This window comes from Staurois parvus, unplaced genomic scaffold (assembly GCF_062004578.1).
Source record: "Staurois parvus isolate SC_StPar_1 unplaced genomic scaffold, SC_StPar_1.0 ptg000537l, whole genome shotgun sequence".
NCBI lineage: Eukaryota > Metazoa > Chordata > Amphibia > Anura > Ranidae > Staurois > Staurois parvus.
Genome location: NW_028318333.1, coordinates 1 through 72,089, shown reverse-complemented (window position 1 = coordinate 72,089; position 72,089 = coordinate 1). Strand labels below are relative to the sequence as shown.

Sequence of the window (72,089 nt, the reverse complement as noted above, 5' to 3'; positions counted from 1 at the left end):
CCCTCACATCTTGTTTTGGTGATGTGACACGAAGTGAAGGGAAATCTTCCCAATGGGACACAGTTGTCCAAAAAAAAAAAAAAAATTGACAGGTATTATAACCCTCCCTTACTCTATTCAACAAGAAAAAAAGTTTTGTCTTTAGTTCTACTATATTGCATTAGCAAGATCAGCAAACTATGGGCCATTTTCTCTGTTATACAAAGCAGGCCTATTGTCATTTGAAAAAAGTATGGATTGCTGTAAAACTATCTGGAAAAGGTCTTTTTTCTCAAACTGAAATTATTCAGATTGGGGTGCTGTTGTATGCTAACCAAGCTAATTGTAAAAGAAAAATATCAATAGCCAAATATCAGCTGCCAGAGTATGCTGTCATTGAGGCTGCCTGTGAAAATCAGGTTGTTCTGTAATACCACGAGCAGCGGTAAGGGATGCCACAAGCCTGTAATTTAATAGATTGCCAATGAAGCCACATGAAAACACCCTCTTTCCACTGTATGGTATGTTTTTGGAAATTTTGCCATTGGTACATGTCCCCTATGGTAGTACCTGACTTGCCATGCTTTTGTTGACAATAACTTGCTTTTCAGGCCTACAAATTGTTTCATAATAAAGTGGTTCTAAAGGCAGAATTTTACCTTAACCCCTAGATGCCTAGCGCACACAAATATGCGGCCTCTCGGAGTCTGGGCCATGATGCTGAGCAGCCGCATATTTACGTGCCATCTGAAAATACACATGTGCTGAGAGCGCGTGCCCTGTACGCTCCCAGCACATATGTCCATGACTCACGGAAAGGTCCCGATCTCCCCTTGTGATCGGGATCTTTTCCGATCATGTGACCGCCGTGACAACGAATCACAGCAGTCACATGACCCTAAAACCCCGTCCCGCCTCCCGGCTTCTGAAACCTCTCAAAGGGCCGGGAGGTGCCGATGCAAAGGGGTTAAAGGATAAGTTCACCTTTTGTAACATGTTACACCCATATTCATGTTACGAATGGACCGGTCCTCGCAACCCCCCCCCCATCGTCTCCCACCTGTTAGCTGTCACAATTTTAAAAAAAGCAGATGTGCGTAGCTCCACCCACCCAGCTGCGTCACTCATTCACAGTGTTTGGTGAATGGTAACACTACAAATTCCGACAGCTGTTGCGGGTGTCGGCTTGTAGTTCTCCATGAACTACTACGGCGCTGTGGAACGCCGTGGTAGTTCATTGAGTCTTCCTGTCTGTAAGTATCTGCTTGCCTGTTGAGGTGTACAGGCACACAGATACACTGACAGGTCTACAGGAGACCTGCATGGCACCAGAAAACTGCTGATCGCTGGAGCAATGCTTTAGAGGCTTCAGAAACAAAAAATAATAAATGCACAATATTTTACCTGCAAAAAATGTGCATTTATTATTTTTTGTTAAAAGGCGAACTTATCTTTTAATGCATTTTCTGCATTAAGGTAAAAAAACCTTCTGCATGCAGCTTCCCCTGCCAGCCCCCCTTATACTTACCTGATCTCAATCTAGATCCAGTGATGTGCATAAAAGCAGAGGATCTCTTGGCTCCCTGCCTCATCATTGGCTCAGACACAGCCATTGGCTCCCACTGCTGTTAATCCCAATCAGTGAGGAGTGATCAAGCGGTGGGGCAAAGCCCTACTCAGATGGCCACACACATTTGCTAGTGTCATCAGTACTCATTACAACATCTATTTTGATTGCAATAATAAAATATTTGTAATATTTGCAAACAATGGCTGAAACAAAATGATTCAGCTCATGCTGCACAATTTAAAAAAAACAGATATTTACATTAGAGTATCTGTTGAAAGCAAATGCTTTGTTTTTTACAGAACAATAATTTTGCTATGTTTCATAGGGATGAGGTACAAGTTTGGTGCTGCCATGGCTTCGGATTTTTTGAGGTTCCTGGACCCATCAAAGTAATGCAAGGATTCACCATAGTAACCAAAATGCACTGTCTAACCTGAGAACCTATGCCAGCTGGCTTAGAAGAGCCGATAAGGGGTTTTGTGGAAGCCAGTTTTGTCACTATAAAAGGCTGGATTCCCAGCAGACATATAGACAAAAGTGTTTTATCTAAGATAGAGAAAGCTTAGAGAATGCTGCTGACAAAGTGCATATGGAGAAATTAGTATAGGGCTTGAAAGCACTGGCTTTTAAAATATATGTAAACCCTTGCTGTAGGTTACCAAATGCTATGTATCTCTGAAAATTTGGGGGTGGTGTTGAATGTTTTTATCTTTTTCATCCTTTGTTACACCTAACTGTTGCTGATGTTCTGCAGCTGTTTTACAGTCTATTCCTACCCGCATGCACTACAGTGATAACAGGCTACATGTATTTTTTTTTTTCCTTTACAAAACATATTTCCTAATTATAGCTGGCAGCAAACCTTAAAAAACACTTTACTGAAAACCTCCATTCTCCAGAGTCAAATCATCTGCAAAGATAAATTAAAATAAAGCTGTTGCTGAAAAAAAAGTGCATTTTCCCAGGGCGGTGCTGAGGCACATCACCCCACCTCTCGAAAGGGTAGGAACCAGGGCCAGGGTAAGTTTTTTTTATTTTCTTTACAGCGTTATTTTAAAATTGGTGGTAGTTTAGGTACCACTTTAGGTGGTAGTTGCTTCCCATACGGAAGACCTTCTATTTTTATTTTCATTTTAACACATAGTGTATAGTTTTGTTTGCGAGTGCATATGATGGTGATTGTGGGAGACAAGGGCAAAGTGCTGTCACCCAATAACAGAAATGGACCAACAAGGACTTTTATATCAAAATTAACAGCTGTTATTTTAATGAAAAAAAATAGGCTTTCCAAATGGTATTATGATGTTAATGTGTAACCTGCTTGTGTGCACATATCTGCACACCCAGATGTCCTATTAAAGGCTAAGTTCACAAGTTCACAATTTCTATAAAATAGCCAAAATGTGGCCAAGGTACCCTAGTAGGTATTTAAAAACTATGCAGCTTTGTAAAGTATTCATTCACTTTATTGTCATACCTGTAGTCCATTTGGGTCCTCCAGAAAACTCGCAGTGAGCAACCCCTATATCTTGCCTTTTTCTTACGATGTTCATTGGGAGTGAGTGTCCAACCATTTTCATGCAGGGAGTAAAATCAACATCAGGTGCCTTTTGTTTCAGGTTAAAGTGCTTCTGTAATTAAAGTGGTTGTAAAGGCTCAAAATGTTTTTTTCTTCATGCATTCTATGCATGAAGATAAAAAACCTTCTGTATGCAGCAGCCCCCCCCCCCCCACAGCTCCACCTAATACCTGGGCCCCATCTCGATCCAGTGATGTGCACAAGAGCAGAGGTCTCCCCCTTCTCATTGGCTGAGACAGTAACTATTGGCTCTTGCTACTGTCAATCACAGCCAGTGAGCCAATGAGGAGAGAGTGAGGGGGTAAATGTGATTTCATTATCACAGTAACAAAACCGAAAAACAAAGCCTCCATGTTATTTGCAAATAACTTTACAATGTTTTGTACCAGAAACATAATTTTTGTATAATTTTAAATTAGACAAATTATAAATATAAAATGTGCTTTTCTATCCAAAGCAACCTAAAGCATGAGTGCTAGGGCTGGCAGACAATGGAGGAGATTTACTAAAGCTGGTTCACTCAGAATCTAGTGCAGCTGGGCATGGTAGCCAATTAGCTTCTAACCTCAGCTTGTCCGGTTAAGCTTTACCAATCAAACCTGAAAGCTGATTGGTTTAAATGCAGAAGTGAATGACATTCTGAGTGAACCAGCTTTAGTAAATAAACCCCGGTGTCATTTTTCAATGTCACTAGAAAGACCATCACATAGTATGCACACAGACTTGAGCTGGCCCGCAAAAGGACCAAAGGCCCTTGTTCCCAAAAAATATAGCAGTGCTTCCATAGGCTGTAAATAACAGCTTACTAGGTTGCCAATTACGAAGCCTGGCCTGCCCTATTGCTACCATGGTCCAACACCTCTGTGATGTTTAAGAGTGGCCTGCCTGATATTACAGATGTGCAGGTAATGATCCTCCTTTCAGTATCAGAGTAGGCCTGCCTGCCGCTGTGGACATTGTTACATGAGGAAGTCCGTCTGCCCCTCCTCTTCCTTCTCCTAGCGGAATAATCAGCTGCAGCAGATGATGACATTTCCATTTTTGATGGTGTAGGAATTAGGGCTGATCTGAGGTATGAAGGTTCAGGAATTGGGGCTGATCTGCGGTTCATGGCATGCTATTGTTCAGGACACATAGATCACATAGGACACATAGGTTGTCAAATTTTCATAAATTGAAAAGGCTCTTGACCCCGATGTACAGTAACAACAACTGACTTAAAACTAACATTGGTCAAATTAGAATTTATTTTTTATTTTTAGTCAGGTAAATATGAGACCAAGCAAATTAATATTTTGCTTTCTTACTGTGGGCCAGCAGGTGAAGTTTAGGCTTTTGTATGTATATTTCCAAATCTCTCTTGTTATTTATTTGATGAAAGGACCATATTTTTACACAGCTCAAAAACTAATTAGCAGCAATTCTTCCCAGTAACTCATCCTTTAAGGGAAGGCTCTACCCAAACTTTAAGTCAGACGAGTTGTGTTACAAAGTAAGTCTCTTTGCTATTCAGTCAGTTTAGCTAAGCTACAGTGTCCTGGAAATCCTTTGTCATGTATTACTGTATATATAACCTGTAAAAACAAGGATTGAATGCATAGTACAAAAAAAATTTAAACAACAGTTTGAAAACATTTAAAAAAAACCCTTTAAATTAAACTGACCTAAAACCATTCAGATTCTGTCAAACCATGTGCATTGGGCTGTAACACAGGCCCAACACAATAAGCAAGAATATATTGTTTTCAAAGGGCCCAGTTCACATCAATGTGCTGCAGTGGTGTGTTCTGGGGGAAAGTAGGACATGCTACATTTAAATGTAGTGCAATAGTTACAACAGGCTGCAACAAACTGCAATGCGCATTATGAAAATAGTAATTTTGCTCCTTCTGTGAAAAAAAAGAAAAATTTACAGTTAAAAACATGCACAACATGCATGCATGGCTATGCTCTCTTTCGGAGAGACAGGGTAAATAGGAAAGGTGGTGGTGTCTGTCTCTATTTGAGAAGTGATCTCAGAGCGAGTGTGAAAGAGGACCTAGTTGATGGAGAGAGTGATGAGGCTGAAGTATTATGGGTGGAACTGCACATGGGGGTGTGTACTACAAAGGTAATCATTGCAGTTTGTTATAAGCCTCCCAGTATTAATGAGGAGGTGGAGACTCAGCTCCTTGCACAGATCGAAAGGGCTGCAAGGTCTGGGACAGTGATAATAATGGGGGATTTTAACTACCCGGAAATTGACTGGAGTAATGGTACTGCAGGGACAGTTAAAGGGCAAACATTTTTAAACCTACTACAGGGCAATTTTATGGTACAGTTCATAGAAGCCCCTACTAGGAATGATGCCCTGCTGGACCTGGTAATCTCAAACCACGCAGAGTTTATTACGAATGTCCATATAAAAGAACATCTGGGTAGCAGTGACCATAACATGATTTAATTTATTGTTAGCTGTAAACAGTGAGCACATACGGGAAAAATAAAAATGCTCAATTTTAAGAAAGCAAATTTTCTAAGGCTGAGAGCTGCTCTCCAAGACTTAGACTGGGAGGGAATATTGGCATCGATGAACACAACACAGAAATAGGAGTTCTTGAAAAAGACTGTATGTGAACACACTGCAAAATATTTTCCCATGGGCAACAAGGCTAAAAATCAAACCTATGTGGCTTACGGCCAAAGTTAAAAAAGCTATAGATAATAAGAAAAGAGTTTTTATTAAATAAAAAAATGAAGGAACGCTATCATTGTTTAAACATTACAAATAATATAACAGAATATGCAAACAGGAAATAAAGGCCGCAAAAATTTAAATGGAAGATTGCAAAAGATAGCAGGACCAACCCCAAAAAATTCTTCAAATACATTAATAGTAAAAAGGTCTGGTCTGTGCATGTAGGCCCTTTACAAAAAAAATCTATAGTGAGTGACTGGGGAAAAAGAGAAGGCAAATGTATTAAATCCTTTCTTCAGCTCTGTGTATACAAAGGAGCATGGGGGAGCTCTGGTCCATAATGGGCATGGTATTGACACAGCTCCAGATGATCCACATTGGCTCACAATTGATATGCTCAAAAAAATTTAGACAGTATAAAGGTGAAGAAAGCACTTGGACCAGATGGCATACACCCACGGATCCTTAAAGAATTGAGCTCTGTCATTTCAAAGCCATTGTTTCTCATTTTTAAGGACTCTTTAATGACTGGCATAGTACCACTGGATTGCAGTAAGGCCAATGTGGTGTCAATATTTAAATAGGGGTCAAAATCTTTACCAAGAAATTATAGACCTATTAGTTTAACTTCTCTAGTAGGAAAGATACTGGAGAGTTTAATAAAAGACCACATAGATGAGTTCTTGCTGGAAAAAAATATTTTAAGCAACAAACAGCATGGATTCATGAAAGACAGAAGTTGTCAAACAAATCTGATTTATTTTTATGAGGGGGTGAGCAAAACCTTGGACAGAGGGGTGGTGGTGGACATGGTATACTTGGACAGAAGGGTAGCGGTGAACTTGGTATACTTGGATTTTGCAAAAGTGTTTGACACAGTTCCCCACACACGGCTAATGTGTAAGGTAAAGTCTACGGGCTTGGAAAATCTGTATGTAAATGGATAGAAAACTGACTAAAAGATCATACTCAAAGAGTAGTGGTTAATGATTCATACTCTGAATGGTCTAGGGTTGCCATTGGTGTACCCCAAGGTTCAGTGTTGGAACCCTTACTTTTTAATATATTTATAAATGATATAGGGTCTGGGATTAAAAATCCAATTTTTAGTCTTTGCAGATGACACCAAGCTGTGCAGTGGAATAACGTCCTTACAGATATCTTCAACTTACAAGCCGACCTCAATGCACTGTTTAATTGGGCAACTATGTGGGAAATGAGGTTTAATGTTGATAAATGTAAGGTTATGCCCTTCGGGGCTAAGAATATGCATGCATCATACATACTTGGGGGGGTACAACTGGGGGAATCAATGGTGAAGAAGGATCTGGGAGTTCTGGTAGATCACAAGCTTAATAATGGCCTGAAATGCCAAGCTGTGGTTTCTAAAGCGAGCAAAATCCTCTCTTGTATTAAAAGAGGTATAGACTCCAGAGAGAGATACATAATTTTACCCCTGTACAAATCATTAGTAAGACCTCATCTGGAATATGCAGTTCAGTTTTGGGCACCAATTCACTGGAACTGGAGAAAGTACAGAGAAGGGCAACCAAACTGATACGAGGCATGGAAGAACTGAGCTATGAGGAAAAGTTAGAGGAACTGAACTTATTCTTTCTTGAGAAGAGGAGATTAAGGGGGGATATGATCAATATGTATAAATACATTAGTGGTTCATATAGTTAACTCAATGTACAGCTATTCACCCTGAGGTCATCACAGAGGACAAGGGAGCACTCTTTACGTCTGGAGGAAAAGAAATTTAATCTCCAAACACAGAAAGGTTTCTTCACAGTGAGAGCTGTGAAAATGTGGAATAGACTCCCTCAGGAGTTGGTTCTGGTCAGTTCAGTGGGTTGCTTTAAAAAAGGCCTGGATTCTTTTTTGATCCAGGGAATATCTGATGGCCTCTCGGGGGATCGGGAAGGAATTTTTTTCCCTGCAGGAGCAAATTGGATCATGCTTTGTTGGGTTTTTTTTCTTCCTCTGAATCAACTGTGGGTATAGGATTATAATTTTTTTTTTAAAGGTTGAACAGAATGGACTTTTGTCTTTTTTCAGCCAGACTATGTAATTATGTAACAACACATGCCAATACAAGTGTGTTTAACACATATCATCACATGCTAAACGTAATATACACAAGGGTTTGGGGTTTGTAAAACCAAGCTGTTAAGCAGAAGTTTTACTTCCCCGCAACTGCTCTCTCTTTAGCTGTAAAGGCAGTAGAGGGGTGTGTACATATGCCATGGTCTCAATGCTTTGCTAGGCAGATCGCTCTTTCAGAGAACAATGCTGGTGTAAATTAGCCCTTATAGTTTATCCTATATGGATACCAGTGCAATTTGCCAAATGCGATTGGGTACATTTCTAGAGCAGTAAATGTGACATTACCAAAAATTTCTTGCAGGTGTATATTCTTGGTGCATATGTTTTAACACCTTCCCGCCTGGCCTATAGCAGATTGATGGTCAGGCAGAACACTCCTCCTTCTGAGTGGCCATCATATGACGTCCTGTCAGAAGGTGCTGCACCATGCAGCGGCACGATCTGTCACTGGCTGTGTCCATGGGGCACAGCCACTGACAGAATACTACATCGGACCATTGCCAGTGTCATGTGACCACTCTTACTAATCACAGCAGATCACATGAAAATTGTATACAATGGATGGCTTTCTTTCATGCCATCCATTTTATACAATTGTGTTAGCTGTGGTTGGTCAAAGCAGTCACATGGTACAGACAGAGCCAATCACAGCCCATCTGTATCATGTGATGAGCTTTGCCCTAATCACAACAAAAAACAGTTTCATTCAGTAACAATGCTTGCAAAGATCAATTAAATACATTGGTATTAGCAATCATAATGTGTAAAAAAAAAATCCTGATCCCTTGCCCAGTATAGTTCAATTTTACATGTAAGTATTGTATGTAAACATTGCATTGCTCTGGTCACAGTGTGTTGAAAAAAAAATATAAAAAAAAAAAGTAAAAATGTAATAAAAAAGAAAAAATAATAGAAAAAATTGAAGAAAAAAAATTATTATTATTTCTAATGTTTACATACTGTTACCAGTCAGTGTTCCTGATCACTGCCACACCAGTTATATAGTAACTCTGTACTGGACTGGAGACAATATGTAAAAAAAAAAATTGTGAAATTATTTTTTCAATTTCTTAATTTTTCAAAAAATTGTAACAAAAAATTACAACTTCAAAAAACTCACCATGCCTCTTACTAAATACCTTGGACTGTCTATTTTCCAAAAATGGGTAATTTCAGGGGTATTTGTACTATCCTAGTGTTTTTGTGACTCAAGAAATGAGATTGCCCGTCAGGATTGATCAATTGTCAGATATATATACCATGGTTTGTAGACTCTATAATTTTCCTACAGACTAAACAATATACACTAATTTGGGGTATTTTCACCAAAGAAATGTAGCAGAATAGATTTTGACCTAAATTTATGAAGAAAGGTTATTTATTTGCAAACTTTTATAGCAGAAATGGAGAAAAACTTTTTTTTTAAACGTTTCTGGGGTTTTTGTGTTTGTTTAGCAAAAAATATTAATAAACCACCAAAAGAAAGCTCTATATGTGTGAAAAAAATTATACAGTTTTTTATGGGTACAGTGTTGCATGACAGCACAATTGTCATTCAAAGTGCGACAACACTGAATGCTAAAAATTGGCCTGGGCAGGAAGGGGGTAAAAGTGCCCGGTGTTGAAGTGGCTAAATTTCAGTGATTTACTGACAATCAGTGAATGTTTGTTGAATGTCAAATAAAACATGTTTAACTGCTTCCCACCCTGGCCATTGTAAAATGATGGCCAGGGGGGAGCCCTATTGTTCTGGGTGGATGTCATATGACGTCCTCCTCAAAATGTGCCCTGTGTGGACCCAGCGGGCCATGATTCAGAGAGATCTGTCACCCACTGTGTCCCAATGGATGACTGATCAGTGTACTGGCTTGCTGCCAGTACCATGTGATTGCTGTGACCAATCACAGCAGATCACATCACATTTGTAAACATTGATTGGCTTCGATTCATACCATTCATTGTAAATAATTGTGTTGCTAGCTGTGATTGGTTGCAGCAATCACGTGGTACAGACAGAGCCAATCACAAGCCATCTGTACTATGTGATTAGCTGTGGCCAATCACAGCTAATCACAATAAACACACTGAATTAATCTATTTCATTCAGTAAAAATGCTTGCTTTTAACAGTGAAATTCACTGCTATAGGCAATCATAGTGTGTAACAAAAATCCTGATTACCTCCCTAGAGTAGTACAGTGTTACTATGGTAACACTGTATTGCTCTGGTCACAGTATGTAAAAAAATTAAAAAAAAAAAGAAGAAAAAAGAGAAAATATTTTATAAAATTGAAAAAAAAAATTATTATTACTATTTTTTTTTTATATACTGAAACCAGTCAGTGCCCCTGATCACCGCCATACCAGTTATGGTATATGATGACACTGTACTGCACTAGTGACAGTATGTAAAATAAAATGGTGAAAACATTTTTTTCTTCATTTCTTTATTTTCCAAAAAATTGTGACAAACAAATTACAAGTTCAAAAAACTCACCATGCCTCTTACTAAATACCCCATAATGTCCAATTTCCAAAAATGGGTCATTTGGGGTTTTTTTTTTTATTGTCCTGGCATTTTAGGGCCTCAAGAAATGAGAAAGTCCATCAGTACACCAGGATTGATCCATTTTCAGATATACATACCATAGTTTGTGGACTCTATAGCTTTCACACAGACTAAATAATATATATTGATTTGGATTCTTTTTACCAAAGAAATGTAGCAGAATATATTTTGGCCTAAATTTATGAAGAAAGATTATTTATTTATTACATTTTATACCAGAAACAAAGAAAACGTGTTTTTGTTTAAAATTTTTTGGCCTTTTTTGTTTATTTAGCAGAAAATAAAAACCCCAGTGGTGATTAAATATTGCCAAAAGAAAGCTCTAAATGTGTGAAAAAAAAGATAAAAATTTCATTTGGGTACAGTGTTACATGACTCTGCAATTGTCATTCAAAGTATGACAGCACTGAAAGCTGAAAATTGGCCTGGGCAGGAAGGGGGTGAAAGTGTCCGGTATGGAAGTGGTAAAAAAAAAACATATTTTAAAACTTTTAAACAAAAGCAGCTTTATTCATATTATGTGGCTGTATTCTAATGTTTTTTGTTTTAGGTAGATGTTGTCAACCAGTTAAGCCAGTTATTGAATGTTATTTTCAAAGATTCAATGTATGTCATTTATGAAAGATAACTGATGCAATGGAAATTGCTTAATAAAACCTCAATGCAAAAAAATATCTTACAATGAATATGTGAACAAATTCAATGACATTTATAAATGAAAACAGAACAATACACTGCTTGATATTTATGCTTTGTACTTGATACTATGGGAGCCCTGGAGAGAATGTAAAATTCTCAACACATAACCGATCACTGTAAATGACTATTTATAGGAAAGCTACTTCATAAATATAAAGAACTTTTCCCTGACATGACACCATTCCTTTGCCATAGCGAGCATTTCTCCCCCTTCTACCTACCATTTCTTAGCAAGAAAAATTGTTTGTTATATATATTTATACCTCTCACCTTTCTGAGATGGGAAAGAGGGATACTGTTCAGCACAAAGTGTGTAGACAAAGGACGCACCCTCTGCCTTGCCCCACTTACAAAGCCCATGAAGAATTCAATATCGGTTAAACCCCAAAATTGTTTCATTATGTTTACTTAATAGTGGATTTTTAAAAAATAATGTGATCATAAAAAGGTTTAGTGCAGTATAACACTTTTAGTAGTTAAAGTGTACATGAAATATGAACAAAGCATACAGTATCTCCTAGAAGTGAGTACACCCCTCACATTTTTGTAAATATTTTATTCTATTTTTTCATGTGACAACACTGAAGAAATGACACTTTGCTACAATGTAAAGTAGTGAGTGTACAGCTTGTATAACAGTGTAAATTTGCTGTCCCCTCAAAATAACTCAACACACAGCCATTAATGTCTAAACCGGTGGCAACAAAAGTGAGTACACCCCTAAGTGAAAATGTCCACATTGGGCCCAATTAGCCATTTTCCCTCCCCGGTGTCATTATTATTATACAGGATTTATATAGCGCCAAGAGTTTGTGCAGCGCTTTATAAAATGAAGGTAGACATTACAGTTACAATACAGTTTTGTACAAGAGGAAACAGAGGGCCCTGCTCATTAGAGCTTACACTTTAGGAGACATGTGACTCGTTAGGGGTGTACTCACGTCTGTGAGATACTGTATATCTCTATAGTATGTACTTGTCTCAATCCAGAGCACTAAGTGCCATTTATGTCTTTTGCCTTGTTCCACTATCTGCATGAATCACTTCTGAAAAGTTTTCCTGACACCAAGAGCAAAAAGGGGACAAGGGAGGGAGCCTCTGATTGACAGCCGCTGCTCTGTTTTTGTGTATTGAATGGGGGTGTGTCTCTTCTCTACAATCAGTGTTGGCTGAGCTCTGCAGAGTGTACCATCATTTCCCCATCCCCTGCTTTCTGACAGCTCAGACAAGCTGTATAAATTCTGCACTTTGAACAGATGTAGAGAAGAGATTGCTGCATATAAACAGGTACAACTTATGTAGGATGATTTGTTTCATTTCTGTGTATCACCTGAGGCCAGTCACTTCATTGGGTATTTGTAAGGGTTTACAACCACTTTAAGTATTGCATTTATTAGAGAGGCCTACAGTTGCAAGAAAAAGTATGGACACATGAACATCAAGGCTTTTGGAGATACTTTTGTAACCCTTTCCAGCTTCATGCAAGTTAACAATTCTTGATCGTGGGTCTTCTGAGAGCTCTTTTCTGCGAGGCATGGTTCACATCAGACAGTGCTTCTTGAAACCAGTAAACCCAAAACAGGTGTGTGTTTTTTAAGGGCAGGACAGCTGTCAGCAACACATCCAATATCATCACACTGATTGGAGTCAAGGTTGGCTCACTCCTGGCTCCAATTAGCTCTGGGAGAAGCCATTAAGCTAGGGCCTCACATACTTTTTCCTCCCTGCACTGTGAATGTTTACATGTTATGTGCAATTAAACCATGGCAACATCTAATGTTTGTGTAGTATTATGTTCAGCAGACTGTGTTCTTCTATTGTTGTGACTTAGATGACATTCAGAGCACATTTTATGCCCAATTCATGCAAAACGCCACGTAATCCCAAGGGGTTCACATACTTTTTCTTGCAACTGTATGCATCTGTCCATAATGAGGGACAACTCAGGCTGCAAGATGGACAGAGGCATTTGGTTCCAAATGAGGGACAGTTGGGAGGTATGTATAGCCATACACAGCAAGTGAGAATAGGCTATTGTTACCCTCAAAATCACTCAAATCTATTGCATTGGATGCAATACAGTATAAATTGTTATTTTACTTCTCAATAAAGAAAAGCAAAAAAAAGTATTGGTAATGCCTCAGTATGTGCATAATCTTCCATCAGTATGTGTTTGTACAAATCCCACCCAACTATATATTAGATTAAATCCATGACAGCCACTGCTGCGTAAGCATGCAACCCCTGGCCTTGTGTAATTATGTCTATACAAAGATGCCCTGTCACTATTTAACAGCCAGCAGGGAAACAGAGCTTCATTACCATGCAATGCAGTGTATAAATAGCCAGACTGTCATACAAAGCTTCTCTCACAAGGAGTCAGGCAACGTACACTGCCTGTGTACACAAATAGTCCTTTACCTTACAGAACAAGAGCACACAGCCCTCCCCTTCCTTAATGCATAAGTGTGCACTTTGTGTCAATCAATGCAGCCCACTCTGTCACAAAAGATACTTAGAAATATGTTGCGCCTGTAAGGCATCAAATGCTAAGGTGTTTGAGTCAGTTTCTTTATATATCGAAATTTATTCAAACCGTAAACAATACAAACACGATAAAAAGCTGCGAATTCTGGTTGTTTTGCAATCTGTATGCTTTGGTTATACATCGTGTAATCAGCATGTTAAAAGAGGGCACATCTCCTTCCCCATCATTCTCCTGAAAATGTGGTGTTTTCATCTCATGGCACAGCTGTTTAAGCCTGGTAATAATTCAGTAAACAATCCTATCGGTTTCTGAAGCTATAGGGCTTCTAATATGCAAATCAGCAGATATCTTAAATCAAGCATCCAGAATAATTTATCTTTACTGGTCCTGATTTAAGAACATTGGGAGCCAGCTAAAGATGTGCTATGTCTGCACCCAACCCCACCAATGCATCATGAGGAATGAAAAACAAGGTGCAGGAAGGACAGCTCATGCATACTGGGCATATTAATAACGCTGGTAACATTAGCGGTGTAAAGTCATGTAAAAAACGTTTTTCAGCGTTTTTGTATTAGCGTTTTGCAGCGTTTTTTTAGAGTTTTATTTTTTTTAACATTCTTTATTTAAACAGTTTTTTAGAGTACAAACGTATACAAAAATAAGACGCATGAGTGGATGCCAGCAGATAAGACAATGAATCAGGTGCGGTCCAATTACCGTATTTTTCGCTCCATAAGACGCACCTGACCATAAGACGCACCTAGGTTTTAGAGGCGAAAAACAAGAAAAAAAAATATTCTGAACCAATGGACTGCAGACACAGTACAGGGGATGACCAGAGACTGTGTACACAGTGCAGGAGATGACCAGAGACTGCGGACACAGTGCAGGAGATGACCAGAGACTGCGGACACAGTGCAGGAGATGACCAGAGACTGCGGACACAGTGCAGGAGATGACCATAGATTGCGGACTCAGTGCAGGAGATGACCAGAGACTGCGGACACAGTGCAGGGGATGACCAGAGACTGCAGACAGTGCAGGGAATGACCAGAGACTGCAGACAGTGCAGGGAATGACCAGAGACTGCAGACAGTACAGGAGATGACCAGAGACTGCAGACAGTGCAGGGAATGACCAGAGACTGCAGACAGTGCAGGGAATGACCAGAGACTGCAGACAGTGCAGGGAATGACCAGAGACTGCAGACAGTGCAGGGAATGACCAGAGACTGCAGACAGTGCAGGGAATGACCAGAGACTGCTGACCTTTGGGGAGGGAGGGGGAGCGGGTACCTGAATTTGACAGGTACCCGCTCCCACTTCCGCGGAGTTGTCCTTCTCTCTTCTTCCCTGTGACAGCCGGGTGCCCACTGCGCACGCGCGAGAAGCGCTGCGCTTTGTGAATGGCCCGGCGCCTTCTGGGACCTGTCATGTGTCCCAGAAGACACCGGATCCTTCACAAAGCGCAGCACATGCGCAGTGGGCACCCGGCTGTCACAGAAGCCAGTGCGGGAAGACTGTGCAGCGCTGGAGCGAGGAACAGGTAAGGCCCTGCAGGAGAGAAGAGCTGAGCGGCCGGCCCGGTATTCTGACATGGTGGCGGCAAAAATACCGGACCGGACGATTTATATTCGCTCCATAAGACGCACTGAAATTTTCCCCCCTTTTTTGGGGGAAAAAAGTGCGTCCTTTTGAGCGAAAAATACGGTACATAGAGATTTAAATTATCAGTTTCAAAAAGTATAGCACACTGGCCCGATAGTTAGTACAAACAGATCAGTCTATTGTCATAAACAAACAGCAGTAGCATCCAGGACAGGGAAAAAGAAAAGGTAAGGAGAGAGAAAAAGAGAAAGAAAAAAAAAGGGGGGGGGGGATGAAGAGAAGGAAGAAGAGAGGGACTTCAAGCCACTGATCGCAGCAAGGCAGCATAATCACTTGAGCAAGTAAAGAGAGAACAATGAATCCATTTCTGGTGAAACTGGGCCTCCTGACCCCGGACCGCTGCCATGATACTTTCCATTGAGTGAATGTCCTCTACCCTCGATAACCACATAGAAATAGAAGGGGAAGCCTCCTGTTTCCAGAGAGCCAGAATACAGGCCCGAGCAGCATTGAGCAAGTGCACCAACAAAGAGCGCTTGAAACATTTCCTAGAGAGATCATAGTGGAGCAACAGATAACCAGCAGGGTCATCCCCCAGGTCCAACCCAGCCAGGTACCGAATCAGAGCCCTCACCTGTGCCCAAAATGCAGTCAATTTCCTACAAGACCACAAAATATGTAAGAGCGAGCCATCCTCCTCCTTACAGCACCAACAAACCTTCAGGGCCTCAGGGAAGATCTTATGCAGGAGCAACGGAACCCTATACCACCGAGTAAGCAGTTTATACCCCAGTTGCTGATATTTACTGGAGACGGAGGAAAGGTGGGCAAAATACAAGATGTGGTCTCTCTGTTCGGATGAAAATGTCCTGTGCAACTCCACCTCCCATTGGAGAAGAAATGGTGGGACAAACGTGTCATCTGGACGTTAGAGTTTTATTTGACCAAAAAAAAAATTTTTTTTGATCAAAAAAAGTCTTAAAACACTGGTTTGCCGCGATTTACCACATTTTGCCGCGTTTTTCAGCGTTAGAGATTTGCCAAAAAATGTTGATTACAGTCTATGTGTACATGGACACATAGGATAACATGCTGGGGAGTTTACTGACTGTAGAAAAAAACATCAAAGCCAAAAAGAGCAGCTGTAAAAAAGTCCAGTGTGCATGAGGACTAATAGTTCAAGGAAGCACAGCTCTTTTTTATGTACCTAGTTCATGCCTGCTCAGTTAGGACATGTTGATTAGGGCCAGGTTCAGGCTGTTGTGATGAGTTACATGCATTGTTTTAAAGCCATTATAAACATTCCTACCTGCACCTTGCATTTTTCACCTGCATAAGATGTGCATTGATCAGGTAGTTTCATGGTGTCGTGTGTTGCCCCATATGCACAGTCTATATAGTAAAGTAAATCTCCACACTCTGGTGTCAGAAGTTTCTGTTTGTGTTCAAATATGAGGTATACCGCATAGTACTGACCTCTGTCTGTAGTCTAAGAACTGACACTTCCTGTAATGAAACTATATATCCCACAATTCCTGGGCCTCTGAGTCCAGCACTAGTGCAGGTGCAGTGATTAGATTTGACAGACAAAAGCAGGAAGAGCAATGTAGGGAAGAGATGTATTTTCACATCAGCACTCCCACATTTGTGATGCAACACAGAGAAATGGCAAGAAACTGACTGGACATTAACTGACACTGATACTAATTTAAAAAAAAAATCCTTAACAAAAAAAAAATACTGACCCTGACCTTGACCCCCAAACACTAACCCTGGCACTGACCTAGATCAAACCTTGATCTAGGTCAGCGGTCACTAAATGGCGGACCACGGTCCGAGAACGGCCCCAGCAGCGCTCCCTTCTGGACCACCAGCCCGCAATGACAGATCCGCCGCTGAGCAGGATGGTCGTCACAGCAACATGAAATCACAGTGTGCGCCTCGCGCCTTGCAGCAGGGGCATAGATAAAGGGAAAGTCATTGGGGTCTGAACCCCCCAGAGGAGAGTTGGCAACCATCCCTGCAGCCCTCAAAATTTCTATTCGCCCGCGAGTGGAAATAAGGCGAGCAGTGCTGGGGCTAGTGGCGAGCAGTTGAGGGACTAGGGGTGTGTGGGAGGGGTGGCAGTGGAGGCAGTGACAAGCAGCGATCTCCTGTATGGTTCCAGCTGCTTTATTGAAAGCCTTACAGAAAATCGCTGCTTGTCACCGCTGCACAACTGATGGCTCAGTTTTCTTTCTACCTCCCGCCCTCTCTCCCTCCGACCGCCTCTGTGTTCTTCTCAATTCCCAGCCCCTCCCTCCATCCTCTGCTCCAATAGGATCCATCCCCCTGTGCCCACCCACACACCAGTCACTGCAGCTTAAGAGGATGTGTGGGTGGGAAATTGAATACAGAGCAGCCGACATCTCTGCTTCATCTGAATGAGTCATGTCCTACCTACCTTTCACCCACCCCCCCTTCCTTCCTTCCTTCCACCCACCACTCCCTTCTTTCCTTCCACCCTTCTTTCCTTCCACCCCTTCCTTTCTTCCTTCTACTCACCCCTCCCTTACACCCACCCACCCACTCCTTTCATCCAACCCTTCCTTCCACACACTCTCCCTTCCTTTCTTCCTTCCTTCCACCCCTCCCTTCCTTACTTCCTTCCACACACTCCTCCGTTCCTTCCTTCCACCTACCTTTCCCTCCCTTCCACCCACCCCTCCCTTCCTTCCTTCAACACACCCCTTCCTTCCTTCCACCCAGCCCTTCCTTCCACCCACCCTTTCCTTCCTTATTTCCATCCTTCCACCCACCCTTTCCTTCCTTCCATTCACCCCTTCCTTCCTTATACCCACCCACCCCTTCCTTGCTATGGAAATTGTACATTTCTGATATTTTTTAAAGGCATACAGTGACTACACTCTGAGTTATAGCACAAACATGAGATTCAGACCTCACCCAGAATAACATTTTAGTGACCGGACCTCCTTGAATTTTAATTCAATACCCCTTATCTAGGTATTTTGTTTATTATTATTATTATTATTATTATTATTGTTATTAGTATTATTATTATTATATTTATTTATTTAGAAACACTTTTTTTTTCCTCTCTGAAAAGACAGAGAGAGATACAATGTATCTATCTCGTCCATTCAGAGAGAGAAAACATAGAGGCTGGCTTCACAGTGACTGATCACTGAGGCAATCACAGCAATCAAGTGACCCGGAATCGGGAGTTTCTGGTCCCAATCATTAGAATGTGACCCAGGGCTTTCACTTAGACCCCTGTCTCTGTGCTGGGCGAGTGCCGTGCAGCATGCTCCCAGCACAAAGACAGGTATGCAAATATGTGGCCCCATGGAAAAAAAATAGTCCAGTGGAGCCGCATATTTGCATACAGTCGACGTGAAGGAGTTAAGTCCTACTGGATCACCTCAGGCTGGCCCCTTTTGCCGGTATACAGTTAGGTCCATATATATTTGGACACAGGCACAATTTTAGATTTTTTTCAGGTATTTACCAAAACATATTCAAGCTATAGTTATACAATATGGGCTGAAAGTGCACACTCTCAGGTTTAATTTGAGGGTATGTACATCCAAATTGGAGGAAGGGTTTAGGAATTACAGCTCTTAAGAGTAGCCATCCCCCCTTTTTCAAGGGACCAAAAGTAATTGGACAATTGAATCAAAACCTTTTTCATGGCCAGGTGTGGGCTACTCCTTCATTATTTATTCATCAATTAAGCAGGTAAGAGGTCTGGAGTTGATTCTAAGTGTGGTATGGTATTTGCATTGGAATCTATTTCTGTGAACCTACATCATGCATTCAAAGGAGCTGTCCATCCAAGTGAAACAGGTCATTGTAAGGCTTCAGAAACTAAACAAATCCATCAGAGAGATAGCAGCAACATTACGAGTGGCCAAATCAACAGTTTGGTACATTCTAAGGAAAGAAGAATGCACTGGTGAGCTCAGCAACATAAAAAGGCATGGACATCCATGGAAGAGAACAGTGGTGGGTGATCACAGGATCCTCTCTATGGTAAAGAAAAACCCATTCACAATATCCAGACAAGTGAAGGACACTCTCCAGGAGGTGGGCGTATCATTGTCAAAGTCTACAATCAAGAGAAGACTTCACAAGAGTAAATACAGAGGGTTCACCACAAGGTGCAAACCATTCATAAGCCTGAATAATAGAAAGGTCAGATTAGACTTTGCCAAACAAAACAACTAAAAAGCCAGAACAGTTCTGGAAAAGCATTCTTTGGTCGGATAAAACTAAGATCAATCTGTACCAGAATGACGGGAAGAAAAAAGAGTAGAGAAAGCTTGAAACAGTTCATGATCCAAAGCACACAAGGTCATCTGTAAAACATGATGGAGGCACTGTGATGGCATGGGCATGCATGGCTTCCAGTGGCACTGGGTCATTGGTGTTTATTAATGATGTGACAGAAGATAGAAGCAGCCAAATGAATTCTGCAGTGTTTAGAGATATACTGTCAGCCCAGATTCAGCCAAATGCAGCAAAGTTGGTTGGACAGCACTTCACAGTACAGATGGACAATGATGCAAAACACACTGCAAAAGCAAACCAGGAGCTTTTGAAGGAAAATAAGAGGAATATTCTGCAATGGCCGAGTCAATCACCTGATCTTAACCAAATTGAGAATGCATTTCACTTGCCGAGGGCAAAACTAAAGGCAGAAAGACCCACAAAGAACAACTGAAGACAGCTGCAGTTAGAGCCTGGCAAAGCATCAGAAAGGAGGAAACCCAGTCTTTGGTAAAGTCCATGGGTTCCAGACTTCAGGCAGTCATTGTCAGTAAAGGATTCTCAACAAAATATTAAAAATTAACATTTTATTTATGGTCATATTAATTTTTCCAATTACATTTGAGCCCCTGAAAATGGAGGGACTGTGTATAAAAATGGTTGCAGTTCCTAAAATTTGTGATTGATATTTATGTTAGGGCGATGCATGTCAAGCAACAAAAAAGAAACATTCCGAGCTCCAACTTGCCAGCCAGCCTGCAACCAAATTGAATTAACCAGTCTAATAGTATGCGTTAAAAACAGAGGTTTAGTTAACACACATTTGCAAACACATGTGTACGCTACAGAGCCTCGTCATGGCACCCCAGTATTCTGTAGTTCCTACCTCTCCAATTTTAAGATATATAGTAGAGGCACATGTATTTAATGGATAGACCAAGGGCAATATATAGCAATATAGGGCAATAATATGTAAAACATTAGAATAAGTGCCTATACGGTTTAAAATCAAGTATTACACTGTCTCACCCTGCTCTGCACAGCTCTCCTCAGCTGCTCTCTATTTTTAGGCACTGTGCTGAAAATGTAGAGGCCGATCTGCTAACAGCCTAAAGATTTACTGCTGCTCAAGGCTTCAGCAAAATGGCAGCCTCCAGCAAGAAGAAACAGGAACAATGCTGGAGGCAATTTACAGCACACACTCATTTTGGTAGCATAATTATTAATGTGGAATGTATGTTCCTTGCTAAAGAAAATTATTTTTTTAGCAAGTTGTTATGGGTAAAGTTGCACTTTAAAGTTTAAGGAAAGGCAGATTTTTTTTTTAATTCTGGACAGAATGGAGAGGGATTAAAATCCCTGTCAGTTTTCATTGCTGTCTGTGCCCCTATTAAGGAGATTCACCCACTCTATCCTGTTTACCATTATCATTGAAAATTTAAGTAAAGAAAACCCCACATTTTGGGTTGTCCTCAGAAAAGTAATAGAGGGTAAATCTTCAAATGCTGACACTAGTTCTGGTGACCTGGGGGTCCCCAAGGGATTCCCTTAATTAATTTGCAGGGATTTCCTCTCACTTTCTCTTTGGCTACGGGACAGGATGTGAAGGTAAATGTTCAAAATATAACACAGAAAAAAATCTGACAGGGGTTATAACCCCTCCCTTGCTCTATCCAAAATGAAAAAAAAAAAGTTTTGCCCATAGTTCTACTATAATTATCAAACAGTGGAATAAATAGAATGATGGCAATATCTCAATAAAAACAGGCCAATATTACAAGCAATATATATTAAAAACGGTTTGTCAATGGAATTAAATACAGTTGTCTGTCTAGATAGAACAACAATTATACTCTTTATGACTGCAGCATAGATATGACTGAGAGCACAAAAATGTAATAAATCTAATCACTGTAAGCCCTGGTTCACACTAGGGTGACTTTGAAAGTAAATGTGTGCCAAAGTGAAAAACATACCTTACAAATTCTTACAAGGGCCCTCCTGAAATTTCAAGCAGTAAATCACAGGTACATCTAGGGTTTTGCTTCAGAGGCTCATACACATTACCTCTTCATTTCCACTCTGATTTCTTACCAGTGATTTATGTTTTTTTTGACATTTCCTTTCAGTGCAGTTTTATTTGGTACCTATTGACCTTTGTCCACCACTTGCTGCCCCGTCACAATAGATTTACTGTGACAGGGAGGCAGCTGCAGGCTCTGCAACGTAAATAAACGCTGCAAGCCTGCTTCCAGGTCTGGGGCACGCATGAACGCGCCTGCTGCTGACTCACCCTGACATTGGACACGATTTTGTCAGTGGGTAAATCATTGGCCGGGACCCGCTGATTGGTTGTGTCCAATCACAGCACAGAGCCCTGTGTTTACAAACAACACAGGGCTCTGTACACAAAGTAGTAATGTAGCTGTTTCTTCTCCTTGCAAACCAGCAGCACACATTACACATTGTTAGGCACACAGGTTAACCCTTTGATTGCCCCTAGATGTTAAGCCCTTCCCAGTCAGTATTATTAGGACAGTGATCATGTACAGTATTAGCACTGATCACTGTATTGTCAGTATTGATGTGTCAGTTAGCGTACCTCACATCCAGCATCAGTTAATGCCAAATTACCCTCCACACTATCACAGTCTCACTATAAGGCGCTGATCACCACCATTACCAGTATAGCGTCATTATAGCTGTATAAATTCCAGTATATATACCATAGTTTGTAGATGCTATAACTTTCACGCAAACCAATTAATATACACCTATTGGGATTATTTGTTTTACCAAAGACTTGTAGCAGAATACATTAAGGCCTACATTTATGAAGAAATCTGATATTTTATTGGATATGTTTTATAACAGAAAGTAGAAAATATTGTTTGTTTTTCAAAATTTTCACTCTATTTTCATTTTTATATAATAAAAAGTACAGTGTTGCATGACTTCACAATTGCCAGTTAAAACAGTGCAGTTTTGAATAGCAAAAAGAATGCCCTGGTCTTGAAGGGGGTAAAACCTTCTGGAGTTCATGTGGTTTAACACAGTCACAGTTCTCTGTTTTGTAGGCCTGGTGAAGAGAGAGTGTGCTTGGCCCTCTAAATGTGTTGGATCTATTCTGCTGTGAATCAATGTTATTAAATTACCTTGGTATCTTGTACGTTTGCTTGGCATTTTCATTGGATGGTATGTGCACAAATGTCACTTCAAATTGACCAGCAATTTGAGGATCATTCGTTAAGTGACCCCTCACCTTTCAAGAATTTACCAAGGCTGGCTCAAGTTAGGGTAGGAGCAGTCATCGAAAGAGCAGATGGCTCACAAGATCTCACCAGGTCTCCAAGCCACCATCTTCCGGTCTGCATACATACCCCCCACAACCACCACAGCATGAAATACACTGACATTGCAAGTTGGCATTGGGAATTTATGTTGCCAAAGAACCAGTGGACACCACTGGAAATGTGGCTTGGCAGGACTAGTGGGCAGTGCGGTTTAAAGCTCTGGTCCCTAACAAGTGGTGGACCAAGCCCAACACAGCAGGTGAGAGAGAGAGAGAAAGAGAGAGAAAGAGAGAGAGAGAGCGGCAGCACTCTGCCTGTTTGGCACCAGGGCTGTAAATGGTGCGAGTTTCCCATAAAAACATGATGGTGGCTTCCATGTGTGTAAAGGGCAGCAATGATCACTGAGTTTGCTGGTGCTTAGATTTGTATTTGTCTCCTCGGATGTCTACATCACATCCCAGGCAGCAGTATTCTAGCACATACATGGGAAAAGTCAAGAGACCTGCTGTGTGTCTGTGCATGCGTGGGGGGTCTCACACATGGACAGACACACTATGGATCTCTGCAAACTCCATTGCAGAGACCCATAGGGTGTTTGCGCACGTGCAGAATTTTTCATTCACAATTGTGGAAGGGAAGCAGAGCAGAACTTTAAGCTGCTAGAAAGAAAACACCAAACTCCATGGACTAGTATATCTTTTTTTTTAATTTACATACAGCGACAATTATCAGGGATTAGAAATGTAATTTTATTAGGTAGGGCTAAATTCCTTTTTCGGGGTTCCTTTACACCTTATGCAGTCAAATGCATTTTTATATATAAATGAAATATAATTCAATGAGCCTAGTTTACACCACTGCAGTGCTTTCACGTGTTAAAAAAAAGTACAGCATGCTGCATATTTTCACACAGGAACGCACAACAAATGCATGTGAATAGAACTTAGTATAAATGAATAATGCCAACAAATGTGCTACAAATGCAGGTAAATGCACATGTGGAACCGCACACTGAACGTGGGGATTGTAGTGAAAACTAGCCCAGTTGGGTGCATTTTTTAAGCCCTGAAGATAGTGGCCTCGTGCAAGTGGGCAGTTGGGTTCATTTTTCAAGTGGCTGTGGCCAGCAGCGGATCAAAATCTATGGTATGAATGATTCTTGTGTTTAGGACCATATGCCTTGAATGAAGGAATTCTGTATTTGGGAAATACATCCCTGAACACATACAGTTCTAAAATGCTGGAATTTGATGCTGACAAGCCAAGCTGCCTGTAGCCATAAAGCTTACATGCGTACAGCAGATGGTTTTGTACACAGCACTATAGGGTTACATGTACACTGAAACTGCTTTAGACGCTACTTTTACTGGCAGCAGAAAAACATTAACTGCGGCAAAAATGTGTAAATGTGGTACCGCATTTAGTGCTTGGACGTTTCTTCATTTAATTGCCCAGGGCAGAGTACTTGCCATTGAAATGAATAAACGTCCAAACACTAAATGCGACTAGCGCTTAGGCGTGTTTACACAAGTTTTCGCCGTGATTGGCTTTTTTTGCCCAAAATGTTTCTCTCCTGAACACGATTCTTCTGCATTTAGGAGAGGCACATTTAACTGCCCCTAAACCCTGCTGCTGCTATCCTCTGATAAAATCTTACTGTATATGTACATGGACTTATAGGCTTTTATTGAGTTGAGTTCAGGGGCTTTGGTAAAAAAATGCCAAAAGCTCCTAAACTCATGTTTCGGAGCAGCAGTGTACATGAGACCTAGTAATAAATGAGAACCATACACACAGATGCATCTACAAATGAAAATGTGTGCTCATAAAAATAAGTAGGACAGATTTTATGTGTATATGTACATAAGGCTCCATGTACTTGGATGCCATATACTGTAGGCCCCTTTCACACAAGCATTCTGTCTGTTTTTCATCTGTCTGTTGATGGATGAAAAACGGACAGCAATGCATTCCTATAGGCAAACGGATGTAATGGACATCGTCCTTTTATATCAGTTTTTTGTCCACTTTTGTTCAGATTGTTTTTTTTAAATGGAAAAAATTTGCATTTTTGTTCTGTTGTCAAACTACAGAAGCAGAAAAAAACAGATGAAAAAACTGATGTAAATGGATGAAAAATGGATGTAAATTAATGCAAAATGGATGTAAAACTAAGGTAAGGGCGAATTCAAATTATGCAGAGCAGCCAGAGAGATTCATGGTTCCAGCAGCTCTGCATTGCTGACTGTGATAGGGGGCAGTGTGGTGTGCGATTCAGTGCATCACACTGTGTTTTTTGTTGGTATGAGCTTTATTTGAAGTGTACAAAACATACACTTCATTCGCTGAAATGTGTGGCAGCATGATGCGCTGTGCTGCCCGATCGTGCAGTGCGATTTGGGTTGGTGCGCTACAATAAAACGCAGCATGTCTGCATTTTAGTGCAGCATGGTGCAGTGCTAGGCTGTGTTGCACTGTGAATGGGACACACAAGGCACAATTGTTTCCTGTGTGTCCTTGCAGTGAGTCCCTCTGCTGACGAATGAAAAATGGACAGCAATGCATTCCAAGTCCACATGGATGTAAACAGAAGTTGTCCGTTTACATCCATTTTTCGTTTGCTTCCGTTCAGGTCTACTTTGTTCAAATGGAACAAGTCTGAATCTTTGTTCTTTTTAAAAAACGGAAGTGGACAAAAAACTGATATAAACAAATGAAAAACTGAGACCCCATCTGTCTGTTTTTCATCAGTCTGTTGAAAAGTGCAAAATGGACAGCAATGCATTCCTATGGGCAAACAGATGTAAATAGACGCCATCAGGAGCGGACTGACAACACATTGGGCCCCCGGGCAATAGGGGATCGTGGGGCCCCTGTGTCCTTGCCCAAACTCAAAAAAGCCTATGAAAAAGGTACCAGGGGCATCTCGTGGGGCCCCCTACTGACCCTGGGCCCTCAGGCAGTGCCCGAGTTTCCAAATGGTAAGTCCACCCCTGGACGCCATTAGTTTACATCAGTTTTTCGGCCGCTTCTGTTCAGGTCCATTTTTTTTTTAAACAGAACAATTCTGCATTTTTGTTCTGTTTGCCAAATGGAAGCAGACAAAAAATGAATGTAAACAGTACAAAAGATGAATGCTAAGTGATGTAAACTTGGCAGCAGTGGCTAAATGGTTAGCACTTCTGCAAACCAGTACAGTTCGAGTCTCAACTACAGCACCACCTGCCTGGAGTTTGCATGTTCTCCCTGTGCCTGCGTGGGTTTCCTCCGGTTACCTCCCACACTCCAAAGACATGCTGGTAGGTTAATTGCCTCCTGTCTAAATTGGCCCTAGTATGTGTATGTATGAATGTAAAACCTTAGATTGTACACCCCTTGAGGGTTAGGGACTGATGTGAATGTAAAATACTGTATATATATGTATATATATATGTAAAGCGCTGCATAAATGGACGGCGCTATATAAGTACCTGTAATCAGTAGCGTCCTGAGGCAGGTGCGGGGGCTGCGGTCCGCACCAGGTGACACCGACTGCATGGGGTGACACCAGACCTGCTCCACAAAAAAGTAAGTTGTAAAGCAAGCCGACGATCCCCGTAGAATGGATCCAATCCATCCTGCAAGGGATCGTCAGCTTTCTTTACAACTTACCATTTCTTGGAGCGGGTCCAGTGTCACCCCGTATAGGTTGCATGCCGACGATCCTGCGGGGATGCAACCTATATGGGGCGACACCGAACCCGCTACAAGAAAAGGTAAGTTGTAAAGAAAGCCGACGATCCCCGCAGGATGCATTGGATCTGCAGATTGAGCATAATGGATCCGATCCATTATGCTCAATCCGCAGATCCGATCCATTCTGCGGGGATCGTCGGAGGGGGTGTCATTAAGTGTTACCGCACCGGGTGACACCTACCCTAGGGACACCTCTGCCTGTAATTGATGTAATGATGCCCAAGTGCTTAAACATGCATATAAGTTTTTCTGCTGCCTGTAGAGTTAAAGTCTAAGGCAGTTCCAGTGTACAGTACATGTAGGCTAAGAATATTAAAAGATGCTAGCAGGAGGTGCTTCCACATACCTGCTCCAACTTTTCATATACACTGCTTCATGTATGAATGTAAGTTAGGGGCCTTAGATTGTACCCTCCCTGAGGGTTAGGGACTGATGTAAATGTACAGTATATATATATGTAAAGTGCTGTGCAAATTGACAGTGCAATAACTGTAATTAATAACTGAATCCATTTTTGGATGCATTTCTGGGTACAGGACGCGTGAGAGGCAGGTGTGCCCTATCTGCGCCGCCATTTGCAGCGGTGGCTGTCAATCCCCGGGTCCCAGCTGGTGATTACTTGCTGGCGCCTGGTGATTTGCAAGGATCTCAGAAGGGGAGGAGAACTGTTCTGTTTACAAAACAGTTCTCCTCCCTGTCAGCTCTGGGCACACTGCTCTGGATGGCTGTGCCCAGCACAGTCATCCAGAGCAGTGTGCTTACAGTGAACCACACAGACACCGTCCCCTTGTAAAACACACCCAGCACACAGTTAACCCTTTGATTGCCCCTCATGCACAGCAGTCATCCAGAGCAGTGTGCTTACAGTGAACCACACAGACACCACCCCCTAGTAAAAAAACACCCAGCACACAGTTAACCCTTTGCCCCTCATGCACAGCAGTCATCCAGAGCAGTGTGCTTACAGTAAAACACACAGACACCGCCCCCTAGTAAAACACACCCAGCACACAGTTAACCCTTTGATTGCCTCTCATGCACAGCACAGTCATCCAGAGCAGTGTGCTTATAGTGAAACACACAGACACCGTCCCCTAGTAAAACACACAGTTAAACCTTTGATTTCCCCTCATGCACAGCACAGTCATCCAGAGCAGTGTGCTTACAGTGAACCACACAGACACCACCCCCTAGTAAAACACACCCAGCACACAGTTAACCTTTTGATTGCCCCTCATTCACAGCACAGTCATCCAGAGCAGTGTGCTTACAGTGAAACACACAGACACCGCCCCCTAGTAAAACACACCCAGCACACAGTTAACCCTTTGATTGCCCCTCATGTTAACCACCCCGTGCCATTAGTACAGTATCAGTGCTTTTTTTTTTTTTTTAGCACTGATCACTGTATTGGTGTCACTGGGGATGTCAGTGACACCAAGTCAGTTTCCCCCCAGTGTCAGAATGTCCGCCGCAGTCCCGCTATAATTCGCTGATCACCACCATTACTAGTAAAAATAAAAATCCCAGTATATATATTGCCATTTGTAAACGCTATAACCTTCACTTTTTTTTAGCAAAGATGTCGCAGAATACATTTTGGTGTAAATTTATTATGAAATTTGATTCTTTAAAAATTTTTTACTGGACATGTTTAATAGCAAAAAGTCCAAAATAAAGTCTTTTTTTTTAATATATTTAAAAAATAAAAAGCACAGGTGATAAAATAACACCGAAAGAAAGCTCAACTTGTGTGAAAAAAAAAAGGACGTAAATGTAATTTATGTACAGCGTTGCATGACCGTGTACTTGTCAGTGAAAGTAACGCAGCACCGTAACGCAACAAATTGCCTGGTCAGAAAGGGGAGTGGGGGTAAATCATCTGGAGGGCAAGTGACAACGAATGACAATATGACAAAGAATAAAAACAGGGAAGTCCTTTCAAGAGACATGTGGAAAGCATTTTAATTTCGCCAAAAAATTGCAATGGAGCCCAAGCAGTAGTTTAGGTGCGGATTGTATTCAGGATCCTCTACTCCTGCCAGCAAGAACCTCTCTCTCATGCAGAAAATCCATGTCTGCCTGTGTGAATGAGTCCATACACGTACACGAAGCGTTTATAGCTGTACAGTAGCCGTCCATTGCCCTGTGTGTGAATAGGAGAAGCTGCATTCACCTGAGCAGCCGGCACACCGTGTGAATGTAGCAGGTTCACCCAGTGACCTTGTCCCTCATACACACACCGGGTCACATTCACCTCAAGGCCGCGTAGAGCAGGAAAAAAAAAAAGCGACTCCTGCCATGTGATTGGCTGTTCGGTCCCACACCTCCCATCCCGACTGTACGGCATCCCGCGAATACTACACCATGTCTAGTGTACAGCAGCCATGCAGCATGTAGCCTGGCACCAGTCCCCCGCCCCCTGCCATGTGCTCCGCTGACATAACTTCCTCCTGTCAGGTGACAGCCATCCTCACACACACAGACAGTGGACGGCGGCGCTCGTCACTGGGCGCAGGTTGCCCGTTTTCTCGGATCATGCAATCCGCGGCCGAGCCGGATCACAGAGACGCGTACTGGAGCTCAGCTGTGAGTGTTCGCTCAGGGGCGCCGCCTGCCGCTCCAGCTCCTTATCTTCACGCCGCCTGCTGCTGCAAATCCAGCTGCCGCCGCTGCTATAAGAGGAGCGTCTGTGGAGTCGCCTGGAAGTGCACGTCTCCTGTGTCCCCGAGCAGACCCCCTGTCAGGGCGACGCTGCTGCTACTGTGTGTATGAACGCCGCCTTCACCTGGACCGCCATCTCAGGGATTACAAAGAGATTGCTGATTGCCTGGGTGTCCTCCCCCTCCAGCCGGCTGTGTGGGGGGTGCAGCGAGATGTACGGCTCGTGTCGGGGGGTTGGCTGCCACCTCTTACCATTACTGCTCCTTACGGCTGCTCTGCTCCGGGAGCTCGGCTGGGTCCATGGTGAGTAGAGGACGCCGGGCTGTCACTACAGGGCTCTGGGGATTCACTGCTACTCATCCGATAGGTGTCGTCCCCCCCCATTGGTGTCACGTTTGGCTGCCTTCTTTACCGATGCCGCCTCCTCCTCCTACCCATCCACATTCATGGAGGTCTGCCTGAGCCCTGGACACGGCCACCTCCACCTGGCCCGGATCAGGCTGGGGGCTGGGGGCTGCTCTGACCTGGCATTGCACTCATTCATTTATTTATGTCTTTGTTATTGCTAAACAATGGAGCACCAACCCATTGGAAGTTCACATCAGAAAGGGGATCGGTTCAGATCAGCCAATTCACCAGATCACAGTAACTGAGGTGTAATTAAAGGGGATCTGTTCAGCTGCTGTAGCAGATGGATATGAAGTGTTCAAGGAGTAGTGCAAGGGATCTGTTCAATGAATGGGTCCGATCAATTACTGAAGTGTGTAAAGGGTAGTGATTGGGATCTATTAAGCACAGAAGATCATACCAAATGAAATGTTAAAGGGCAATGCATGGGATCTGTTCAGTAGACCCATCAGATCATAGTAACCAAAAGGTGTTACTGGGTAACTGAAGGGGACCTGTTTAGCTGCTGTAGCAGATGGATATGAAGTGTTCAAAGAGTAGTGCAATGGAACTGTTCAATGGATGGGTTCGATCAATTACTGAAGTGTGTAAAGGGTAGTGATTGGGATCTATTAAGCACATAAGATCATACTAAATGAAAGGTTAAAGGCCAATGCATGGGATCTGTTCAGTAGATTGTAAGCTCGAAAGAGCAGGGCCCTCAAACCCCTCGTGTATTGTTACTGTCTTGTGTCATGTTCTGTCCCCCTTGCTACTGTACAGCGCTGAGCATACCCTTTTTGGCGCTATATAAATACTGTATTATAATAATAGACCCATTAGATCATAGTAACCAAAAGGTGTTACTGGGTAACTGAAGGAGATCTGTTCAGCTGATGTAGCAGATCAATGAATACATCACATGACAGTAACTGAAGTGTAATGAAAGGGATCCGTTTGGTGGATACATCAGGTTTCAATAACTGAAGTGTTGAGTAGTGAATGGGATCTATTCACCACGTAAGATCAGTGACATGTTAAAGGGTAACAGATCTGTTCTGTACATACAGCAGGTCCCAGTAATTGAAGTACGGCGGATACATGTTAAAGGGCAATGCAAGGGATCTGTTCAGTAGATCCATCAGATCATAGTAACCAAAAGTGTTTAATGGGTAATTATAGGAGACTTGTAAAACTCATGTAGCAGATGGGTGAATACACTGGATCCTAGTAATCCAAAGGTTAAAGGCTAATGAAAGGGATATGTTCAGTGGCTTAATCCGAGCCTAGTAATAAAAGGGATGTATTCAATTGGATACATCAGATTCTAGTAACCCAAAGATTGAAGGGTTCTGTTCAAGAGATACATGAGATCAGCTACTGAAGTGTTAAAGGTAGTGAATGGGCTCTATTTGGCACATAAGATCATCTGAATCTTAAGTCTAAGGCTTATGTACATAAGCCTAACCTGACCGAGGGAAACCGCGGAAAAATGCATTTGCCGCATTTTTTGCATTTGCCAGCAGTCAAAACATTCCTATCCTGAATGCAATTTTTCTGCGTTCAGGAGAGGGAGATTTAACCTCACCTGAATGTGGCAGCTGCTAAACTCTGCTAAAAGCCTATGTGTACAAAGACACAGGCTTTTATGGAGCTGAGTTTAGGAGCTTTGGCAAAAGCTCCTAAACTCAAGTTTGAGCTTCTCGTGTACATGAAGCCTAAGTAAAATGTGATCAGGATCTGTTCAGTAGGTACATCAGATCATAGTGGCAAAAGTGTTAATGAGTAATTGAAGGGGATCTGGTCAGCTGTTGTAGCAGATCAGTGATTACATCAGATGACAGTAACTGAAGTGTTAAAGGGTAATGAAAGAGATCAGTTTGGTGGATACATTAGAACACAGTAACTGAAGGTTTAAGTGGTAGTGGATGGGATTTATTCAGTACATCAGATCATAGTGACATGTTAAAGGGTAACAGAAATCTGTTCTGAACATACATCAGGTCACAGTAACTGAAGTACGGAGGATACATCAGATCACAGCAACTGTAGTGAATGGGGTCTGTAGCTGAAGTTTTAAGAGCAAGGAAGTTCAGATCCCAGCACCTGAAGTGTTAAAGGGTGGTGAATGGGGTCTATTCAGCACATCGGATCGCATTAATTGAAATGGTAAAGGATAACTGGGATCTGTTCCGTTAATGTGATCTGAGGCATCTCCTGAACAGATTCCTTTCATTACCCTTTACTATTTCATAGTATGAGCTGAGGTGCTGAATACATCCCAATCATTACCCCTTAATAGTAGATACATCAGATCACACTGGAGTGTTAAAGCGACACTAAACCCTCTTATTCTTTTCAGCCAAGGAAGCTGCCATCTTAGCCTCTGCTTTGATCTGCAACTGCCATGGAGCTGCACGTGTGATCAGTTAGGACATCAGCCATTTGATGGTTTGACAGTTTGCTTGAGAACACAAGCAAATGTGACAGTTAGCATTCCTGGAATGTAAATGTTTTGAATCTAAGTTGATGGATTTTGTTCTGCTTTAAGAAGCATACATCATATTGTAGTAAAGGGTAATGACAGGGATCTGTTCATTGGATACAGCAGACCTTGGTAATTGAAGTGTTTAAAGATTTAGTGAATGGGATCTTTTCTGTACATCATAAGAAGTGAAATGTTAAAGGGTAACAAGGAATCTGTTCAGTGAATTCATCAGATGTCAGTAACTGATGTTCAGTGGATTCATCAGATGTCAGTAACTGAAGTGTAAAGGGTAACCAAGGATCTGTACAGTAGATACTCAGATGCCAGTCTAAAGCTGGCAATACACTATACTGTCTGTATAATCTCCTGTAGGGTACATTCACGTCAGGTGTAGTGGGACTGTGGTGGGTGGCTATTCCAGCACAGTCCCCTCGCAAAATGCCTTGTCTCCTAAGTGCCTGGTTCAAACCACTGGCATGTGGGCAGTATTCTCGGGTGGGATACAGCTGGTTGTACTTTTTCAGCACAGTGAGACAAATCACCTTGCACCATGTTCTAGCAAAAAGAACTAGACCAAAGATCACTGACCTTTATTAGTTTCACAAAAAAAAAACAACTAACTGCATGATGCTCCACAATCATTACTGCAGCCAGATCGCACCGCACACCAGTGACTGTTGTAATGGAGCAGCTGGTGTGAATGGACCCCTAGAGTTGCCAAAGCTATGCAATATGAAGGTAGTCAAACTAATTCAATATCACATTTGACCCACTGTACTTTATAGTTAATGGTAGATCTTCCATTCTAGAATCAGGTTAAGTGCATGGTGAGCCTTAAAAGTAATGAAGTGGATCTGTTCAATAAAAGCAGATCAGTTGATCGATCAGATCCCAGTAACTGAAGTGGTAAGGAAGGGGAATCTGTTCAGTTGATCACTTTGTGGGAAGTTAATGGGGTAACAAGGGGCATCTGTTCTGAAAGACATTACCTCTGACCAGAGCAGCCTGCTTTATTCCTGGTGACTCTTTTGCCACTAGCACAGGCTGTAAAGCAGCATGCTTCTCAGTACTTCTGCATGTTGGAATAGTTGTAGTAAAATCTTCAGTCCTAGAATCCAGCATGATCATGTTACTTCTATGTGGAATTGTTGGCTGTCAACGGGAGTGACGGTCTCAGATGGTTTGTTTGCACTTTCAGTGCCTTCTGTGGGTGAAAGTCATTCTTTGACCCTTGAAATGAATCTCAAGCAGCAGAGTACTTACCATTTTTAAGACTTGGTCAGAAAGGATCTCAAGCAGAGGATGCCTAGTTTAAAGTCGTCTTAAGATTTTCATATCCAGATACTGGTATCTTTAGGTTTTTTTTTTTTTTTTTTCCCCTCTTAAGAACTGTCCAGCATACCAGCATAATTCTAATTTACGAAGTAGTTGGATCTCTGTAGTTGTGCTGATTAAACCATGACCAGCCTAGCATTCTCTTGTAGTAGACATGACCTGGCGGGCTTCCTCTATGCCTATGAATTAGGCTGGCTTCACAAGAGCTCACAAGAAAGGGGATAATGCTGTGTCACTCCTTAATAAGACAACACATGCTACTGTTGCATCAGACATTTGGAAAAATCTGTTACATTGTGCATGCATGCTTACTGCTCCCGTTTCCTGAACTGCTTTCATCTGTATTGTTCAACCTTCTCTAGGGATGTCTTATTTTGCAGGCTGTTCTCTATGCTTGCTTTCCAATGTATTCCCTGTCCCTTAGTGGATTTATTCTGCTATAACAAGCATCTTAAATGAGCAGTGCTGCTTTACTTTGGCTTGATACCAGTTCAGTTTTCCCTTTGTTCCCATCTGGTGGAAAGGTGTTCATCAGACCCTAGTAACCTATTTTATGTTTTGGTTTTTTTTTATGGAGTCTTGTGGGTTTTGTTTTCTGCTTGTCCATGTATTTAAGGTAGGAATTGTCCTTGCATAACCCCAAATGAGCATCTGGTTAGCTTTCTTTATTGATCCGTTAACAATGCTGTAGGTGGTAGTGCTTGTTTTTTGTTTTCTAGCTTTTATGGTAGAATGCGATAATGGAGTAATTCAAATGGCTTCTGTCCATTTTATATAAACAGTTTGTAAAAGGATATTCACTTGTGTTCCAACAAATCTCAGGCCACCCTCTAAAGAATTATTTGTAGTTGTGTTAAAGCACTGTGTAAACTGTTGGTGCTACATAAATCCTGTGTACTATTGTGCCATTGCAGCTCTAAGTACAGAATTTATTATTTTTTTATTTTTTCCTCTTCCCCCTGTAGCCATGTGGCATGAAATGCAAACACCCCAGAAGTTCAAATCTCACAGCAGGCCTTGGAAAAACTACATTGAAGCTTGTTTCTTTAAAGCCACCTAGGGCACCTTTTTCACCAATAAGTGTTGATCCAAGACCAGGAGAAGTGGGTTAAATGAGTGAACAAGCTTCATGCTTTGAATATTGGTGCCAGCTTCATTGGACATAATGGTTCAGTGAAACATCATGACTTTGGTCTGAATGCCATTTGTTTCAGAAGGGGTTTTTTTAAGCATCTATCTTGTATGTCTGAATCTGGCCCCAGCTACTTAACACTGTAGCGACTGGTATTTGGGACTTGGGACAAATAAGACTTGTTAGAATTCAGCTACAAGCTTGGCAGATGCTGAAAAACATGACCATGTTTGTTGTATATGCTCACTGTAGACAATTGTTCTATAAGGGTGCTTGTGGCAGGATTAACGCATGGCTTATTAGCATTTGTGTAGATCTCTTGGTTTCCCAGGAAAACCCTGAGATCACTTGTACATTCCCCCACTGTAACCTGTCATGATGTGAGGCTTATAACCAGAGGCTTTTCTGATCTTGTCTTAGTATGCCAGTTGTAGTCTTTTCAAGAAGTGCTAATTGTCAGGGAACATTATTGAAGATTTAAACGCATGGTCCTAACAGCTATGCTATCAAAGCGCATAAAAACCTGCGTACACATGGCAGCCCTAGATCATAAAGCAATACCACCACCAACATATTCACCAATGTAATCTATGTATGGTAAGATTTTATTTTTTTTAAACTATTAGTTGCATTAATAACATTAGATTTATACACCATTGTAAATTAGAGACCATTACTAGAGCTTTCTATATATTTGCAGATATCAGCTTGCAGCCAAAACAAAAATCTAAAGGTTGGTACACTCTTACAGAATATTGGCCAGTTCAACTTTTTTTTTTTTCTTTCCAGCCCGTGGGATTGAATGAAAATAAACACGTATGTGTACCTAGCATAAGGATACTTCATCTGTTAACACAAAGGGAGTAATTCCCCTGCTGGTTATTCTGATAGCTATGTGTGCTGGCTATTAGAATACCCGAACAGTGGAGGTGCTGCTTGGCTAACAGTTATCCACCTGTCCAGTTGAATTTTGTTGCGTTGGGGGGTACCAACAGGGGTACCCAAGGCTGGAATGTCTTCAGCTTCAGAAAAAAATAGCCTTTCCAGAAGGCTTAGGTTCCATCTGAGAGGGGCTTCACATAAACTTCACAGGCACAGTACTGGACAAGTCCTCAAGATTATCTTCCTCAAATTTTGTCAGTTAAAGTTCGTCTGACGGGTCAGGAGCACTGCATTAGAACTATGTAGTGAGGTTACACTGATGTGTACTATCTGGTGTGGCTTCCAGCAGGTTTAATCTTTCTCCTGTTCAACACCCCAAGAATCCTCTGACAGGTAGGATTTATGGTGGAGCTCATAACTCAGGGAGTCTGTACTATGATGTGCAATTTAAAATTTCATTAGTGTGTGTATGCTGCATTCACTCATTGCTGTATGCACTGTGAAAAAGCCTTGTCTGCTAGTTTGGAGGTTCCCCTTAACATATGCTAAAAGAGCAGAATTTCTTGGCAAACTTGGAACAGCAATGGAAACCTTTCTACTTGGGCTCATGGTAATGGGCACTGAACTAAGCTTCTCAAGTACTTTATGGTTTCAGAAATATTTGGATTGTATTACTTAAGGATCTGCTTTTACATTTTACCTATACAGGGAAGAAAAGTGGCTTATAAGTAAATGGGTAGATGTACAGGTGAAACTCAAAATTAGAATATCGTGCAAAAGATCTAAATGATGTAATGCAACTTAAAAGGTGAAACTAATATGACTCATTACATGCAAAGCAAGATAGTTCAAGCTGGGATTTGTCATAATTGTGGTGATTATGGCTTACAGCTCATGAAAACCCCAAATCCACAATCTCAGAAAATTAGAATATTACATGCAATCAATAAAACAAGGATTGTACATAGAACAATATCAGACCTCTGAAAAGTATAAGCATGCATATGTACTCAGTACTTGGTTTGGGCCCCTTTTGCAGCAATTACTTCCTCAATACAGCGCAGCATGGAAGCTATCAGCCTGTGGCACTGCTGAGGTGTTATGGAAGACCAGGATGCTTCAATAGCGGCCTTCAGCTCTTCTGCATTGTTCAGCCTCATGTCTCATCTTTCTCTTGGCAATGCCCCATAGATTCTCTCTCTATGGGGTTCAGGTCAGGCAAGTTTGCTGGCCAATCAAGCACAGTAATCCCACAGTCATTGAACCAGGTTTTGGTGCTTTTGGCAGTGTGGGCAGGTGCCAAGTCAGCATCCTCATAAAGCTAGTCTGCGGAAGGAAGCATGAAGTGCTCCAAAATCTCCTGGTAGACTGCTGTGTTTACCCTGGACTTAATGAAGCACAGTGGACCAACACCAGCAGATGACATGGCTCCCCAAATCAACAGGCTGTGGAAACGTCACACTGGACTTCAAGCATCTTGCAGTGTGTGCCTCTCCATTCTTCCTCCATACTCTGGATCCTTGGCGGGACTTTGGACCACCTGAGCAACAGACCAGGTAAAGTGCTTGACGTTTTTGTTCAGGAGCGGCTTGACGAGAGGAATACGACATTTGAAGCCCATGTCCAGGATCCGTCTGTGTGGTGGCTCTTGATGCACTGACTCCAGCCTCAGTCCACTCCTTGTGAAAGTCCCCAACACTTTTGAATGGCCTTTTCCTGACATTCCCCTCCAGGCTGCAGTCATCCCTGCTGCTTGTGCACCTTTTTCTTCTACACTTTTCCCTTCCACATAACTTTCTATTAATGTGCTTTGATACAGCACTTTGGGAACATCCAACCTTTGCAATTACCTTTTTGAGGCTTTCCCTCCTTATGGAGGGTGTCAATGATGGTTTTCTGCACAACTGTCAGGTCAGCAGTCTTTCCCATGATTGTGATTCCTACTGAACCAGACTGAGACAATTTAAAGGCTCAGGAACCCTTTGCAGGTGTTATGGCTTAATTAGCGGATTAGAGTGGGACACTTTGAGTCGAGAATATTGCACCTTTTCACAATATTCTAATTTTCTGAGATTGTGGATTTGGGGTTTTCATGAGCTGTAAGCCATAATCCTCACAATTATGACAAATCACGGCTTGAACTATTTGCTTTGCATGTAATGAGTCTATCTCATATTCTTTTCACCTTTAAGTTGCATTACTAAAATAAATTAACTTTTGCACGATATTCTAATTTTTCGAGTTTCACCTGTACATCCTATGAGTGAAGAAATGGGACATCTAGCACTTTCTGTTGTGTATGTCTTCTTGAGGTATGGGTTTTCTTTTTCAACAGATGTTCTGAGGATCTTCGTAGTTGTGACATTCATTGTTTGTTTAATCTTTTTCCATGACTTACAGTTTAAAATTCCCAGTTTCTCATAGTTTTTGCCTATACCTTCCAATTGTAGCATTTGTGCAGGGTGTTGGCCTAGTCCAGTAGGTTGCATAGTTGAGACAAATACTCTTGGTAATCAGCACTAAGTAACCAGACCTGCCTTTTTTTCACCCTTTTCAACAGAGGAACCCTCCAAATAACTTTACAGTTTCAGGGAACCCATGATAAAAGTAGTATAGCTACAACTCATGATACATTAGTGTACTGGTAAAAGGGAAGAATGCGGTCATTGGGAAGAATGACCCCCCACAGATAACTAAAAAGATCAATGATGTCAATGCAAACTTGTCTGGGGGAACAGAACCAATAGCAACCTTTTTGGAGGAACTCTTGAGTTCCCTGGTTGAGAAACCCTGTACCAGAACTTTGTAACCCAACATGGTTTCTTTTTGTAACAAGTCTGTTGGGAAGACATTTGTGAGTAGCCGTTACTCAAATTTGTTAATATACACTCACTGGCCTCTTTATTAGGTACACCTATTCCATTGCTTGGTAACACAAATTGTTAATCATCCAATCACGTGGCAGGCACTCAGTGCATTTGGGCATCTAAATGTGGTGAAGACTGCTTGCTGAAGTTCAAGCCAAGCATCAGGGGATTTAAGTCACTTTGAGCATTGCAGTTGGTGCCAGACGGGCTGGTCTGAGTATTTCAAAAACCGCAGATCTACTGGGATTTTCATGTACCACAATCTCTAGGGTTTAGAGAATGGTCCAAAAGAATAGCCAGTGAGCAGCAGTTGTGTGCAAAAAAAAATGCCTTTGTCAGGAGAATGGGCAGACTGGTTCGAGATGATGGGCAACAGGAACTCAAAATAACAAATTGTTACAACCAAGGTATTCAGAATACCATCTCTGAAAGCACAGCACATTGAACCTTGAAGCTGATGGGCTACAGCAGCAGAAGACCATACCGGGTACCACTCTTGTCTGTTAGAACAGGAAATGGAGGCTACAATTTGCACAGGCTCATCAAAATTGGACAATAGAAGATTAGAAAAATGTTGCTTGATCTGAGTCTATATTTTAGCTGTAACATTCAGATGGTAGGGTCAGAATTTAGCATAAGCATGGATCCATCCTGCCTTGTATCAACAGTTCAGGCTGGTGGTGGTGTAATGGTGTGGGGGAGATTTTCTTGGCACACTATGGGCCCCTTCGTACCAATTGACAATTTTAGTCAGGGCCTACATGAGTATTGTTGCTGACCATGTCCATCCCTTTATGACTTCAGTGTCCCCATCTTCTGATGGCTACTTCCAGCAGGATAAAGCACCATGTCACAAAGCTCAAATCATCTCAAACTGGTTTCTTGCTCATGACAATGAGTTCACTGTACTCCAGTGACCTCCAGTCACCAGCTTTCAATCCAATGGGGCACCTTTTGGCATGTGGTGGTACAGGAGATTCCCATCATGGATGTGCAGCCAACAAACCTGCAGCGACCATGTCATTATGAAAATCTGAGGAATGTTGAATCTATGCCACGAAGAATTAAGGCTGTTCTGAAGGCAAAAGGGAGTGCAACCTGGTACTACCAAGGTGTAACTAATACACTGGCTGGTGAGTGGAAAGTACTTGTGTGGTAGGGCAGAACACCATATTTTCGGTGATAAAAGTGTTAAAAGCATTTCAGAGCACACTACTACAATTCCTAATGTGTCCAGGTTCAGGGCTATAGAAATGTGACCTCAGTTGGCCTTTAGCGAGACTAAGGGCTTGTTCACACTTGACTGTTTTTTCAACTCTTGCCAAATGCCCCTATAGCGTTGGTCCGGTGTTTGCGGAGTGTTTTTAACGTGCGGTTTAGCGGTGGTTGCTAGGCGTTTTGCCAAGCGTTAACCGCCTATAATGAAGTTTGAATGGTTAGTGCTCCGCAACCGCGTCGCAAACGCCGGCTGGGCATTTGTGGAGCGGCACCATAGACTTGAATAGGAGGCTTCAACTCCTCCTGACTCGACCAGAGGCGTCAGTTTTTCCGCGACGCTAGCGCTCCCGTTTGAACAGCACCATGTGCTGCAATGTGCAGAATTTTCCCAGGCGTTTGGGAAACGGTAAAAACGCTTCCCAAATGCCTGTCTTCCGCTTGCTAACCAGGCTAGTGTGAACGTAGCCTAAGGGGTTTACTTACTAAAAGTGGTGAGTGAAAAATCTAGTGCAGCTGTACATAGCATCCAATCAGCTGCCAGGTTTTATTGTCAAAGCTTAATTGAACAAGCTTAAGTTAGAAACTGGCTGCCATGCACAGCTGTACCAGATTCTGGGTGTGCCAGTTTAAGGCCTGGTTCACACAATGTGTTTTTAGTGCTTTTGCTTCTTGCAGAAACTTACTACCTTCCATTTATTATGGTTTTCTATGGGACACGTTCACATCTATTTTCGGCTGCTATATTTTTGTACAGGGTCGGACTTTTTTCCTGCAGCAGATTGCAACATGCATTGGTGTGACCCAGGTCTTGGTAGATCTTCCCCTAAAGTATATTTATTGTTACCCCTCTACTGGAGGGATAGCAGGTACACATTAAAGGAGAAGTTCATCTTTTTAACAAACTTATAAATGCACAATTTTTTGTTTTTCAGGTTAAAAATGTGCATTAAATTTATTTTTTTTTTTTTTGGAGCCTCTAAAGCAGGGCTCAAAATTTGCTAGTCCTTCGCTAGTAGCCAGGCCTCAAGAGTTACTCGCCACCAGTTGCCCCACCTCTAAACATGCCCTCATAAATTTTATCATGAAATGACATGTTTTAAGCGGACTAAATATTAACATTTAATATTAATGAAGCAATGTAAACCCCTCCTCCATCCCATGTCTTTCTCCTTCTCCAGTCCCATGTCCCTTCTCCCCCCCCTCCCATACCATCAGAGACCCCCCTAGCTGTACTGGAACTGTGCAAGGCAGGGAAGGAGAAAAGGACAGCAGAGAACATGTGTGGCTTGACAGAGAAGGCAGAGAGTAAAAAAGGAGACTGAAGCAGAATAGAACATCTACACTGGAGAGGAGGGGAGAGATTGTCCAGAAGAGTGCAGCTGCAGCCAGAGCAAAGAGATCTAACCTGTCAGATGAAAACCAGCTTGTCAGGGAGTCTAGGTTGGTACAGCAGCACCCTGTATACAGTGCCAGCCCGCATATGTTCCCCTTAGTGAGAGACCCGGAAGCACTTAAAACAGGCTGAGGGAGGAGAGCAAAACACTGCGGGTAAGCGGGGAGAGGAAAGTGGGAATAGTGAGGGTGATTGGTGCACAGGTCTGGGACATCGAGCGCCAGAGTCTGTCTACCCAGCTGCCTTATAGTGGCTCCGGCTTTGCCAGTAACTCTCCCACACATTATTTCCACTCTCCAAATGCGAGCAGGTGAGTGGAAATTTTAAGGCCTGCTCTAAAGCATTGCACCAGCGATCAACAGATCTCCTTCTGACCTGTCGCTGTATCTGCCTACATGGTATGTATGAGCAAGCAGATACTGACAAGAAGGCTCAATGAACTACCACATGTCGTGCCATGGTAACTTGTTGAAAACTACAAGTCGACAGCCGCAAAGGGTGTCAAACTTGTAGTTTTTCCCACTCACAGAATACTGTGTGGGTTTTTTTTTTTTTTTTTTTTTTTTTTTTTTGCAGCAGCTAGTGAGGGTAGAGAAGCTAAACACCACCCCCCACTATCTGTCGCAACGGGGATTGGGGGGCTGGTCTGTGTGCTGCATGTTACACCCTGAACATGGGTGTAGCATGTTGCAAAAGGTGAATTTGTTTAGGTGTTTTTTTTTTTTTTTTTTTTTTTTGTGTTGTACTGCATTTTTTGGCTCCATAGACATCAGTGGAGTTGCATTAAAAATGCATGTGCATGACCGAAACCTAGCAACATTAACACACCGCAGAAACACAACACATTGAAAAATGCGAAGCATGCTAGAAAACAGGCCACAAACAGATCAACTGCACACTTGTATGGTCCATTTAAGAAACCAAGGAATAAAGAATGCAGTTACTTATAGTAACTGGCAGAAATAAAACAGACTACAGTGGGGCAAAAAAGTATTTAGTCAGCCACCAATTGTGCAAGTTCTCCCACTTAAAAAGATGAGAGGCCTGTAATTGGCATCATAGGTAGACCTCAACTATGAGAGACAAAATGAGAACAAAAATCCAGACAATCACATTGGCTGATTTGGAAAGCATTTATTTGCAAATTTATGGTGGAAAATAAGTATTTGGTCACCTACAAACAAGCAAGATTTCTGGCTCACAGACCTGTACCACCTTCTTTAAGAGGCTCCTCTGTCCTGCACTCATTACCTGTATCAATGGCACCTGTTTGAACTTGTTATCAGTATAAGACACCTGTCCACTACCTCAAACAGTCACACTCCAAACACCACTATGGTGAAGACCAAAGAGCTGTTGAAGGACACCAGAAACAAAATTGTAGACCTGCACCAGGCTGGGCAGACTGAATCTGCAATAGGCAAGCAGCTTGGTGTGAACAAATAAACTGTGGGAGCAATAATTAGAAAATGGAAGACATACAAGACCACTGATAATCTCCCTCGATCTGGGGCTCCATGCAAGATCTCACCCCGTGGGGTCAAAATGATCACAAGAACGGTGAGCAAAAATCCCAGGACCACACGGGGGAACCTAGTGAATGACAAGCTGAGACCAATGTAACAAAGGCTACCATCCGTAACACACTACGCCGCCAGGGACTCAGATCCTGCAGTGCCAGACGTGTTCCTCCCCCCCCCCCCCCCCCCCCCCCGCTTAAGCCAGTACATGTCCAGGCCCGTCTGAAGTTTGCTAGAGAGCATTTGGATGATCCAGAAGACTATTGGGAGAATGTCAGATGAAACCAAAATAGAACTGTTTGGTAGAAACACAACTCGTCGTGTTTGGAGGAGAGAGAATGCTGAGTTGCATCCAAAGAACACCATACCTACTGTGAAGCATGGGGGTGGCAACATCATGCTTTGGGGCTGTTTCTCTGCAAAGGGACCAGGAGGACTGATCCATGTACAAGACAGAATGAATGGGGCCATGTATCGTGAGATTTTGAGTGCAAACCTCCTTCCATCAGCAAGGGCATTGAAGATGAAACATGGCTGGGTCTTCCAACATGACAATGATCCCAAACATACTGCCCAGGCAACGAAGCAGTGGCTTCGTAAGAAGCATTTCAAGGTCCTGGAGTGGCCTAGCCAGTCTCCAGATCTCAACCCCATAGAAAACCTTTGGAGGAAGTTGAAAGTCCGTGTTGCCTAGCGACAGCCCCAAAACATCACTGCTCTAGAGGAGATCTGCATGGAGGAATGGGCCAACATACCCGCAACAGTGTGTGCCAACCTTGTGAAGACTTACAGGAAACGTTTGACCTCTGTCATTGCCAACAAAGGATATATAATAAAGTATTGAACTTTTGATATTGACCAAATACTTATTTTGCAAATAAATTCTTTCCAAATCAGTCAATGTGATTGTCTGGATTTTTTTTTTTTTTCTCATTTTGTCTCTCATAGTTTAGGTCTACCTATGATGCCAATTACAGGCCTCATCTTTTTAAGTGGGAGAACTTGCACAATTGGTGACTGACTAAATACTTTTTTGCCCCACTGTATAACTTTAGTGCCCCTTTTTTTACAATGGTGATCAGTAGCATCTGATGAATTTTCTGAATTTTAAATTTTTACTTGCACATCGTGCATGTCAATACAAACATTTGTGAAAAAATTATCAGTACATTACTTGGCAGTATTCGAAAACACTGTTCAAAAAAAGTAAAGTAACCCTTTTTTAATCAGAGTAGAGTAACAAAGTCAAACTCCTGGGATATTGATTTGGTCAGGTAAGTAGCCAAGGGGGTTGTTAATCAGATTCAGCTGCTTTGGTGTTAATGATGAAATTAACAGGTGCACTAGATGGGCAACGAGACAATCCCCAAAACAGGAATGGTTTTACAGGTGCAGGCTACTGACATTTCCCTACTCATCATTTCTGACCGTTTTTCACTAGTTTTGCATTTGGCTAGGGTCAGTGTCACTACTGTTGGCATGAGGCTATGCCTGGACCCTACAGAGGTTGCACAGGCAGTCCAAATCCTCCAGGATGGCACATCAATACATGCCATTGCCAGAAGGTTTGCTTGTTCTCCCAGCACAGTCTCAAGACTATGGAGGAGATTCCAGGAGACAGGCAGTTACTCTAGGAGAGCTGGACAGGGCCTTAGAAGGTCCTTAACCCATCAGCTGGACCGGTATCTGCTCCTTTGTGCAAGGAGGAACAGGATGAGCACTGCCAGGGCCCTTCAAAATTACCTCCACAGGCCACTGGTGTGAATGTCTGACCAAACAATCGGACTTCATGAGGGTGTCCCGAGGGCCCAACTTCCTCTAGTGGCCCTGTACTCACTGCCCAGCACCATAGAGCTCAATTTGGCATTTGCCATTTGAACAGAATTGAAAGGGTCTGCCACTGGCACCCTGTGATTTTCACAAATGAGAGCAGGTTCACCCTGAGCACATGTGAAAGGGTCTGGAGAACGTTATGCTGCCTGTAACATCATTTAGCATGACCATTTTGGTGGTGGGCCAGTGATTGGTCTGGGGAGGCATATCCATGGAGGGATGCACAGCCCACTACAGGCTAGACAATGGCACCCTTACTGCCATTCAGTATTGGAATGAAATCCTTGAACCCATTGTCGGACCCTATGCTGATGCAGTGGGTCCTGGGTTTCTCCTGGTGCACAACAATGCACAGCCTCCTGTGGTAAGAGTATACAGGCAGTTCCTGGAGGATGAAGGAATTGATACCATTGACTGGCCCCCACGCTTGCCTGACCTAAATCCAATAGAATACCTCTGGGATATCATGTTTCAGTCCATCCAATGCTGCCAGGTTGCACCTCACTGTCCAGGAGCTCAGTGATGGCCTGGACCAGATCCTGGAGGAAATACCCCAGGGCACCAACCATCTTATTGGGAGCATGCCCTATATTGGGAGTATGCATACAAATATATGGGAGCCATACCCCTTCTCCTTCTTCTCCTTCCTTTGATTTTCGGGGTGTCTGAATTCAGTCCTCTGTAGATTGAGTATTTTCATTTCCATTAAATTATGGGGCATCCTTGCATTCCTAACACATTACCCAGTCCATATCAGTATAGCTAGCCAGAATGCTATTTTTCCTCATTGAGATCTGATGTGTCTTCGAAAGTGTTCCTTTAATTTTTTTGAGCTGTTTTGTGTGTGTGGTTGGTTGGTTTGTGTTTGTTTTTAACATTTGATTTTGTAATGAATTGACTTTCCTGCACAAATTCTCATACATCGTTGGAAATTCATTCATATGACAAACTTTTCATCCTTCGGCTTTAAATTCTATTATCACTGCAGTTGAAAACTGATTTTTTTCTTTTTTTTTTCCAATTGTTAGTGGGGTCAAATTGACAAACAAGTTTGCTACTGTATGGCCAGCTTTAGTATTCATTGTTTTTAGTGATGGCATTTGTATCTCTTGTATTGCCACTTTTGTCCAGTATTCCTTCTCTATCTCTGCAGAAAGTGTCCTAAGTGGCAGTTTGCCTGATTGTTATCTCCTGTGTAAGTTCAGCACTGATAGCAGAAACCTATAAAACTGTTGCTTAACAGAGGTGCTTTTAAAGGCTTTAATTGACTGTTACAGCCCAGAAAGTACCTGTCTTTACCATAGACCTAAGCAGGAGTTCACAGGGGCTTTTATCAGTTTAGCACCAGCAGAGTTTAAGGGCAGTGAATGTCCCTCTTCTGAACGCAAAAGCATTTTATTCAGGAGAGGAACGTTGTGGCTGAAAGCCAAACATGGTAAATGCGCCTAAGCGCTAGCTGCACTTAGTGTTTGGCCAGAGTACTTGCCATTTTCATGAATCCATAAGATGAAAAATGGCAGCACAGTGGCTAAATGGTCAGCACTTCTGCCTGGCAATACTAGGGTCATTAGTTAAAATCCCAACCACAGCACCACCTGCCTGGAGTTTGCATGTTTTCCCTGTGTCTGCTTGGCAGGGGCAGACTGACAACTCATGGGGCCCCCGGCTAATAGGAAATCATGGGGCCCCTGTGTCATCACAAACACTCAAACCACACCCAAAAAAGCCTATGAAAGGTACCAGGTGTATCTCATGGGGGCCCCCTACTGACCCCGGGCCCTCGGGCAGTGCCCGAGTGCCTAAATGGTCAGTCTGCCCCTGCTGCGTGGGTTTCCTGCAGGTACACTGATATCCTCCAACACTCAAGACATGCTGGTATGTTAATTGAATCCTGTCTAAATTATACATAATATGTGTATGTATGTTGCTGTGTAAATTGATGGCGCTATATAAGTACCTGTAATATGTCCAAGCACTTAAAAATGCATGCAAGTTTTTCTGCTGCCAGTAGTTTAAGGCCGTTCCTGTGTACAGTACATGTAGGCAAATAATATTAAAAGCTGCTAGCAGGATGTGCTTCCACATACCTGCTGCAACTTTTCATATACACTGCTTCATGTAAATGCTGTGCTGGCCCAATTGGGCAAAACCTTGTTACTTCTGGTTAACATTGCAGCTTACTACCACCCTTACACATTCCTATGTAGAACAGACATGTATAGGTGGCTTCACTTGCCAATAGGAATTTTAACTGGTTGCCATCCAGCCACAGTGTTTATACTGCGGCAGGGTGGCACAGCTGTGCAGAATCACGTTTTTAAACGTCATTCTGCAAAACAGGAGGTGCCCGCCCTACCCGTTCTGCCGTTCGCGGGTGTCAATAACCAGATCCTGGCCGGTGATTACCCACTGGGTCCCAGCAATTACTGACAGGGAGCATGGCTGCAGTGTTTACACAGCAGCTCTGCTCCCTGTCCGTTCTGAGCACGCCGATCCTGAGGATTTTCTCGGGATCAGCCTGTTCCTGTGAAGTACATACCCCGCCCCCTAGTAAAACACTCCCCCTCACAGTTAACCCTTTCATTGTACTAATGGCACTGGGGAGGAAGGAGTTAATTTTTAGGCAGTCAGTGGGGTGTTTTTTTTTTTTTTTTTTTAAATTACACAATTGTCACTTTAAATGATTTACTGCTCACACATGCCATGGGTATATGTGGAATTACTCCCAAAAATACATTCTGCTACTTCTCCAGAGTATGGGGGTACCACATGTGATACATTTTTGGCAGTCTAGCCAAGTACAGGACCCCAAAATCCAATAAGCACCTTCAGGCTTTTAAAGAGCTTTCTTTCCTCATTACACTTGCAGACTGCCTAGCATAGTTTCGGAGGCCCTGAAATGCCAGGATAGCACCTGACCCCTTTTTTGGGAAGTAGACACCCCAAGGAATTTGATAAGCACATATTTTGCAGATCTCATTTGTTGCCACAAGTTTTTGGAAAATAAAGAAACTTTTTTTTTTTCTTATATATATTTCAAAACCTTGTGAGAAATGAGATCTGCAAAATACTCACCATGCTTTTTTTAAATTCCTTGGGTGTCTACATTCTAGAAAGGGGTCATTTTGGGGGGGTTTGGTGCTATCCTGACATGTCAGGGCCTTCGAAACTGATGGGTAGTGAGGAAGTGTAATGAGGAAGTTGCGCACCTTCAGGCTTTCAAAGTGGTCATTGTATTTCAGGCTCCTGTATGTGGCTAGGCTCCCAAAGTCTCACACACGTGAGACCCATACTTGGTAGAAGTAGCAGAATGTATTTTGGGCTATAATTCCACATATACCCATGGCTTGTGTGAGAAATAAATCATTTAAATGACAACTTTTGGGTTTAAAAAAAAAAAAAAAGCCTTCCAGAAACTTGTGGGAAAAAAAATATCTTCCATGGACTCAATATGCCTCTCGGCAGATAGCTTAGGGTGTCTACTTTTTCCGAAAAGGGGTCATTTGAGGGTGTTTGTACTAGCCTGGTATTTTAGCACCTCAAGAAATGTGATGGGCAGTCAAAGTAAAAGCTGTGTAAATTCCATTATCTATACCATAGTTTGTAGACTCTAAATTTCACACAAAGCAATAAATACACTTACTGGGATTTTTTTTTTAAACCAAAAACATGTAGCAAAATACATTTTGGCCTAAATTGACAAATTTAGTTTTGGTTTTTTTTTGGATTTTTTTATGACCGAAATGAGTATATTTATTTTTTTCTGTTTAGCGCCAAAAATAAAGCACACAAGTGATCAAATACCACCAAAAAGCTCTATTTTTGTGTGGGGAAAGTACAAATTTAATTTATGTACTGTATTGCATGACCGTGCAATGTCCGTTTAAACTAGCGCAGTGCTGTATAACAAAAAATGGCGTAATTGCAGTATCTATACCATAGTTTGTAGACGCTATAACTTTCACACAAAGCAATCAATATACACTTATTGGGATCTTTTTTTTTTTTTTTTACCATTATCACTGCCACGCCAGTTATATGATGATGCTGTACTACACTGGTGAGTTTTTTTTTTTTTTTTTTTTTTTTTTTTTTTATCCCTAAATTATTTTTGTTTGGTAAAACCCAGTGGTGATTAAATGTCACCAAAAGAGCTCTTTGTGTGTTGGGGGCAACGTGAAGCAACGCGTAGATGTAATGTGGTGACTCCCTTCCGGCGGAGCACCATCTTGCTACACCAGGTTTACACAGTACACCCATACTGAGTGGTGTGACAAGCCTTGTTTAATGTGAGTGCAATATTTGGTGATTTAACATGCTTTTGACATATTAAATAGTGTTGCACTATGGGAGACTTGTCTTTGTCCTTTCATGGCTGTAATGTGGTACTCTTTTATTGGCCTGCACTGCATTTATCCCTGAATGGAAGTGATTTATATTGGAAGGAAGTTACCAGTGGAATCAGAGCGACCTGGAGAGTTGGTACCTGTAGGATCCAGAGTGATCTAAGAGGCGTGCTGCGACTTTTGGGTCGCAGCAAGGAGGTGAGGGGGCATGCCTGCCATCCAAGGATGTATGCTAACCATCTGCACCAGCACTATAGCATATAATTTGAAGATATAGGCACATTTTGGGAGTCATTGCCATCTTTGCTATTCTTGGCAATTTGTTGGACACTTTTTATAGTTTGAAGTTTGTTTTATATATTGTGTTTAACCACTTGACCTCCAGAGGATTTACCCCCCCCCCCCCCCTTAATGACCAGGCCTCTTTTTGCTACTCGTCGCTGCACTAATTCAACTGTTAATTGCGCGGTCGTGCAATGCTACACCCAAACAAAATTTACGTTTTTTTTTTTTTTTTTTTCTTCACACAAATAGAGCTTTCCTTCGGTGGTATTTGATCACCTGTGCGCTTTTTTATTTTTCACACTATAAACAAAAGCCAAAAATTGAAGAAACAATTTTTTACTTTCAGCTATAAAAAATATATAGTAAACTCAAAGTTGGTTATAAATTTAGGCCAAAATGTATTCTGCTACATGTTTTTTGGTAAAAAAAAAATCACAATAGGTGTATATTGATTGCTTTGTGTGAAAGTTATAGCATCTACAAACTATGGTATAGATACTGCAATTTACGCTTTTTTTTTTTTTTTTTTTTTTTTTTTTTTTTTTTTTTTCTATGCTGCGCTAGTTTAACGGACAATTGCGCGGTCATGCAATACGGTACATAAATTAAACTTACTTTTTTTTTTTTTTTTTTTTTTTTTTCCCCCCCCACAGATTGAGCTTTCTTTTGGTGGTATTTGATCACCTGTGTGGTTTTTATTTTTTGCGCTATAAAAAAAGCTGACAATTTTGAGGAAAAACAATATTTTGGACTTTTTGCTATAAAACATGTCCAGTAAAAAAAAAAAAATTAAAAATAAATTTAGCCAAAATGCATTCTGCGACATGTCTTTGCTAAAAAAAAAAAAACCTAACACGTGTAAATTGGTTTACGTGCAAGTTATAGCGTTTACAAATGGCAGGAAAGATACTGGGATTTTTTTTTTTATAAAAATAATGGTGGCGATCAGCGACTTATTGCGGGACTGCAGCGGACATTCTGACATTGGGGGGTACTGACTTGGGGTCACTGACATCCCCAGTGACACCAATAGTGATCAGTGCAAAAAAAAAACACTGACACTGTACTAATGGCACTGGGGAGGAAGGGGTTAACTATTTTTCAGGGAAGGATTATCTGTGTGAGGGGGAGTGTTTTACTAGGGGGCGGGGGTGTATGCTGGATGGGGACAGGCTGATTGGGAGAGAAACTCTTCTGTCCCGATCAGCTTGTCCTCTAACTGTCAGGGAAGTGACAGCACAGCTACTGCAGCTGTGCTCTCACTGATGATCGCCGGGAGATGGCCGGTAAGGACCAGCTGTGACCCGGGCGACTGACATCCGCGGCTGTGATCGGCGGGACAGGTAGGGCGGCGCGCCTCGCACGCCCCCTACCTGTTTCCAAAACACACATTTTTAAATGTGGTTTTGCCTGCCCGTGCCGCCCTGCCAACGTATTTATACAGTGGCTGGGCGGCATGTGGTTAACATTCACTAGTCACTTTTATTTGGGTTACACTTTATATATCCACTGTATTTGTGATCATATCCCTTATTTTGGGATCCACTGTTTATAGCACCTAGTCTTTTGGGGTTTGGTCCCTAGTGGGACTGGGTATTGTCACTGTGAGGGTCCAGGGATAGTACCAGCTTCATCATATGCACTGTGTACTGTTAATATCACAGTTTGAGACTTTTTTTTTTTTTTCCCTAGATCTTGAAAGATCTATCACATTTATATTCATTCATTTATGTGATTTTGTTTCTCGTAGAGTTTGCACATTTAGTTATCAGCGCTACACCGCTATATCTTATCACTTAGATTTGTCCATTTATAGGTAGAGGATAGGGTGTTAGCAGCATATAGAAATTGGGTTCCATATTCGCTCCAGAGTCTGTACCTCTTAATGCAAGAGGGGATTTTGCTTGCTTTGGAAACTGCAGCTTGGCATTGCATGCCATTATTTAAGCTTATCTACCAGAACATCCAGATCCTTCTCCACCATTGATTCCCCCAGTTGTACTCCCCTGTAAGGACATTATTCCACTGCATAGCTTGGTGTTATCTGCAAAGGCCTAAATGGGACTTTCAATCCCAGACCCTATATGATTTATAAATACACTGCTCAAAAAAATTAAAGGAACACTTTGACATTTTCCCCCATTGAGATCTGATGTGTTTTCATACTGGATATCTATACTGATATGGATTAGGTAATGTGTTTGGAATGTAAGGATGCCCCATTGTTTGATGGAAATTAAATTATCAACCCACAGAGGACTGAATTCAAAGACACCCCAAAAATCAAAGTAAAAAAAATGGTGCAGGCTAGTCAATTTTGCTAAAATTTCATTGCAGCAACTCAAAATGGTACTCAGTAGTTTGTATGGCCCCCCCACATGCTTGTATGCATGCCTGATGTCTGGGCATGCTCCTAATGAGACGACAGATGGTGTCCTGGGGTATTTCCTCCCATATCTGGACTAGGGCATCACTGAGCTTCTGGATGGACCAAAACATATCCCAAAGGTGTTCTATTGGACTTGGGTCAGGCAAGCATGGGGGGCCATTCAGTGGTATCAATTCCTTCATCCTCCAGGAACTGCCTGTATGCTCTCACCACCTGAGGCTGGGCATTGTTGTGCACCAGGAGGAACCCAGGACCCACTGCACCAGTGTAGGGTCTGACAAGGGGTCCAATGATTTCATTCCAATGCATAATGACAGTCGGGGTGCTATTGTCTAGCTTGTAGAGGTCTTTGTCCCTCCATGGATATTCCTCCCAAGAACTAGGTTACAGGCAGCATAAGATTTTCCACTGCTTCTCTGGACCGTGTCACATTTGCTCAGGGTGAACCTGTCATCTGTGAAAAGCACAGGGCTCCAGTGGTGGACCTGACTATTCTGGTGTTCAATGGAAAATGCCAGTTGAGCTCTATGGTGCTGGGCAGTGAGCACAGGGCCCACTAGAGGACATTGGGCCCTCGGGACACCCTCATGTGGTGTGTGGGTGTTTCTACCCCCCCCCCCCCCCCCCATCTAATGCACCTGTTAATCAGTTTCAGCTGCTTTGGTGTTAAAAGAAATTAACAACCCCCTCTGCTACTTAACTGACTAGATCAATATCCCAGGAGTTTAATTGACTTTATGCTATACTCTGATTAAAAAATGTTCCTTGTCTTAAGTTTTGATCACCTACTCATAAAAAGATCAGATTTTGTTTTTGACCACTTTCACGAATTCATGCTGTCTAACTTAAAATTATATATATTTTTTGTTTCTAGCAAGAACTCCTATGTGGTCTTTTATGAAACTCTCCAGTATTTTCCCAACTGTAGAAGTTACAGGTCTGTAGTTACTTGGTAAAGAGAATTGGGCAAGAAGGCTCTTCGAAGTGCAGTAGTCCCAAAGTTTTGACTGTTAAAACCGCTTACAGAATGGGTGTAAGGCTCCGACATCTCAAAGCATCAATGCAGGGCTCTTGTCACTATGTTACAGATCTTCCTGTGCCAACCAGCAGCTGCAGGGGGAGCTCAGGTAGCAGTATCAAGATGGCCACTGCTCTTCCAGGACCACTGTGGAATGCAAGGACCAAAAGTGACGTCAGGAGGGGGCAGTGACATGTTTCGGAGCATGCACAGATCACCCCTTTATCAAAACAAGACCCATTGTGCTTTGAGCCACGTTAAATAGGAGGACTGGGTGGGGGGGGGAAGGTGGTGCCAGGGGAGTGGTCATGCCCATATATGTAAAAGGCGATCATGGCAGATATTGTTTGCTAAGCATTCTGCACACGGAACAGATTAGCAGAGTTTGTGGAATGAATTCTGACAGCGGGGTTAAAGTGGATGGGGGTCATTAATGAATGATTCCCTGCATAATAAATCGCTACCTATTTAATACCAATAAAATACAACGGCAAATGTCAGTATCATACAGAAGTGTCAAAATAAGGGAAATAAAGAGCAATTTGATACTGGGAGCAATCAAATCAAACCATGCATATGGACATTTTACATAGATGTGATGTAAAAAGTGGCTTACAAGAAAAGCAGGAGAAAACCGTATCATAACCATGACTAACGCATAAGCATGAGCGACTTTATTATACTCTCTTGGCAATGATGTATATGGACAGGAAGAAAAACTCCCAGTGGTGTGGTGTTTATACTGATCAAATATCCAGAATCTAGAACCCAAAAAAGAAAATCTGGATGATATAAAATGTATAATATAACCACCATCAATATCTATATTCTGGTGTTAATCTAGTTCCTAATTTAAACCTCCTGGAGATAGTACATCTAAGGCATCTCCCTCCAACTTGGCCACTGGAATCTTTCCGCTACAGATAGTTCAGCAGGTATAGCCTCAATTACCCTGTCCTTTATGCTACATGGTAAATCCACTGATGACTACAGTGTTTGGTGAACACTGCCGTCTCATCAGAGGACAGTAAAGATATGCAGTGTTCCCAAAGTGCTTCCGCAATATGCAGATGGGTATGCCAAATCTGCTACAAATTCCCATTAGCATGTGTAAAAACTCCTGGGTTTTATCTTTTAATGGTGAATTGTTTTTTTTTTTTTTTGTGTTTTTTTTTTTTTTTTTCCCCTTTACGGTGTGTGACGCGTTTACATGTCAAGCAACATTGTTTACAGCATCGATACATTCCTGTAATGGGAAAACAAGTAGAGCCCTTTTTTATGGTGACTTAAATGTGTAATTTTAACTTTGCTCTGTTTCTCCTCCCCTCTCTGCCTGTCTCAAGCACCGCACCTGGGGACTAGCGGGGATGGGGGAGACCTTGCAGTGTAATGAGCACCGATTGGCTGCTCCTCAGGAAAGGAGTGTCAGGCTTATCCTTTATCCCTTTTGCTGCCAGAGCAGTTTTTTTGCACAAGTTGAAAAAAAAATCATTTTGGGCCTGCAGATTACACAACCCCCAAACATGATATGCTTTCTGAAAGCACACGCTAGAGAATAAAATAGTTGTAGTGCCAATTTTTTGTCACACAATATTGCTGCAAAATGTCAGTAAAAATACAAAAGTTAATTTTAGGGCACAAAAAAGCAAAATATATATAAATATTTGTGCAGTGATATGGAACACCTGTATCACAATCCTACGTCTTCATGCATAGGTACCCCCAGCATGTGCTTTTTTTTTTATGTGCATATATGCATGGGTGGAACGTCCTTTTTTTTTTTTTTCTCCCCCCCCCCCCCCCCCCCCCCCCAATCCCATAGGGGACAAAATCTGCCATGTTTCCCCTTGTATTACATTCTTTCCTCAACGGGGACCCGGAAGTGACATAACATCACTTCTGGGTCAGGGCAAGAACAGGAGGGTGTCTGCTCTCCTCTAGCTAGCAGCAGTGAACCAGTCCTGGGCCTGCAGCTGGGAGACAGTGGGTGGGGGGGAGGCTGGAACTATAGGCTGTGTGAAGACAATCAGGTGGCAGCAATGCCACCCGAATTCTTTCACCTGACAGGTGAGTCCTGCTGCTTGCCCACAGCAGGGCTAAGGGTTAAACAAAACTACCTACCTGGTGCCTGGAACTACATGTGTCGGGCAATATAAATTCAACATCCCTGGCTTGGCCCTAAAAACTCTGCAGAGTCAGAGGGAGTAAGATCTAAAGTGGCCTCTGTTAGGGGTGACTAATTATGTTGGAGATAAGTTGGCAGATATTTTGTTGGATGGTGAAAGACCCTCAGTAATGAGTTCTATGTTGGTGTTTTGAATCTCCTGGTGGGTCTCGCTGGCCATGAGAGAGTAGTGGCAGAATGGCTTGTCATGGGTTGTGGTACAGACCTATATTATTGCTGACACAGTTACCTGAGAGGTGGTTGCATACCTTAACTCTCAAGTAAATTGAGTGGTCATAGCCATAATATAGTATGGCTGATGTCACTTCTGGTCATTGCGTTCCACATGGACTGCATGCATTCCACAGCGGTCCTGGAAGGGCAGTGGCCATCTTGACACTGCTGCCTGAACTCCCCTTGCAGCTGCTGGTCGGCACAGCAAGATCTGGAATGACAGGAGCCCTGCATTGACTTTGATATGCCTGAGCCTTACACACCCATTCTGTACTTTTGGAATACTGCACTTAGCGCCTCCTTGCCTTCTTTCTATTTAGAGTATGCTTCAACTCATAGAAGTGCTCCTCTAGTGCCCTTTCCAGCAGTCTCTCTACACCCTATGAATTCCTTTTCTCCAGGTACTTGGTAAAGACTTTGACTTTTTTTTTTTTTTTTTATATATATAGGCAACATTGGCCTTACTCCAATCCTGTGGTACTATGCCAGTCATTAGTCTCTAAATATTAGAAACCATGGCTTTGAAATGACAGAGCTCAATTCTTTTAGGACCCCCTGGGTGTATGCCATCTGGTCCCAGTGCTTTATTCACCTAATTCTGTCTGAATAATTCTGGACCGTATCAATTTTGAGTCATTGCGGATCATTTGGGGCAGTCTCTAGCTCCCCCATGCTTCTTTTTGTATACAGAGCTGAAGAAGGTATTTAATTTTTTGCCTTTTTTTTTTGTCCCGGTCACCCACTATAGATTTTGTAAAGGGCCTACATGCTTAGACCTGACTTTTTTTTTTTTTTTTTTTTTTTTTTTTTAATATATTTTAAAAAAAAAAGGCTGCAAAATTAGAATTAAAAACTTTCAAACTTTTTTGCTTCTGATTTCTTTTCTGAGAGATGGCTATTTTTGTTTAATTTTTTTGTTTAGCTTTGGATGTGAGCCACAGGTTTTTTTATTTTTAGCGGGTTTTTTTTATGCTTATTGCTCATGGGAAATCTGTTCTCAGAAATAATTTACAGGGGATCCTGGAGGCCAGCATCAGTTCAGATCTCAGTCACTGTCATTGAATCCTTAAGGCGATTGGGAAACTGACTACTTGTTCAATAATGCTTGACTAGATCCATAGAGTAGCAGGTCTCTGGAGTGGAACAAAGCCTTGTATCCCGTGCAGGGTGCATTAATGAAAGGACATCATACAACACGTCTGGTGGCTCAGATCTCTTGCGTTTTGATTACCCATCTCACTTGCGCTACCTGATCTCTGCAGAGAACGTTGTCCATATGTTGGAAAGTAAAACCATTGCTCATCTGTGCCAGTCTGTTTTCTGACAAATGCCAGGTGTCAGCAGTATGCTCCCCACACTGACAGCGTGAGGAAAGTGCAGCCGGCAACTGTACACAGCTGATCACATGGTAAAAGGCCTCTGTGATTGGCCTTTACCACATCACATGTTCAGCTGTGTCTGTAGGACACAGCGATCGCTGGGGGTGCACGTGAGGGTGTGTTCTGGGAGGACTTCATATGATTCCCTCCCAGAGCTGGACCTCCGTGCTGTAGCTGTCATTCAGCTATAGTGTGGTTTCCAAGTGGCTAACTGATCCATAATAAAGAGACCAGGCTTAATTGCAAGATAAGAAAATTAAACAAATTTGGCTGGAGCTCTTCAGTGATAACTGAGATCCAGATTTATCCCTCTGTCTCACTCTCCACAGCCAATAGAAAACAAACTTGATACTTTGGTTCCTTGCCCACAAGTCTCCTTATCATTGATCAAGTGGTAATTGCATTGTCCCTGCTCTCCCTAAGCTTGTAATGGAAACCTTGTCCTACCCTCATGCCCTACTTCTAATTCCCAAGAAAATTGCTTAGTATTGGACATAAGCAGGGCGGTAAGTCTACCTTCAAGCTGCAACCTCTAAAGAGGGGGGTGGGGGGGATAGAAATTGTCCTGTTTCCATTTCTGCTGTTGCCAGGTGGCTGTAAGACATGGTACCTTTGTACCCTTATGTGCTCACTCCACCAGACTGGTGGGAGTTCAGCGTTGTATGAACTTAAGGCCTTTACATGACAGGTGGATGTCCAGGCCTCTGCAAATGCTTTCCTGTAAACTCTTTATATTCTCTTGCAATTGATCCATAATCTCTGTTCTGTTACTCTGCATTGCAGAAAAAAAGCTCTACTCTTTTATCACTTGTGAGTCTGGAATGCACCACTACAAACTCACACAGGACTCTTTTTGTAATTGCACTCAAAATGCAATGCGTATGGATCACATCTGTGTAAACCACTTCAAGAGGAATACATAATGTGTAGCCTGTCCTGATTCTGGATGCATTTTTCAAATGCACAGATTCACATGTGTGAACTATGGCAGCTCCATTCACACTTTGGCGTTTTGGGATCATGGCAGAATTGCTGCAGTTGTCACACGTCACATAGCATAAAGCTTGTCTCCCAAAATAAGCTCCTGCCTGACACTCCCCTTTCCTGATGAAAAGCACTCGGTCAGTGCTTGTCCCACTGCAAGGTCTCTCCCCTCCCTGCTAGTCCCCGGATGTGGTGCTGGAGACAGGCAGGGATGTGAGGAGAAACTTTTAATGTTTATAACATTGCACTGTTTAACCAGTTGCCGCCTGGCCTATAGCCAGATGGTGGCCAGACGAACAGCTTGTCCCTCTGGGTGGACACCATATGGTGTCCTTTCAGGCATACGCAGTGAGCCTGCCCGCAGGGCCACTCTGCGGCGCATCTGTCACCGGCTGTGTACCTCAGACATGGCTGATGACAGATCTGTGTACTAGCCTGTTGCCAGTACCATGTGACCTGCTTTGCTATAAGCAAAGTGTGTGTGTGTGAGAGAAAAAAAAATAAAAAATCACTTCCCCAAAGTAGTACAGTGTTACTATGGTAATGTAATACTACTTTAGTCATAGTGAAATATGAAAAAAATTAAAACTAATAAACGATTAACATCTTTTTGTACTGTCATCGGTGTCCTAATCACTGCTATGCCAGTTATGACACTGTACTGCACTGGTGACAGTATGTGAATTTTTTTTTTTTTTTTTTTAATTTTCCAAAAAATTTACAAAACTACTACTTCAAAAAATTAGATTGGCCATCAGTACTTCAGGATTGATCAATTTTCAGATATATACCATAGTTTGTGAACTCTATAACTTTCCTACAAACTAAATACATCCGAATTTGGGTTTTCACCAAATACATGTAGCAGAATATATCTTGGCCTAAATTTATGAAGAACAATTATTTATTTGCAAACTTTTATAACAAACCTTTTATTTATTTTTTTTAATCAGCATAACAAATCTACACCTAGATTCCAATTTTACAAAATGTTGCCAGCTGACACCAATTGAGTAAAATCACCACTCAATATCTAAAGTCCAAGAATAGTATGATCGACACTGGTCCAAATAATTATCGTGCTCTGTGTCTCCACCACCAATACAAGTGAGCCGCTCACCTCCAAAGCCACAATACCACAAATGGCAAAGGTAGCGGTGTTCCCCTCAGGGATAGTGACTCTGATAGATGCCTCTCAAATCCTTATCTTCTCAAGATGGGATACACAAGGCCTCAAACTCAGGAACACCAGATATGTTGGAAGGAGAAGGAAGCACACAAGGTCTAATGCACTCAGTTTTAAAATCTTAGACGATAAGTATTTACACTTCGAATTGAGCACTGCTGCCATATACACATGTCACACAATTGCTGGCATACAGCTCTATAGTAAGATGGCAACGGGATGACGACATGCCCAAAGCTTCCCCCCCCCCCCCCCTATAAGCATTACATCCAAGGCAGGGACTTCTTCAGTCAAGGGAGTAAATTAGCAGGTAACCTTTCTATTAGCTTTTTCACAAGAGGCCACTGCCTAATTCATGGACACCTAACATGCTAGAAAGTCACTACGATTTTGGCATATTAAGGAAAGATGTGTATATGGACTGTCAATTCTTTCAAGTGTTAGTGACTTTGTAATTCTATGGCTCAAGGACATTACAATGGACAGTCAACATGTGGTGGCATGTTTGTGTTTCACATTTCCCCAAAACTAGAAAAAAATCTATATTAACCTGCTGTGTACAGAGCAGCCTGGATCCTTTTCTTGAGTCCCCCCGCTGGAGCTGCTGGTCCTTAACTCCTGTTGGGTGCCGCCACAGCAAGTAGCTTGCTATGGGGGCACCCGCTGCTCTGTCCATTCAAACATGAGCTGTGGCTCAGTCCCACCTCCTGGCTCACTGGCTGTGATTGACAGCAGTGGGAGGCAATGAGAAGACGGAGTCCTGGGATAGCCAAGACTCCAGTGTAAATCACTGGATCAAGAGGAGGTTTAGGTGAGTATTCGGGGGGGCTGGTGCAGTTTCCAAACCCCCCCCATCTAAGATAACAAGTCTGTGTAGACCTGTCAATGCCATCCATTTTTAAACATTTTTTATTATAATATAGTGATCGTGTAGAATTCCAGTTTAACAAAACCTAAATTCAGCAATAACATGTTATGTTTAACATCTTTTTGTAGGAACGAGAACCTTATGTGAAGAGCACCAGTTTCAGTGTGGTAATGGACGTTGTATCACTGAAGTATGGCGGTGTGATGGAGATAAGGACTGCGCTGATGGATCAGATGAAAGCTCATGCAGTAAGTTCCAGGTCCATGTGAACAGTCTGCTTTCTCAAATAAGTGACATTAAAGCAGAAGTAAAAGCATGCATATATACTTGGTTCTAATGGTCTGTAGTGGCCATAGCAAATGGTGTGAATCTGTAATGCAGTGGCTCTCAACCTTCCTAATGCTGTGACCCTTTAATACAATTCCTCATGTTGTGGTGACCCCCAACCATAAAATGATTTACCCAGTAATCATAATTCATGAGTGTCGTTTTACCTCCAATACTGCTGCTTTCAACACAGCAGCTCCTTTCTACACAGTAGCTGCTCTTTACACATCGGAAATATGTGTTTTCTGATGGTCTTAGGGGACCCCTGTGAAAGGGTCGTTCGACCCCCAAAGGGGTCGCGACCCACAGGTTGAGAACCACTGCTGTAATGTGTGGTCTCTGAATCTGTTCCCATGAAGCTGGCTGACCCCACTTTGTAACATACCATCTTCAAGTAACAATGTCCATAGTCTTGGCACGGGTGTCGAACTAAAATTCAGTGTCTCTTCTGCAACAAAACAAACCTTTTACTTGTTTGCAGTCTCATGCAGAATGTACACTGAGCTGTACATGCGCAGCTCCGTTTACATTTCAGGCACAGTGCCTGTGTGCTAATTTTTTAATGACTCCTGTGTGGGGATTACATGAAAACTGCTGGGGATCAGCACTTGGGATGGACGCAAAGTATTTTTTAATTCAGTGCCACTTTTTTCATATTCCTAAAGTGGAACAAAGTGTGTGTGTGTGTGTGTGTGTGTGTGTGTGTGTCCCCTGTTACATGTATGCCTGGCTGCTGTCTAATCCTGCAGTCTTGTGGGAGATGCGATGTGAGTGTCCTGCAGAGCCATGGACATCCAAGGCCAGAATGGCAGTGAGGGACAGGTCTAGAGTAAAAACCCATAGATGAACAGGAAAAACCTGGCATCTGTGACTGCAGTGGGGGGAGGGTTTAAACTGTACAAATTCCCTTTTTTTTGTGTCCAAGCACTCAAAGCTTTAGAACAAGCACTCTGACCTTGCCAGCTGCTTGTACTGTGATGTTACAACCTGAACTTCAGAGTATACTGTAGTATTTAGGATTAAGGGACTGTTCACACTAGGTGCGTTGGGACAACACTGGGCACCCATGTTCACTTTTTAGTCCCAAGGCTAGGTGGAAAGCATTCTCTCCTCAGGCCAACTCACACGATAATGCAGCTGTGGTTTGCAGTGAACAATATTGATTTTGCAGTGTGGTTCCATGCAGTCCAATGCCTCCTACCACACTGCTGCCAGTATGAACTTGATGAATGTTACCTTTCAATAAAGTGTGATGTGATGCATCAGCACCTTCTCCCAGTGCACTCCCAACAGTTCAGCAAAGCTGCTGTGAACAAGCCCTTGGTTTTTGTCCAACCTAGAAACTCCTGCTTTTGGTTTATTAGAGGGCTGGCAGGCTGCCAAGAGTTTGCTCTTCATGGAAAAGCTGAGATTTAAGACTGCATTCATGCCTTAGGCCCTGTTTGCACTTGAGTGGTATGTAACTTATAGCTCAAATTTTGAACAGGCAAGACTATTTTGAATAACCCTTCGCACCTGTGCATCCTACTGCTTTTAGCAAAACTCCTCCTGTTTCTCAAAGTACCCGAGCTACAGTTCAGGCAGAATTTAGTGTTTTGTTCCCATAGACATCAATGGAAACTCCTGAAAAGCACAACCTGCGCGTTTTTAGGTTTTGTTTATTCCTCCTTGCTCCAACAGCACCTTTTTGCCTTTTTTCCAACAGGCTTTTTTCACTAAAAAAGTGTTCAGTGCTCTAACAAAAGCTGCAAAAACTTGCAATTCTGCTCCAAAAACTTGAAGAAAACACTTGATAACATGATGCTTAGGTGTGTGTAAAATCGCAAATTTACAGAAAGCACGAAAAACAGCTATCTTGTTTTTTGTATGACCATTCATTGTAATGACACCCTGAACAATGCAAAAACATGCATTTGTAACATGAAAAATCAGATTGACTCTGAGAGCTGCATGAGCTACATTTCTGTCTTGTCGCATGTAGGGCAGCATGTTGAAGGTGAAAGGCTGCCCTATGCATTTTTTCCAGGTGCATGTTTTTCCCATTTCTCCAATGTCTAAACTAGCCCCTCAAATCACATCTAGCTATACAGCAGGGATCTCCAAACTGTGGCCCATGGGCCAGATGTGGCAGTTTGCTTGCTTATATCTGGCTCTGACACTATTCCTCCCATTGGCACCAAAGACAGGACACTAATCCTCCCACTGATGCTAATGATGGGGCACTATTCCTCCCTCTGACACTATGTAATATTTCTACTCCCACTGACCACCAAGACTATGGCATTGTTTACTGCCAACAATACCAAGGCATTTTCTATTTAAACTTTGAGGGCCAGAGTGGTCAGTGCAAAGGGCAGTAAACTGGCCCTCTGTTTCCACGTTTGGAGACCCCTGCTATAGAGCATTTGTGTTCAGAATATCTATAACCAAACGTTTAAGTTTATAATTTATATGCTATACTTCTAGCCTGCTCCTTACTCCCTGCGGATAATTTATTTTATTTTTCTGTACAGTAGCACAAACCTTTTGTCAGATTTGTATGTCTGCCTTACAGGTTTTCCATCACTTCCTTTTTCAGTAAAACCATTTTCAGCCGGACAAGAACCCCAGAGAGCATGACTGCTCAGTTCACAGGTGCAATGAGAGTTCACTTTTGGTCTCATTTGACCACACTATATTCTCACAGGCTTGTCTAAATGTTATGCAGCAAAATTTAAACAAGCTTCAACATGCTTTTTCTTCAGCAATGTAGTCTTGTGTGGTGAGTGTGCATACAGACCATGGCAGTTTAGTGCATTACCTAACTTTCTTTGAAACAATTGTACCTGCTAATTCCAGGTCTTTCTGAAGCTCTCCATAAGGTGGTCCTTGGCTCTTGGACAACTCTTTTCACTCCATGAAATCTTGTGAGGAGCACCTGATCGTGCCCGGTTTATGGTGAAATGATTATCTTTCCACTTCTGGGTTATGGGCCCCAACAGTGCTCACTGGAACATTCAGAAGTTTTGCAAGATCTTCACAACCTTCTTGTTGCAAAACACACTGATGGTATTGGTTACAGAAGGATTTCTAGAGGGGGGTGTTTTTGTTGTTGGTTTTTTTTTTTTTTTGCACCTCTTCCTTGTGTTTAATACTCATTTTTCCCACTGTGTGTGTGATTGTGTAATATAATTTTAGAATGAGCTGGGGCAGTGGTGATGGGGGAACAGTAAGAGGGCAGAGCAAAAACTTAAAGGAGTGGCTGTGGATATAGTATACTAGGATTTTGGCAAAGCATTTGACACTGTTCTGCGCACACAGCTAATTTTTAAGATCGTCTTAGAAAATTCAGTTTGTAAATGAGTAGAAAACAAATTTTTTGGTCCGAGGTGATTGTTAGTGGCATACCCCCATTTTCAGTGTTCAGGACCTTCTTGCTTAACATTTAAAAAAAAAAAAAAAAATATATATATATATATATATATATATATATATATATATATATATATATATATGGTTTGGGATTAAAAGTACCATTTCAGTGTTTGCAGATGATGCCAAGCTGTGCAGTGGAATAACATAAGTACAGGAAGTCTCCAACTTGCAAGCCAACCTCAATGCACTCTTTAATTGGGCAACTAACTGGCAAATGAGGTTCATTACTGATAAATGTAAAGTTTTGCACTTGTGGGGCTAAGAACATGCATGCATTGTACATTCTAAGAATAGCTGGGGGACACAATGGCAGAAGGATTTGATTGTGCTGGTAGATCATATTCTTAAGAACTCCAGGATAGTCAATCATCCATTAGTACCCCCCCCCCCCCATACAAAACATTAAACTGTTAATACATTTGTGAAATTCCTTACCATTGAGGAGAAAAGCCTAATTACATTTTTAGGAAGTCTTCATTGTAATTCAAACAAGAACAGCATCTGCTCTGCCAAGGAGGAAGTGTAACCGCAAATATTAAATCCTCTCCTGTACAGTAAAAGGAAACTACAGTTCCCATCACCCTCTGGGAATTGCATTGAATGTGGGCTGGTATGCTAGGTCTGGACATGCTGAATGTGTACTCGTCCACTTGAACATAAATCACGCCCCTCATTCTCCATCCACACTGCTCAGCACCACACAGCAGGACAATTAAGTGACAATCTTATCAATGTAAAGCATGCATGAGCAAAACATTTAGTTAATTTCTATGTAGTTTAGTTAAAATACTTAATTCTCCCTCCTCCTAGATTTTGTTACTAGCTGTGGCTGCTATTCTCACATGTGATCTCTCCCCCTCCAGCCGTAACGAATAAATAGATTATTCAAACTGTTGCCATATTACAGGAGATGACTTGAAACCTATCCAATGGGGTCACAGACCAGAACGCATAATACAGCAAGGAACGTGTTGAACCTCTGACAGTGTGTTTGGGGGGGTGGAGCTAGGAGGTAGAGCCAGCAGTCCCAGCAACTGATGGCTGCCAGAAACACTTAGCAAGCTGGATGAGTGGGGAGGCATACAGAACAACCCATGCTCTGCATTCTCCCTGCATCTGCTGAATGCCTGCTTCTCCTCCGCTTCTTCCTCCAGCAGGCGTTCAGCGGTAGCAGATAGGATAATAGAGGGTCAGTTGCTCTCTATGCCAGCCTTCTCATCCTGGATCCTGGTGAGGCAGGACCTGAGCAGCTGTCAAACTCCAGCCAATGATTGGGATGCTTAAGAAAGAGGCCAAACAGAAAACTGGGTTGGTAGAAGGCTCTGATGGCAGGTGCTTGTACCAACACTAGATTGCACTCTGAGCCCAGACTCAAACCTTACCCCAGTCAGAGAATTTATTTACCTGACACATTTTTAATGTGCAATTTGGACAAGAGTCCTCAGGGTACCCTTTCACTGGAGCTTTCAAGAATGACTTTCAAGCATATATGTTTAACCTCCTCCCGGTCTGCCTTCTAAGGAAATGACGGGCGCAAGGCGGTTCTCTCGTTCTGGGGGGACGTCATGACGTCCTCCCACTCTAACTGGGGGCACGCAGCTCGGCAATCGCTGGTGCGCTGTCTTTCGGGCACAGCGGATCACTGATCAACGGAAGGAGCCGAACACATCGGCTCAATCATGTGATTAGCTGCATCCAATCACAGCCGATCGCTTGTAAATAAGGAAATGCTGGTTATCCGCATTTCTCTCCTCACGAGCTGTCAGCCGACAGCTCGAGAGGAGAACTGGTAATCGGCATTCCTTGGAGTGGACATGAGCACTGATGATCAGTGTAGCCCCAGCAGTGCCACCTGTCAGTGTCCAATGCCAGCTGTCAGTGCTCATCAATGCCACATCAGTGGCCATCTGAGATGCCAGTCAGTGCATGAGTGCCGCCTTTCAGTGCCCATCAGTGATGTCTGTCAATGCCCATCACTGCAGCCTCATTGGTGCACATCAGTGAAGGAGAAAAATCACTTACACACACACACACACACTTTTGTTATACAATTTTGTGTGTGTGTGTGTGTGTGTGTTGGTTTGTTTAGCAGAAAATAAAAAAACCCAGAGGTGATTAAATACCACCAAAAGAAAGCGGTCTCAAAAAATGCCATGAGTACGATGTTGCATGACCGCGCAATTGTCATTCAAAGTGTGACAGAGCTGAAAATTGGCCTGGGCAGGAAGGGGATATGTGGACAAGTGGTTAAAGAATAAGTTCACCTTTTGGAACATGTTCCAGCAGCTACAGACTCTCCCCACTCCATGTGATAGTTGGTTGGGGATTTGAAACTAGCTGGGCTCTGCCCATACGACTGCATCATTTTATTCAGTTTCCCTGTGCATTAATGCCTAAAAGTACTATCCAGCCTTTGCGGATAGTACTGCAGGTGCAATGTCAGGCTCACCAGAGCCCTCGCAGTATAATCTTCTGATCGCAGGTGCAATGATTTACAGGCTCCCTAGAAACCAAGAAAAATTGTTTGGTTTTTTTTTTTAAATCTTTTAGACAAGAGCCTGGTGAAGCAAGCCATAGATGAATGATTTTCTTTCCTTCCTGTATTGTGTCCCAGAAGTGATGGTTTGGTTCCCATAGAGCCCTGATCTCAATAAGGAGTCTGTTTGGAACAACCTACCTGCTGTGTTCACATAACACTTCGTGTATTCCCAAACATCTTGGATAACTAACCACAGATCTTCAGTGGATGTAGGCTGCATCAAATCTCTCTCTCCATTAATCCCAGACAGTTTTTAGAGCAGGGCTCTGTGGGGGCCAAACATCACTTTCAGGACTCCTTGTTCTTTAAGCTGAAGATCTTAATGACATCTGGCTGTTTTGGGGTCATTGTCTTGCCAATCACACACCTCCCTAACGCATGAAGTATCTGCCTGTTTTTTTTTTTTTTCTCAGCATTGAGGACCATAGATGCAATGGCTGGCTAAGGAGCCTTAATGCAGCGGAAGATGAGCACCAAGATTTTTTTGATGGTCTAATTTGTAGGGTGTGAACAGTTGAGGCTGTGGTTTGAACTCTTATTTTTGGGGTGATTTTTCATCCAATATAATCTGTACTAGCTAATATTTGAAAAATATATGTAGGTACAGTGAAAACTGAAATTTGCTGTGCATATGCAAAAAATAGCAGTAAGCTGTTCTATGGTTAGACCACTTTTTTAACTTTCTGCTCGAATTGCTAGAGACTTATTTGTTGTCCAAGTACTTGGAAATTATAGTGATGCATTCCCCCCCCCCCCTTTCTTTCCATAGTAAAGAAAACCTGTGCAGTGGCAGATTTTGTGTGCAACAATGGCCAGTGTATTCCAGAACTATGGCAGTGTGATGGAGACCCAGACTGTGAGGATGGATCTGATGAGACCTCAGAACTTTGCCGTAAGTGATCTAGTGTTCTAAGGCATGATGCTTGCTGGGAAAAATTAGGAAACTTGGTGGACACCTTTTTTTTTTCTACTGCTTTTGATGCCTTCCCATCAACTTACAAAGAATGGTGCCTTTTTAATGCGCTTGTGGAAAAACTGCAATGCACAGAACTTTTCAAAAAAATTTAAGCTCACCAGTGTGAAGGTGGCTTTGGCTTCTTTGATAGCAGAATATTTATTTAGGTGATCTTTTGACCTGTGTACCTTTTTTGAAAGGAGGTGTTTGGGTTTTTTTTTTTTTTTTCCCCACTCCCCCCCCCAAAAAAAATATACATAAAATATCTCAAACTCAGTCGTAATTTAGGCCAAAATATATTCTGCTACACGTCTTTGGGGGAAAAAAAAATCTCAATATGGGTGTATTAACTGGTTTTTGTGCAAGGTATAGTCTATAAACTATGGTGTATGTACTGGAATATACGCAGGTTTTACTTTTGACTGCCTATCATTTCTTGAGGTGCTAAAATGACAAGGCAGTACAAAGACCCTCCAAATGACCCCTTGGAATGTAGACACCCCAAGGATTTTGAGGCATGTTGAGTCCATGGAATATATTTTATTTTTGCTTTTTACAGGGCGCAAGTCTCCCCTCCTGCAATTCCCAGACATTTCTGTTCCACTGGGAGCCTATGACCACTGAAAGTGGTTGGGTTGGCTGCCTAGAGGATGGGAGGAACATCTGTTCCCTGACCTGATGAAGCTGGAAACTACTAGGATTTGTCATTGGTTTCAGTTCTGTTTCTCCCTGTGTGGTTTAATTAGTTGGGCAGCTGGTGAAACAGGTTTTTGTTTTGTTTATCCGCTGCCTTGGAGGCCAGAGGACAGGTTTGGGGGGGGGGGGGGGTCTAATCACCTTATCACAAGTGGGGGGTGATATTTGATCTAAAATTGAAGAAAAAAACTTAGTGTAGTTATGTTTCTGGGGTGGTATGGGTTATTTGGCTAAATGGCTTTCAATTTGACTTCTATGCAGACCTGAAAACCTGCAGGGAAACTGAAACAAGTTGTGGACCACGTTCAACGCAATGCATACCCCTTTTTTGGCTGTGTGATGGTGAATATGACTGTGACAGTGAAGAGGATGAAGAGAACTGCCGTAAGTGCTTGCTGGTTTTGTTTTTTGTTTTTTTTTTTTCGTTTGTTTTTGTTTTTCTCTGACACCAAGGGAAAAATGGTGACAGGGGAGGTACCTCCAGCAGATTGGCAGCCTCAGTGCTGTTACTGTGAGCTGTGTGGAGGGGGCTGTCTCTTCCCTCCAATCGGCTCTGAGCTCTCCTCATTGAGCTTCCAGTGCATAACTTCAGCTCTGTTTTCTGAACTTAGGCAAGCTTTATAAATTCAGCGTTTTGAATGGCTGAAGAGAAGACTGCAGCTAGATGGGTGCATCTTGTGTAAGGAGGATTTTTTTTTTCCTCTTTAATTACCTGAGGCCAGTCACTTCATTGGGTATATGAAGGTTTACAACCACTTTAACTTTTCATTTAGTCTAGGTTACTATTCATACAAGCATCATAGGGCTGCATAGCTAATAGAGGTAGTCTTGTGTTTGTGTTTTTTTTATTTTTTTTAACTGCCTGCAAATGAGCTTTTTATCTGGGTATCATTTATTTAGCTGTCTGCATAGCCAGCAGGGTCAGAGCATGGCAGTGAAGTGGAAAATTATTTTGCTGACATGGCTTTAAAAATATTCTTAACTCCTCAGCTGACTTGGCAACAATATCAAATGTAGCTGGGGGATGGAGACCAGCTGGGGTTAACATTTTAAACTCCTCGAATTTTGGGTGTGTGGGTTTTTTTTTTTTTTTTTTTCTGGTCATCAGTCCTTAGAGGAAGGAACTGCTTGAAAGGTAAATGCCTTTTCATCAACCTTTTTTGAATAGGCACTCATTAACATGTATGATAGACCAACTTTTTTTTTTTTTTTTTTCCCCTAGCTTTGGCTAGAACAGGGATGATTTAAATTGTCTAGTATGTGTTCTGCTATCCAGCGCTCCATTGGTGGTTCCCCTGACTTCCTGTGTGTGTTCTCCCCTGTCTGTGCCCCTTTCTTTAGGTGAGTTTTTTTGGGGAGGTTTTGTTTGGTTTTTGATTCCCCCCCCCCCCCCCCTCTACCAGTTCTAGCTTTCCCACGAATCTGCTGAATAAAAACAGTAGCTACTCTCCATTACCCTTGCATCTTACTGGCAGTGACAGGAAGTTAGAGTAAATCTCTCCAATGGAGCCCAGATAGTAATAATCTGCAAGGGGCTCTCACCTTTCCCATTTCTATCCCAAGAGCTAAATTTGTGCTGTACGTTAATGACAAATCCATGTGATTTGTCACTAATCAATATATTCGCTTGGCAAAATATGTTGAGAGAAAGTGACCTTTTGCGTTGCAAGATCTCAAAACTATATTGGGCAATGCCCTGCAGTATGGTTCTCAACCTTCTTTACAGCTCTGTCTATTCTTACTTACAGAGAATGTGACCTGTAGTCCCGCTGAGTTCACTTGCTCCAATGGTCGCTGTATTTCCATTAACTTTTACTGTAATGGTCACAAAGATTGCAGTGATGGAAGTGATGAAGTAAACTGCACCCCTCCGACATGTGGAGCTCATGAGTTTCAGTGCAAGAACTCTTCGTGCATACCACTGAACTGGGTATGTGATGATGATGCAGATTGTGCCGACCACTCGGATGAGTCTTTGGAACAGTGTGGTCGCCAACCAGTTATTCCCCAGAAGTGTTCCCCCAGTGAGATTCCTTGTGGCTCTGGAGAATGCATTCACAAGAAGTGGCGGTGTGATGGCGATGCAGACTGCAAAGATAAGAGTGATGAAATGAACTGCCCGTAAGCCGATTTTTATCTTTTTCTTCAGTATAGCATTGGTGTAAAGTAACTGAGGCTTTTTCTAACCATATATCAGATGATCTGCACACAAATGCATTTTTTTTTTTTTTCCTTCAGCACTGTGCCGAAATTTGTAGTCTGATCTGCTGACAGCCTAAATATTTACTGCTACTCAGGGACTTTGCCATTCAGCATAATGGCAGCCTTCAGAAAGAAATGGACAGTGCTGAGGCAATTTACTGCACACACTTAATTTTGGTAGCATGATTATTAATGTGGAATGTATGTTCCTTGTTAAAGAACATTTAATTTTTTATCATTGTTATGGGCAAAGTTCCACTTTTAAAAGGGTCATATATTAGACCATAACGTGGAAAAAAATCCTTCGCTCTCCTACATTAAGATGGCTTCATTAAAAAAAAACAAAACTAAACAATACTCATGCGCTAAACAATATGGGTAGTGAAGTGCTGCCTAATTACAAATAAAAATATAAAATGGTGTCCTCTAATCCAATTACATCATTCAAATTCCATAATAGTGCAAAATCGTGCGGTCTCTAAAAAAAAAAAAAAAAAAAAAAAAAACAAAAAGTTTGTGCTGTATTCTTCTTAAATGGTGCTTATAAATGCACTGTGCTCCCCACTGGTGTCCAACCCCTCCCCCCCCCCCCCCTTCCCACACACTCACGGACTAGAGTGGACTCTTAGGTTTAAATAAGTCTAATACGCTTTGGTGGGAGAATCCCAGTGTTGGGTTTTGTATTTCTCGTGGATGGGTTCCTTATTTGCAGAGATGGTCAAATGTAGATACTCATAGAAAGTGAAGAAAGGGGCCATATAGTGTAATTCCAGTAAAGTAAATACATTGCACACTCATATTTTAAAATCTGTGTCAAGCATATAACTTATGAAACCGGAAATGGTGCACCAGTGTGCGCTCCGACCAGAAGCGATGTCACCACAGCTCTTGTCATCTGACACATTTTGCCCCACCTACTGGGTGTCCTCAGAGGCTCGAGCCCATGGGTCACAGTGACCATAGTTGAGCTATCCTAAAACTTCTCCTACTCCCTTCACTATGTATCCTGTACCTAAAAGTGAACCCTCCTTGGCCATCTTATAATTAGCGAGTGTACTTGCTAATCTAAAACAAATTCCTTTTTATACTGTCATTACAAAAAAGCCACATCAGATCATAAACCCAATGTTGAACGTGTAGTATATTTATATTGGACATGGCATATTGAATTTACATATAGATTTAGGTTACTGATGTACTAGACAAGCGCAAATCACTCAGTTGTGCCCTCTAGTGACTTTGCACTAATATGGACTTTGGAGTAATTGTATTTACTATACAGTATTTATAAAGCGCCAACAGTTCACTCAGCGCTGTACATTACAAATGGATGACACGATTTATATATTTCTGTGAGGGACACTACATTTTTGTAGTAGCAGCAGCCTTTTATTCCTGATTTTATTCAAAATAGATTTTTTTTTTTTTTTGTTTTGGAATTCATTTTACTTCGGATTCAAGTTATGATCGCTCACAGAATTACACATTGAGGCTTATTTTATATATATATATATATATATTTACTTTTCTTGCGCTGACACAAATGAATGATAAGCTGCGGCAAGCACCTAAATGTGCTCCCACATCCCAAGAGTGCTGCCCGTGGGCCAGATGTGGCGCTTGGCTTGCTTTTATCCAGCCCATGGGGCATTGTTCCCACTGACACCGACAATGGGGCACTGTTGCTTGCACTGACCACCAAGCCTAGGGTATTTACTCCCACTGGCCACAATCCGGCCCCCCCCCCCCCTAAAGTTTGAACAGCAGTAAACTGGCTTTTTTCACAGAGCTATTTGTTTACACATTGGGTTTGATCAGCCGTCTCCAAATTTTTGAAATGGCAGAGCGCCTAAATCCAAATATGTAAAACCTATATCCAAAAATAAAAAACTAGCAAACACCCTGAGCTGATGAATAGTGTAAAAACACCTAACTAAACTGAAGCATAAAGTGTGAAAACCAACAAAAACTTGTAAAATAAGCTGAGCCTCCGCAGCTATACTAAATATACAAAAATAAATGTTGAATAATGGCAATAATGACGTGCACAATGCAGTCCAAAAGTGATTTGTCTGTCTTCCAACATTTAAAGTAATGCACCAGTAACTTCAACAGGTGTGCAAATCAATCCTGATCCTCCACCTTCAGGCATATATGCTCACCTTTTTAATAGCTGACCCCCCTAGAAGATATAGATCAACATGCGCTCAATATTAATCCCACCAGATCCTCTGCTTCCACAGGTCTTTTCAGGAACAGTCTTTTACATCCTCACTCCGATGGATAGGTGCTCAAAAGATGAACTCCTCGGTGCATATGTCACGTGACTTCTTCAGGGATTCCTTGTTTACTGCTTCATTGTTTTATTTTTGATGTGTTTCACGTATAGCTTGCATTTAGTGGCTTAGCCAATTTTTCTCACTTACTATTGACTTCATTTCACATGTATTCATTTACACATTGGGTTTGATGCTCAGGAGGGTTTGTTTTTCAGTCTCTAGGGGGCAGCGAAGTACTATTTTTGGGGTAAATTTTAATTAATTAATCTAGTCATGAAGGTATTCTGCTTCTGCAGTACTGTTCAGAAAACCCATAATACTCCCAGCTCTGTCAGGTACACCTTCCATTGTTATAGCTAGATTATTTTAAAAAACTATACAGCTAGAATTTCTGCACTACATACAAGTGCAATGCTACACTTTTTAAAAAAAAAAAAAACCATAAACGTTGTTTGGGTTTGACCTGCATACAATTTTGACCTTTTTGTTCATAGAAATGGAAAGGTTAATTTTGTCCTATCGCAGTCAAGAC

The 72,089-nt window shown here is 42.1% G+C and overlaps 1 protein-coding gene across 1 annotated transcript; it reads left to right on the top strand.

Moving 5' to 3' along the window:
- Window positions 1-28,931: 28,931 nt before the first annotated feature.
- On the top strand, window positions 28,932-69,201 carry LOC149451489 (very low-density lipoprotein receptor-like). Its single transcript, XM_089690611.1, has 5 exons — window positions 28,932-29,540; window positions 59,274-59,393; window positions 66,195-66,317; window positions 67,338-67,460; window positions 68,825-69,201. The coding sequence occupies exons 1-5, from the start codon at window positions 29,345-29,347 to the stop codon at window positions 69,199-69,201; spliced, it is 939 nt and encodes a 312-aa protein (XP_089546737.1). The 5' UTR covers window positions 28,932-29,344.
- Window positions 69,202-72,089: the final 2,888 nt, after the last annotated feature.

Bases quoted from the DNA above. Each gene is read 5' to 3' on its own strand.
- LOC149451489 (XM_089690611.1), top strand. From the start codon at position 29,345: ATGAACGCCGCCTTCACCTGGACCGCCATCTCAGGGATTACAAAGAGA. The intron at 59,394-66,194 runs GTAAGTTCCAGG...TTCTTTCCATAG, and splicing joins ATCAGATGAAAGCTCATGCA to TAAAGAAAACCTGTGCAGTG. The intron at 67,461-68,824 runs GTAAGTGCTTGC...TCTTACTTACAG, and splicing joins AGAGGATGAAGAGAACTGCC to AGAATGTGACCTGTAGTCCC.